This window comes from Phoenix dactylifera, chromosome 13, assembly GCF_051530095.1.
Source record: "Phoenix dactylifera cultivar Ajwa chromosome 13, Ajwa_hap1_PhDact_Kaust_v1.1, whole genome shotgun sequence".
Classification (NCBI taxonomy): Eukaryota; Viridiplantae; Streptophyta; class Magnoliopsida; order Arecales; family Arecaceae; genus Phoenix; species Phoenix dactylifera.
Genome location: NC_143202.1, coordinates 22,561,657 through 22,616,573, shown reverse-complemented (window position 1 = coordinate 22,616,573; position 54,917 = coordinate 22,561,657). Strand labels below are relative to the sequence as shown.

General features: G+C 38.1%; 4 protein-coding genes across 5 annotated transcripts; 3 read left to right on the top strand and 1 right to left on the bottom strand.

The window, feature by feature from the left end:
- Positions 1–5,105: 5,105 nt before the first annotated feature.
- MAD2 (DNA-binding HORMA family protein) lies at positions 5,106–7,097 on the top strand. The gene is made up of 7 exons (XM_008814191.4): positions 5,106–5,357; positions 5,479–5,494; positions 5,623–5,753; positions 5,899–6,019; positions 6,291–6,394; positions 6,579–6,700; positions 6,804–7,097. The coding sequence occupies exons 1-7, from the start codon at positions 5,285–5,287 to the stop codon at positions 6,858–6,860; spliced, it is 624 nt and encodes a 207-aa protein (XP_008812413.1). The 5' UTR covers positions 5,106–5,284; the 3' UTR covers positions 6,861–7,097.
- A 1,084-nt stretch (positions 7,098–8,181) lies between these two features.
- LOC103723309 (trihelix transcription factor GT-4) lies at positions 8,182–25,220 on the bottom strand. 2 transcript variants are annotated; one of them, XR_015972578.1, is made up of 6 exons: positions 24,131–25,220; positions 22,389–22,427; positions 14,909–15,040; positions 14,368–14,595; positions 9,128–13,390; positions 8,682–8,882 (listed from the first exon to the last, which is right to left on the bottom strand). XR_015972578.1 is itself a non-coding variant. In XM_008814192.5 (5 exons), exons 1-5 carry the CDS (start codon positions 24,753–24,755, stop codon positions 8,668–8,670), a joined length of 1,239 nt encoding a protein of 412 aa, XP_008812414.1. In that variant the 5' UTR covers positions 24,756–25,220; the 3' UTR covers positions 8,182–8,667. The 2 variants fall into 2 exon arrangements, 1 of the variants encoding a protein (XP_008812414.1); XM_008814192.5 differs by lacking the exon at positions 9,128–13,390 and having other exon boundaries at positions 8,182–8,882.
- A 7,810-nt stretch (positions 25,221–33,030) lies between these two features.
- LOC103723311 (Ribonuclease inhibitor) lies at positions 33,031–41,470 on the top strand. The gene is made up of 3 exons (XM_088710160.1): positions 33,031–34,648; positions 39,860–40,843; positions 40,929–41,470. Exons 1-2 carry the CDS (start codon positions 33,839–33,841, stop codon positions 40,340–40,342), a joined length of 1,293 nt encoding a protein of 430 aa, XP_088566286.1. The 5' UTR covers positions 33,031–33,838; the 3' UTR covers positions 40,343–40,843; positions 40,929–41,470.
- A 3,480-nt stretch (positions 41,471–44,950) lies between these two features.
- On the top strand, positions 44,951–51,014 carry LOC103723312 (cytosolic Fe-S cluster assembly factor NBP35-like). Its single transcript, XM_008814196.5, has 3 exons — positions 44,951–45,325; positions 45,432–45,533; positions 49,942–51,014. The coding sequence occupies exons 1-3, from the start codon at positions 45,208–45,210 to the stop codon at positions 50,835–50,837; spliced, it is 1,116 nt and encodes a 371-aa protein (XP_008812418.4). The 5' UTR covers positions 44,951–45,207; the 3' UTR covers positions 50,838–51,014.
- Positions 51,015–54,917: the final 3,903 nt, after the last annotated feature.

Sequence of the window (54,917 nt, the reverse complement as noted above, 5' to 3'; positions counted from 1 at the left end):
TTTTCTTATTTCTTTGAATATTTTTAATTTTTTATTTATTTACTACTACTGTCGTAATTAGATGAAATTTCTTTATTTGGATAAAAAAGAAAATTTAATTTTGTTTCCTTATTTGTATATATCCAGAAGTGTATAGGGAATTCAGAAAAAATATGGAATGGTATTTTTGGGATCAGAAAATGGCAGATGAAATTTGGGAGCAACATTCCTAGATTTCAAAACTTTTTTTTTTTTTTAAACTAGGGTAGATATATAAATTGAGATTAACAAACTAATGCTTGAGATTACCAAGAGGCTGATAACAATACAAACAAGATCTCCATTGAGATAAAAATCTTTCTTCATTTTTTTTATTTTTTAAAATCTTGATTGGCATTCCTCTCCACTTAGCGAGAATCGCAATCGCATGGTATCTTCATCATTTTTTTCAAAAATTTTAAAAAAATATCTCTTCACTTTGTAGAAATCAAACTGGAGCATAGCTTAGCACGCCGGAGGTTTGTGCAATTTATGGATCTTATTAAGCATGCATGCTTACCTAGATCCGCAGCATAATCATGCTGCCAAGGCAATATTGAATTCACCATCCTAACTAACCAGACTCAATTTAGTGAAAGGAAGAAATTTTATTGCTTAATTGAGAGAAAATCCTATAACTCTATCCTATCTTCTTATATCAACAATGTAATTTAATGAAATATATTTCATGTGCCAAGTGTAGAGGGACAAGTTACACCAAGTAGTTTAGAAGCACATCAAGGAAGATAGAGCTGAAGATGACCATATCTGAGGAAGTGCAATGTCGCATGTTGCATTAAAAAGAAAATCATAATCTGTTTGGAAGGTTAGAGGTGATAATAAGAAAGATGGTTGAGTTGAGAGAGGCCAAGAAAAGAGGGGGGAAAATGTCTAAGTTGGGACCCATCACAACTCCAAAATAGTGAAGATCACAATGAGACAAATACTTTACAAAAATATACAATCAGGTGGAGAGACAAAATAATTGACAACCTCTCTAATTGCTTGACTTATATTGGTATTCATTTGTATCTCGCGCCACATGTTAATTTGGATGATACAAATAAGAAGCTATCATCAGTCCATAACTTAAGGTAGGCAGGCCCTTGGAAAAATCAGCCTACTGTTTTTGTTTAGTTGCGAGCTCTTGCAGCTATTTTCGAGGGGCCGGACTTTATTTCACCACATCCTTTCACGAATATTTGTAAATTTTGTTTGCATATATTGATGGCATATATTTTTCAATTACGGTACGTCTAGTTCGTGATCAAAATTGAAATCAAATGAAAATCGAAATAGCTATATTTTCTGACACGTTTGGTCATTTTTGGATTTTGGGGATTGAGACATTTCTATTTTCTGAAATCAGCATGGATATGAGATTCTCCCACTCCTCCCTAACTAAACGGCCGAAATAGGAACCACTCATTTCCATTTCTATTCCAGAGCCTAAATCCCCAACCAAACTTGCCCTTAATTAAACATTATTCATATTTCATAGCCTTCCATAATTATATAAACCGCATAATAGGAGATTAGAAATTGCTGGATCTTGAAGACCAATTGAATTAGTTTTCCAATTCATTCTGATTAAACTAAAGAAAATGTTACTTAGATCAAGTAAAGGGATCTATCTGTTGAATTTTTTATGCTGCCATTGTATGTTAAGAGCTATGCTTTCATAATCACATGTGCTAAGGAAAAGGCACCTATATCACATTTCTTGATCTAAGCAAGCTCTTTTATATCATCTGATTTTATTCTAATACATTATTCCTCTCTAATATTTTTATAAAATAAAAATATAGTAATTTCTAGACAATATATTTCTAACACTAACTCCTTTGGGCGGAATTAGGGTTACATCCCGATGCACATAGTTCCACAAATGAAAATATTACAGTAAAGTATTATTTATTTTAAATTTTTTAAATTTATCTAAAAGTCTCAATTGAATATGATTGCACCAACCATCAATGAAGACTAAGATCCATCCATTTAGGTTAGATATCAGTGTCCCACAAACTCCAGTGGGAGTAGTTGCCCTCCAAATCACACCTAGTCCTTTCATCCATGAGATAGTATAGTTTTGTGCTTACAACGTTAAATCATGGGGAACTACGAATAGATTTTATTATCACAGAAATAAAGCAATAAAGAATTTAAGATATACAGCAGCAAAGATGGTGGTGCAGGTGATTTGGGAGACAGGCCATGAGGCTCCCCTGTTTCACTTTTATATAACTTTATACTGATGGCTCACGGGCAACCTAAACTGAGCCCATATGAGATGGAGTAGAAGAATTAGGTGGCCGTGTGTCACATCTTGTGAACTTTTGCCTTGTCCAAAGCTGATGAGGTTAAAAGACCCATCTACTCATCTTCTTGTTAGGTCAAAAGACACTCACATTGGTCATGTAACAATGCACCATCCTTTTATTTCTCAGCCTTAGGTTAAAATATGAACTAAATTATTTGTATTGACATACCTAAATACAACATTAGAGGAAGGATCGATGGTTTTTTCACATTTTAATGATAATGATGTTTGAATGCATTTTCATCCTATGCGTAAAATATCTTGATGTCGGTTAAAGCATTTAGAATAGATGATTTTTATTATCCTCGAAAGTTTTGGGACCATGGTACCCTGCTATTTGGGCAGGCTTGGACCAAAGGTCTAAGGCCCCATTGGTAGGGCGAGGCTTGGAAAATAGATCTGTTTAATAAACAGGACATAATCAGGATTGGATATAAAAGCCCGATTCGGCCTTATTTTTAAAAATTTTTCTTTTATTGTTTGTTTTTATTTGATGTATTTGTTGGCTTAATTGACCGTTGTTTTTGATATATGAATTTAATCGGATGATAGACATGTTGTAGCTTGTTAGTAATATTTAATTATTTATAATTAGAATTTTAAAATATTTTCAATATTTTTAGTATTTTAAAAAAAATTAAAAAAAGGATCATGAAGCTCTAGGTCTGGTCTGAAAGCCGAAAGCCCAAGTAAAGGTGGGTTTGGGTTTGCAAGGTAGGCCCAAAGGTCGGGCCAAGTCAATATAATTTATATAGGTCTGACTTGACCCGACCTTTGGGCCAGTGCAACATAGAATAGGTGCATTGTCCGTTAACTCTTTCCCATATGGAAGATACGTAAAACTAACTTGACATTTATATAAAGTTAGTAATTAGTAACTTTTGAAATTTATCTTAAATTCTATTAGGAAAAAACTAAACGAAATATATGGTTAAAGCTTCAGTTGTTAGTTGTGTAGATTCTATCTTTGTCGAGCCAACTAAGGTGCCAGTCAAATTGATGGACCATTTCAACTAGTAAATTTGATTGATAATCAGGATTCAATGCATTTGGCATTACTTGGATGTTTCCAATTTCCAAATGATGGAATTTAACCAAAGTCATGGATTGTGGTGGAGAGTAATAACATTGCTAACTTGGATCCGTTCTGATACTATTTGTAACAATCCAGGACTATACCTAACCGGAAAATATTATTTGAACTCCTTGGTCCTATATTAAGTACCTAGAATCTACTTATTGCATTGCCAATGTAGAACTAAATACCCGTCCATTTAGTCCCACATTAACTAGGATAGATTTTGAGAATTTATATTGAGCAGGCTTCCTATTTCGCTATATTTTTTCTAGTGCCCATCTTAAAGAAGAAATCTGAAAATCAGAATCTCCTCTTATAAACAGAGTCGTTAGTTCCATGATTAAAACAAAAAGAAAAATAAATCATGAATAACATTCTCTTTCTTCCTCGTCAAACCTCTCCATCTGTTCGCTTTTTCGTCAAGCCGTTTTTCTTATCCATGAAATTTTTCTTCTCCTTTCCGAGTCTCAATCTTCTCCTCCAAATCTTTTTTTCTTTTTCAAAATCTTTACTTCTAAGAGTTCATGAAATTTAAAAAATAGTATATGTATAATTTTTTATGTTAGGCAAAGCTTATAAATTATGTATTGTGTACTAGTACTGGTCAACACCATATTCTGAAAATTATATACCGATTTATATAGAGGTGTGTACTAGCTTACAAGATGACTAATTTACTTGATATATCATCTCGCTATGTAGTGTATAATAGTATAAAGTATGTTCTGAAAACTGTATTGATTTATCTAGAGGTATGGATTAGATCACTACTAGTGTGTATCAAAAAAACTTGTAATATGTATCAGGAAGTCGACGGGTGTATATTAATTGACAATATAATGTGTATTGGTGAATATTATATTTTGAAAATTGTGCATCAATTTGCCTGGAGATGTGTTTTGGGTCACTAGATAACTAATTTGCTAAGTATATATCACCTAAATATGTATTGTGTATTAGTGAACATCATATTCTGAAAATTATATATCAATTTATCTAGAAATATATATAGGTTTGCTATACGACTAATTTGTTTGGTGTGTATTATCTGACCACATAGTGCGTACCGACAAAAAGTATATTCCAGAATCAGGAAAGAAAAAAATACCAAGTGCAATTTCTTTTTTATTTTATTTTTTAATTATATGATTGATGACTCAATTAGTAGGAGTTTCCGATTTTTGTTTTTTTTTAAATTAACATTAAGAGAAATATGCAAAAATAGGAAGCTTACTCCATATTCTATTCTCTCGTGCGAGTATTCGCTCAACCAGTACCCACCACATGGCATTACCCTATTGGTCGATCTGCCACGTGGCTTTACCCTATTGGTAGATCTGCCACAAGTTTTTGACGGGCCCAAGGGTTCTTGTGACGTGGAGGCGCGTGCGGTACGCCACGTCGCCATGGGCTCGGCCACGTGAGATGGGGGGGTATGATCATCACTTGACGGGGAGCGGCTTTTGGAATGGGCAAGGAATGCTCCAGGATTCCGACCCGTTTAAACCCGAACCAGCTTGAAACGAACCGGACCGGTTTTGCCAAACCCAGATCCATCAGACGGCAGAAGTATCACCAGGGATTTAATGCGAGCGAGTCCCATTTTACCGTTAGGAGGAGAAAATTTAAAAAAGCGATGGAACCGTTGTGGAGCCTCCACCCGGGGGGAGAAAGAAACTAGCCGTTACCACGCCACGCTTCCCATTTATTTCCATCCTTTGTTTCTTTCCCTTCAGATCCCTCTCTATTCTCTTTCCTTTCTCTTCTCTTTCCCCAGTATCTCTATTTCTTTCTCATCTGCTATCGATACCGAGGAAACGACGACGCCGTCTAATCTTCTCTCGTTCAGATAAGAAAGGAAGAGCAGGATGGCTTCAAGAACCGCCTCGAAGGACATCATCACTCTCCGGGGCTCCGCAGCCATCGTCAGCGAGTTCTTTGGTACTTCCGTCGCCCATGCCCCCCTTTTCTTCTTCTCCATTTCCTTTCATATCTTGCAATTTATCTCTCATTTCTTGGAACTTTTACTGATTTATGCTTGTTCTTGGGTCTTTATCCCCAGGTTATGCAGCAAATAGGTAAGAAACTGAAATACCGAAAGAAAGTTTTGATCTTTTTTGCTTTTCTTGGATTGGTTTCCATGGGTTTTCTTTTATATTGGACCTTGAAGACACTTTTCTTGACCTGGGAGAGAGATTTAATGCAGCATTCTTTACAATCGAGGTGTCTACCCAGAGGAAAGTTTCACCAAGGTGAAGAAATATGGCCTGTCGATGCTATTGACTCAGGATGAAAGTGTGAAATCGTTTATTGGTAGCCTAACTTCCCAATTATCAGGTAGGTTCTTTCCTCTTCTTCTTTTTTTTTAAAAAAAAAGATTCGATGTTCTCTCTTCTTTAGACTATGAGATTTGCCTTCTTTTGTTTCTTCTTTTGGGGTATTCAATCTGATATTGATGAATTTTTTCTTTTTAATTGAGAAGAATGGTTGGAAGCTGGGAAACTACAGAGGATTGTACTTGTAATCATGAGTATGGCCACCTCGGAGGTTCTTGAGAGATGGAATTTCAACATAGAGACTGATGCCGAGGTTGTTGAAAAGGGGTAATTTTTTTCCTCTCCATATGAAGCCTATGTTCCTTTTGAGCAAAATAAAGAGCACAAAATGGAGTTCTCTTTCTCTCTCTCTCTCTGTCCAAAATTTTTATGCCTAATACTCCACAAATAGTTCGAATTGTATAGGAACAATGATCAATTTTAGCACGAATTATTTGTAGGGGAACCCTACCTTCTCTGATCCATTCGACACGTGAAATTTCTATCTTTTATAAATTTACATCCTACTGATTATTTGGCTTGCAATGATCTATTTCAGGGTGAGCAGGGAAAAGAGTGACAAAGAAATAATGAGGGAGATTCAAGCGATCATGCGTCAGATTGCCTCCTGCATTACTTATTTGCCGTGTCTCGATGAACCCTGTAATTATTATTTCTTATTTTTACCTTACATGCTTTTTGGACATTGTATATCTCTTTTGAGATTTATATTTTAATTAAATGCAATCAGATTTTGTCAAAAATTATAATTTGTTAACTTCTTACCTTTTCTATGTCTAAGTATGCATTTTGATCCTGGTTAGTCCTGATTGTGCCCTTCATTTAGGTGTATTTGATGTGTTAGCCTACACCGATAAAGATGTCGCCATCCCGTTCGCTTGGATTGAGAGTGATGCCAAGCTGATCCAGAATCCCCAAATGGTGAAGTTGCATTCTTTTGATACCAAGGTAGGATTTTTACTTGCCTCTGAAATTTTAAAGATGGTCTTTGTGCTAGATGTGATCTGATTGTGTGATCATTACTTTTAATTAATTTCTTTGGTTAATGCAGATACATAAAGTGGATACATTGGTTTCGTACAAGAACGATGACTGGGACGAGAAGTAGAAGCTTTGTTTTAGATGTTGCTGTGTGAATCGTTCATTCACATTGAGGCATAGGATTGTTGCATACGTTTTCCATTGTTGAAGGCGTAGCATTTTGTGCTGAAATGTGAAGATGGTGTCTTGTTAAATTTAAACTTAAATGTCATGGACTGAAATTACATAGCTAGGTTAATGATTGAAAAAAAAACTTCATTACTCAGATATATGAATACTCCGAACATATACTGCATTTGATGAACTTTTAAAAAGATAGATACAAAATGATTGTTAGATCCAAACTAGTTTGCCAAGGTGGATCCAAACCTCCATTAACACTCAAAATAACAGTTCTGACTTATTTGAGTGTCGCAGAAGGAAAAGAATGGCGTTTCGTCACATATCCTGCTCTTACTGATCAATAATTTGGAGGTTATCATGGATTCTTAGTTAACTAATTATATACATCAATGAGAAGCATTTCAGCTCCTGGGTTTAGATCAGGCACGGACCGACCGTAAGTGCCTCGATCATAATTTTGGTGAATTTGTTAAGGTGATGCAGGCATATGTGGCATATTAGGAAGACAACATGATCAAGATTGCGAACTAGTTGTATCTCATGATTCTTGAATTTCATGACCCATAAGAATGTTCAAGATTGTGAACTAGTTGTGTGTATCTGCATAGCTCATTATACAATGGTTATCTGCCACCACCTGATAGCTGAGCCAACCGTTGTTGGTTGCTCATTCTTTATTCAAGGCAAGAAAAGTAGGATCATGTAATACATTGGGTGCATCAGTCTCTTTCAGGTCTTCTACATTCATAAAATCTATTCCCATTTCTTCTTCAGGAGTCCAGATACCCCTCACCCAAACAATTGATTCTCTTTCAGGTCTTCTACATTCATAAAATCTATTCCCATTTCTTCTTCTTGATCTAAAGCAGCAAAGGCAGATCCATTTTGATCATCCAAACCACCAGGATGGGGTGATATCGAACCGAGGTGATACCAAACTGAAGCAATGTGGAACAAGAACGGTTCTAATTTTGGTTCGGGGCGAGCCCGGAACTTGTCTGAATTGAGCAAAACCGCCCAGTTCCTCATGATTCAGACCCATCTCAGACCTGTCATTGGTTAAAACAAGGAAAAAGGTGAACTTGCTTCTCATTGACCTGACCTGACTGGTACAGCACCTTGGACAGATAAAGGACATGGCAAGATATATTAAGCAGCTGCATGAGTGAAAAGGTCAACTTAACCTTTTAACTGACAAAATGGAGAAGTGTAATTACCAACTGCACACCCACTAAAACAGCAGCTGTCCAGACATGTTTGAAACCTTTTCAGCGAAAATCATTTCGTGTAGATTTATCAACAAGGTTAATAACAGAGTCCAGCTACATCATCTCAGATGTGGAAATGGTTCATCGGACATCAAACTGCAACAGAAATTTTCTAGTCTACATTTTTAATCCGATGGTGTACAAGAATGGATAATGATGGTGTTGCTTCACTAGGAACTTGAAGGATGTTTGATTTAAAACTCCTACTTAGATATTCTCAGTAAGTTAGTGCAACCCCATAATGGTCACACAGCATGAACATTTTGTCGATCCCTGAAGTATATAGTTGTCTGGTGCTTTGAGTCGTCATATTTTTGGCGCTCCCTCATATACCAAGTAGTCTGATACCCAGATACACAGCTTCAGAGCTATTCTCCATAATCCAGTGCACAACCCCATACTGGCCAAACAGCATGAACATTTTGTGAATCGCTGAAGTATATAGTTTAGTCCTTCGAGTTCATAATATATTTTTGGTGCTTCCTAATCACCCAGTAGTCTGATACCCTGATACACAGCTCCAGGATGAAGGTCATCCATGGTATCAAGGACTCTAAAGCCACTTAACTCTCTTAGGCCAGTCCAGCCATTGCGATTAAGGAAATCACGGAAATCCTCTTGAGTGTAGATTGTCTTTTCCTCAGTTCGAACTGGTATGCGGTCGGTCTCATCATATATGCAAATTTTTATTGTTATCCCTGAATCAATCAGAAAAAACAGGATATAAACATCAGAAAACTACCAATTTATGTTGAAACAAGATAAATTGTCGTTCCAAAAATTTGAATATGAAGAAATTAATCGGAGAAACAGTAATTTTTCAAAAGACCATGTAAAAAACATAGATGTAAAAAACATAGAAGAGTTTACAAAGTCATCCAGACAAAATGCTCCGTATTGAAACTTTCACATGCAATCATCCCCATAATTTGGACAAATGTACCTTTGCCATTGCATTAAATAGCCAAAAGCAAGTTTGAGAACGTGCAGCTGACTGACAGCTCTGCATTAATAAGATGCAAGCATCTCCAGGTGATCATGACTGCAGGATACATGAGTAAAGATACTGCCCAAAAATAACCATTTTGACACTATTGTACTGACATGAATTTGAATAGATGAGGGCGCATTGCCATTTCTCAATTGACCTTGCAGAGATAAATGCATTGCATTTGTGGCATTTAATGCATTGGTAAGAAAACCAGGGTGCCCCTACACATTCATAATACCACTGCAGCTAACACCTTTGATTGTATAGAATTATAAATGCAAGCATACGTGCATGCATGCACATGCCCATGAACACAAACGCGCCCGCCCACACGTGTGTATGTTTTGCTTGTTCCACGCAGCTGGTTACTTAAAACAGAAGTAGAAACAAATTGGTAAGCAGCAATAATACCCTCATGTCATCTGTTGAACAGGTGGAACTATGAGTATGTTCGTCGAACTAGATGATTTGAGTTCAAACCCTCTGCCATGCAACTTTCATCATCTTGCCCTTCCATTCATGTCCCCTCCAAATCTGCCCACATCTATTTATTACCTGAGTGTGGAAGTCCTTAACATCTTCATCGTAATCCTTGGAAGTCTGCCCCTCAGTCCTCCCCCACCACCTTTATCAACCATGATACTCAGCCATCTAATCACTTCACTGATCACTTCACCACTTTCTTCCACTGTAAGCAATCAAAATTAGGTACAAGGGACAAAGGCATGAAGTAAGCGATGAGAATAAATAAAAGCTAGCAGTAGATGGAAATAGCTAAGAGGAAGTCAATCACAAGCTCAGCACTAACCCAAGAATAGTGTGGCTGAGAGAAGGTGGGAATAGAGTAGATGAATTGAGTACTGGTCAGTGATTAACAAGAGATTAAGTGATAAGGTTAATACAGCTTGTCACTCGTACAGTTTAAGTAGGGTACACAATGAATATGGAGTGAAGATGATTAGCAGTTACATCAACAAAGGGAGGACGGAGGGAAGGGACTAGTAGCAGGTGCAAGATTTAAAGTGGGTTCTCAATCAAATTTCTATATTTCATGCTAATCATTGTAGATGTAGATGAACTCGAATAAAAAACTGACAGATCTGATTATGTTTGTAAAAAGAGCTGCCCTAGATTATTTCTAGCAGCAGGAATTGAGTGTGCATCTCATTAGTTCAAGCCACATGATGTGCCATTCACATTGAGAATCCATCCATACAATTGATCATGATCTATAACAGATAAGATACTCTGAAATCAAAAATCCAATGATTTGTAGATTTCTTACATATATCTGGAAGCCACAAAGCTATAAAAGGAACTTCTTAAAGGGCTAGATATGACTATTTGCTTCCATTTTTACTTTAGGAGATCAAGATCAAAGATATTGAATTCTTGGATTACAGGATCAACAATGCAATTTAAAAAACAAATTCTAAGTTGTCGCCATCAATGTTATGACCATGCTATTATTCAACAAGATACCTCCAAAACAAATGCTTATCGTCTTTTTAGGCATTAAATGTTCAGATCATGATCAACATTTTAGATTCTCCATATGGATGACCTACCTGCTAAATTGCATTGATAAGGTTTGGGCTTTGGTGTAGGGTAATAAATGGAGAGGAGTACTATGGGAGGAGAATGAGGAAGGACCAAGGAGAGAGGACATCTAGAGAAGTGGAAGGAAATGAAGGAAATTCAGTGCTGGGTAAGTAAATATCTTGTGATATTAATGTAACTCTCACAATATCATGTGCAAACACTCCTAAAAGCTTTTAAGCCCAAAAAGCATAATTAACTCAGGTACGCCCTCTAGCCAACATGCACGATGGGATGTCCAAATCGATGATCCACACCATTCATCATGATCTATAATAGCTCAAATACCTAGAAAGGCATAAATGAGCTGAGATTGAGTAAGCAGAACATGCTTAAGCTCAGCTTGCAATCCAAGCTTCAGCTCGGTGCAGGTCAAGCCAAAATCGAGTTGAACAGCTTATTTAAGTGATTTGTGAGAACCTAAGGCCCGCTTAGGCTTTACATGTACATACATACATACATACATACACATGCTTTGAGCTAATTCCACCATTATATGTCACACTAACAGCTTAAATACATTCTTCTTTATATATTATTTGTTAAATAAAATAGATAGTAAATTATATATTTTGTTTTTTTATTCATAGAATTTTGACCTTGATTAATCAAACACAACAAATGTAAGTATCAAGCTCAAATCCTTTACTATTTGAGTGAACTTCTACTAAGCCGATCTCGAGCCAACAAAATATGCTTACAAATTGCTTGCTTGTGTTACCAACTTAAATGTCTAGAAAATAAAATTCAGACTTTCTGAGGTGTATTACTCATTTTTCAAGTGATATTTAAATGAACAATTTTGTAGTAATACAACAAATGACTCCTTTTGATAAAAGTTTAGGACTGCCCAAGCTATTGAATATCATGGACGAACTTCATGACCTGCCATGCACTCAGGTCCATGTCATGACAAATAACTGTGTTTTTGGAACATTAGAGATTCCGTGTATATATGCATGCACACACATACGGGCACATATCACGAGCATATAGGCTTGTGCAAAGCTTCTCAGAACAAAAAATATACATAAAAACTTATCGATATAAAATAAAAAATAGGGGAATATATGAAAGCAATTTAAATATCATGATCTTGAAAATAATGAAGAGAATATATGGAGTGATTAGTTTCAGAAAATAATAAGTATCCATAGTTTTCCATGTTTGACAAAATGACTATTCTTTTCTCAAGGAAATGGTGTCCTTTATGTTAATGTATTTAAATAATATATATTATTTACTACTTATGGGAGTACCAAAAATGACTGCAGTCATATACTTCAATAAGGTAGGTGCCTTTTTTCTTATAAAACTTACCAACTTTAGCAAGGAGAGGAAGAGATGGTATGACCTGCTATCTGATAATATAATGCACCTGCTTGTGTGCATGTTCGTAGAAAATATTAATATATGTAATGTAATTATATCCATAAATAATAATTTCTAGTTTGACCTACATGTCATAGGTGTGACTAAAAGGAGATGATCTCTTTTATTTATTTAAACTTTATTAGAAGAAAATGCATTTACTTGTGTTGCATGGACACTCACATTCAGCTTGGCGATTTTGTCGGATATGTATTGGAATCAAGAACACCTCATAACTAATAAACTTATCAAATTCACTGATTTCAGCTTTAATGATGGTTAGAGCAGGGGGTTTTCCAACAATGAATTTGACCCACCATAATGATGCTAGAGGTAAACTTTTGTTCTTTAAGAGATTGACCACGAATGAAGAAATGAAAATAACTTTGTGAAATGTTAGTTTTTTCATACCCTTGACTGCAGGAAATTTTGGATAAGAAATATATATACTAATGATCTTAAAAAATAATATCTTCTAAAGCTTTCTTTTATATGATATCTTAAAAATAAACATATAATTTATTTACTTTCCTACATGTACCTGTATCTTCTTTTCTTTTTCTTCTGGCTAAGTCAAATGCCTATCTATGTGCCAGAATCCGATTTTCATGTCAGTATCCTTAGAATGCTGCTTTGTTTTTATTTTTTCCAAAAACCAGTTTGCTTATTTTCCTAGTCCATATGATAAATTTACATTATTATTCAGTGCAGATTTCAACATAACCCTTTACTTTCCAATCCCATGACTGTCAAGGGGTCAGGGTACACTCTTCTACAAATTTTCTCCTCAGTATTTGTTTCAGTGTCTAAATGCACTCACTTTTTTGATATTTTTTTTCTCTCTCTTAAAGCCTGCCTAAAATTGATATTCATGTGGCCTGCATTTGATCAACAATAACAATAAACCCTCATTTAGTAATGACCAACAATAGAGAAATCTAATAGGTTTGGGTACATAATTTCCACCATGGACAAACTAATCAAAACATTATATGCATTTGCATGTTTCAAGCGTTAGTAATATAACAATTAGAATTCAAAGCCTGTAAAGGCCATTTCAGGAGGTTTTGTAGATTGGCATGGTTTAGATATCAAGACCTGATTTTTCTTTTTCTTTTTTGGTGGATCAATAATGCTCCATGTTCACCTAGCTAGTTCACCCATCATGATAAATCTTGAAGTTGGTTGCAAAAGTTTCCCATAGTAACTATTTCCCATCAGTACGTAATTCATGCAATTTTCACCCTATGAAAAAGTGAAACAAGGAGAAGACTATTAACTATTAAGGAACTTAATAAGAAATAATATAAAGGAAATGCTGAGATTTGCCATGAAGTTTTTCCTCATACAAAATGGTAGAGGCGTGAGCAAAGTTGTAAAGTTGGGCTTATTGGGGTTGGGGGCGAGGGCATATGAAGGTAGAAAACAAAAACTAATAAAAAGGTCATGATTGACCTAATAAGATTTTTATCAACCTTCCTTTCTCCTCATCCACTTCCTCCAGCCAATGTAGCAATATATGTTGAACAACATATTCCATTCAAGGGACTAGAAAACAACCGAGACTCCTAAATTTCTTATGCTTATTATTTAAGTTTAATTTTTTTTGTTTCATGGGCATCACAATGCCAAACCCTAAAATTCATGCTCACTTTATGCGTCCTCTTCTGCCCTTCTTATTATCAAGGACCACATAATTATTTTTTTTAAAAAAAAATTCCATAAATCTTTCCCGATACCTCCTATTCTCTTATGCATGGTTGTACCATTTCAGTTAGTCTCCATAAAATCCTAAAATTTCTCCTACAAAGTTATTGATAAACCTATAATTAGAAGTATTAGATTTATAATTCATGTAAAATTGTGGGTTCTACTCTCATCTTGGAAAATCTTCCCATAGGCCATGTTGGCATGCATCAATGATGCATCTCAAAGTGATTTTACACCCTATCTGCCCAATGCTAATCATATAACGAAATAATATTATATGCCTCTTATACCCAATATTGCAAATTAAATGCTGAAAAGATAATAGTGCCATCTACAAACACCCTTGAACTATTCTGAAAGCAATATTCAAATATTTGTAGGGAGATAAAAAATGAATTTTCTGAAACACATAGAAAAATATGTTTAACTGTTAAATTTGGATAACCATTACACAAAATCTTAAAGGAATTTATAGCAGACCGTCAAAAAAGATGTAAACATTTTATCATTACCATCGTCAAGATGAAGAGTATAGGTTCCCAGCGGCATGTCCCTATCAAGGCTGCGAACCACCTCATCTTCATCCTCCAGCCAAAATGCCCTTTTAGTCCTTATTCCAAATGCTGATTTGATTGCATCCTTTATTGCCTCTGTGCTGCCATCAATACCTATCTTTCTAGTGTAGTCTCCCCACTTGATTGAAATAACCCTTCCACCATATGAGGTACGATTATCACCACCTACCAAAAAAAAGTAGTCAAAACCAATGGAAGGAAAGCATTACTTTTGCAAAACTGCCAGTACATCTACCTGTGCTATTTTATTAAGTTATATCAAGATAGGCAGAAGATATTGTATCAACAACAGATAGTGATATCCACTTTGGAATATCACTTTTGGCATAAAGCTTAAACATCTCCTGAAACTTGCATCTGGTCTTAGAAGATTCATTTTCCCAGAAACCAAGAAAATTTTCATGCTTCTGAGGCACATAAGAACCAATAAACAACACAATGCAATAATTTATCTAGACTGCAACTAAAGGTGCGCTACCATTAGCAGGGGTGTCTCTCCAACTCCAAGGGGGAACACCATTAGTTGCCACTTCATCAGCTGCTGTTATGGCAAGAGGATTTCTCTCATGATCCAAACGCCTGTCCACATTGAGTGTTGACCTACCATTCCCTGATATTCACAAAAATAGTTCTCTTAACAGATTCAGAAGGTTAAATATGGATTTGTATGGTTGAACATATTTATTTCCCAGCAAGAGCAATATACAAAGTTCACAAGTTTACCCATGTAAAACTTATGAAGCAAAGATCATAAGAAACTATGGCCTTCATATTCATGAGATGAACAGGCCAAAGGCATATCAAATGCATATGAGGCAAAAATGCATATTTTATGCGTGCAAATGAGAACCATAAATGACCAGAAATATTATTAAAGAGCCAGTACTAAAAAATAGATTGACTTAATCAAGGTTCCAACCACTTATTGTACAATAGTTTCAGGGTTTATTGTTATGTAACTCTTCTTAACACAATTTTCTTGAAATGCAACCCCAATACATCTAACATATAACTAGATCTACATAAAAATTTTGTATCTACCTTCACACAACTATACATGGCAGTGCCATGTTTCAGGACAAAATTATATCTAATCTCTTGGAGCTCATTTTGACTCTGCCATTTATTCGGATAATATACCACCTCTTCTCAAAGAAAAGCATAGTCTATGTATATATGTAACCCCATCACATCTAACATATAGCTAGATCTTCATAAAACATTGGGGTGGCAATGCTTAACCCGTTTAACTTAATTCAACCTGTTGTAGTTAGGTTACTTGTTGAATAAAATGGTCAGGTTCGAATCTGGATTTATAACATGTTTAATAAGCAAGTTGGGTTAGGGTTGACAGATTTTAACCTATCTTACATCTTGCCCGACGCATACATGGTCCAGCCCAATCCATTTGCCACCCATATATGTATGTATGCATGTATATGCATATGTATATGTATATACATATACATATATACATATATAGACATATATACATGTATGTACGTATACATGCATGTACGTATGTAAGGGGTGGCAATGCTCAACCCATTTAATCAAAATTCCTAGGTCAAACAACTTGATTATCAAGGGGTGATCAAAAGTTTAGGATCGTAGAAAAGATCCAGACTCACAAAATTATGAGATATTAAATATAGTTTAAGTTTGCTAACTAAAACAAGAATGGTTAGGCAGATAGTGATTGATTAACTCTCCATGCGAAAATGCCTTGAACACTCGATAAAAGCTAGGCAAATCGATATTTTAAATGGGTAACTAAGAGGATAATTAGAAAAAGCCATAAGTTTTGTTGATATATGAAAGGAAGATTATCATTTGTGTAGTGATGAGTGCAAAATATAATCAAAGTATGCGTTAGAACACATTTGTGGGTGTAAAAGGTCCTTATTAAGTCCAATCATATACATAACTAGTAGTTTCATAACCTAGTAAACAAAACTAAAAATATAGAACAATTATCACAAGTTAGAAAATACGTATTATTTTATATTTGATATTTATCATTAGTAATTTAACAAATAAGTTAATAGGATTAAAACACACACACGCATGCACACATACACACTCTCAATTCTTGAGTTCTATTTCTTCTCACATTTGCTCTATAGCTCTTTTAAAATCTGATTATTGTGCTCGTGCCCATGCAATCATATGCAAGAATGGTAGTGCAATATGGCACAAGTAAGAATGCAACGGAGGTAGAGGTGGCATCACATCCACAAATACAACATATAATCAAAGTATGCGTTAGAGCATATTTATGGGTGTAAATGTGTCAACATCATATAGGTCTTTATTAAGTCCAATCGTATACATAACTAGTAGTTTCATAACCTATTAAACAAAACGAAAAACACAGAAAAATAGTCACAAGTTAGGAAATATGTATTATTTTATATTTGATATTTATCATCAGTAATTTAACAAATAAATTAATAGCATTAAAACATACACGCACGCACACACATACACACTCTCAATTTTTGACTTCTATTTCTTCTCACATTTGCTCTATAGCACTTTTAAAATCTGATTACTGTGCTTGTGCCCATGCAATCATATGCAAAAATGGTAGCGCAATATGGTACAAGTAAGAATGCGGCCGAGGTGGAACCGTGGAAGTGGCATCACATCCACTAATAGTGGTACAAGCGAGAATGCAGCAGAGGTACAGGTGGCATCACATCCATATGACCATATTCAATGCTGAATTTAAGTATCTAGTTAGGGCTAGAATCAAGCAAGGTCAATCAGACTACCCTCTTGCTCGAGCCTGGCCTGAAAAATTGTTGGGGGCTTCTAGTCAAGCCTAAGTCTGCAAAATCTCTATAAGCTTTGACCCAAGCCTGATTTTGACTTGAACATGAGCCCTGCCCTAAGTCCAAACAGGGCCCAACCTCAATCAAGCCAACTAGCTCAAAAATGTTGGGTCCAAATCAAACCCGCTTCCTTTTTTCCATCTGCTGCCACCCTCTCTGTATCTCTCTCTCAGCCAACGAAGGTAGGCTAGAGCCCTTCGATGGTCAGCGGAGGAGAAGAATAGAAAGGTGGTGCCCCCCTGGTGGGACAAATTGACGAAGGCGGAGTAGAAGGGTAGGCGGAGTAATAGAAAGGGAGGTGGAGGAGCAAAAAAGGAGAGAGAAAAGGAGGGAGAGAAGGGGCGGTGGAAGAGAGAAAAGGAGAGTTGGTGGCCCCGCCAGTGGGAGAGTTCGAAGGAGTAGAAGGGAAGTAATAGATGGAGGGGTGGAGTAGGGGATCCGGAGTAGTAGAAAGGGAGAGCACGAGTGGATAAAAGGAAATTAGGGTTCTGTTTTAGGATATTCAATCCCATCCATCCATTTCAAATAGATGATCAAGATCTAAACATATCAAATAAAGTAAAATATAATTTTATAAATTAATTAAATATTATTTAGGCTTCATGCTAGGCTTGGACCAGGCCAAGGACCTATCCAACCAGCCTCAAATTGTTTCGAGCTTTAACTCTTAGTCTCGAGCTCGGGCCAAATCTACAAATGTCTGCACCCACAAGCCAAATCCATGTCGGTCCAACCCGACGTGCCTCTGGCTCGAACGACATTTCCATCCATATATCTAGTCCACTAAAGTATCCCAATTATATCCAATTAAAATAAAATCTAGTTATAGATCACATGAAAAAGAACAGTCGATGTAATATTCTATGAAACGGTTCCGACCCCTTAGGGTTCACAACTTGATTGGATGTGGCCCAACCGACCGGAATCGGCTAGAATTGGCCAGAACCGGACAATTCCGTCCGGTTCGAACCGGTACTGAACTGTACCGGTCACTGACCGATACATGTCTTGGTACCGGTTCGACGAACCTCGATTTGTATAGAATTGTTTCATATTCAAAGTGATTGAGATTTAGCCAAGTGGCAAATATCTAGCAATCGCAAAAAACCTAGAAGTTCTGCAATAAATTTTAAAGTACTTCTCCACTATACAGATATACAATAACTTTACTGGGCAACCTAAGACCTCCTTTGTAATTGTAACATCCTCTCATATCCAAATGATTTTTATAGCACAGTAAACAATCTTAATTTTTTTGGGGATTGCATAGACTCTTGCTCCTCTTCCAACTGAGAAATCCCCCTCTAGGTATCAATCTCCTTCCATCCAGTCGCATGAACACCTTTATTGTGTGCATGCCTTCTTGCATGATGGAGTCTCTTGTGTTAACCCTGTTCTTTCAAATTCAGGTCTCTACATACTGACCATTTATTGCATGCACTTAGACCAAGGTTCAATGTCTCCTGCTCTTCAACCATCCAAAGCATAACCAAATAGCAATTATTGTTGCGTATTATTCTCACTTGCCTTCAACCCAACCAGTCATAAAATTGTCAACCTTTAGGTCAATAATAAAGCCTTAAATTTCCCCTTAACTAATCTTCTGACATTAGGAACCATACATGGCATGTCTTCGTTCATAATGCATGGCATTCCAAATAAAAGAAACATGATAAGCTTGGCCTCCCAGGAGAAATCAATAAAAAGGATAACCTTATATTCATCTATGAAACCATAATCGCCAAGTTCCTCTTCTATGATTTGACATGCACATGGACTACTTCTTTAATGCCCTCAACCTACTAGACCGTAAGCTAACTACCTTCATCTTGTTCTAATCCAAAGAACAAGGCCAAACATTTTGACCTTCATCAACACAATTGTTTGTCACTCATGCATCCAACCATGTCTCAAAACATGTCCTGATAGAGTGCATCCTAAGTTCTTGTAAGAGCCTTTATGATCTTAATCTCACCAAAACTATTAAAGCTCCTAGCATTATGCCATACTTATTATACTCCTTTTCCTTTTTATTTTCTTGAGAGCACTTGTAGCCTTACAATACATGTATCGATTGAAAAGATGTGGTCTTCTGTGAGACCTTGATCTTAAAAGTCCTTGCCTTAGTCATATCCGTTGCCCTTTTTGTGATGACTCCTAGTACAAATATTGCCCTCAACCTTGCATGCATTTCCATGTCTTAGTTCCAGAAGTAGGAGCAAGTGCGGCATCAGATGCGGGTGCGCGTGTTGGGAAGCAAATACTTTAGAAAACATTTTTAGAAAGGAAGCGCTTAGGAAGCGGGTGCTGCTTCAAAATTTGGAAGATTCTAAAGCAGGTGTATTACCTTGGGTAGAAGATTCCGAAACTTAAATTCAATCTCATGTCTAAAGTTCAACTTTGAGTCCTACAACAACTTAAGTTGTTGCATCTTTTGAACCAGTATTTGAATCCCCCGCAACTGAAGCACTTGTTCCACTTACTGTCAGAGCCCAAGCAAGAAGAAGATGAGCTTGACCACCATTGACATCCACCTGATGATAAGCATGAGAGGATGAACGTATCAACATATTTTTCAACAAGAACTTGTCCAGCTTCAAGACTCCTAAATAGAATTTCCTTATTCTGAGGAAGGTGTTGCATCTCCAACTCTTTCTTGAGCTCTAACCATGTAGTTGAGCCAAGAACCCTATTTATGTTGTCAGTTTCTTCACCTCTTCAGAAGGTATGATGTAATTCATGAATACATGTTTGTAGTCTACTTAGATCCCCTTTGAGGTGGGTAAGATGGTTATTATTGACCTGCCAATATATTAAAATAAACTTTGGTATTACTGAATTTTAAGCTCATCATAACATCTCAACTACAAAGTTTGATCCTTTTTCCTCATCAGTGCCAAAAACCCTAGCATCATAACACATGATATAGCCCACTATTATAGCCTAATCTTAGTCTTAAGTCATCATAGCTTGCAGAAGAGTACCAAACTTAGATTTAGTTCAAACCAATGTGAAAGTTGAGGAGCATGAAGCAAACTCATCACAAGCAAATATCTAGTTCAAAGCATTGTGAATAGACCATTTCAAGACAATGGCAGTTCTCCACTAGGCCCTTCAACTCATCAAGTTGCAACTTTTCTGCAGTAACAACTCCAGTTGCCCTAAGCAATAGCGTTGTCAAGTAGCTCACTTTGAGATATTATTGCTCCATAGCTCCTTAGACTTGGCCATCCTCACCACATTGTAAGGTTCTCAAAAGAACAGACTACGTGCAAGTAGCTCATGTTTGGCTCGAAATTGAGCTAGATATTGATTCATTCAAATAGTAAATGAGTTGAGCATGAATTGAAATCTTTTAGTTCAAAAGATAAATAAATTGAACACAAACAAGGCTTGCTTCAATTGTGGACAGCTCGATATAGGTCAAAACATAAATACATAAATATTACTTTTAGTTTTAATTAATAAGAATTAATTGATATGCTATAGTTAAAATTAAGTATTACAAATATTTATGTAGAATCAAGATATGCCTAAGCCATTAGATCTTAAGTCTAACAATTGCATTTTTGAGTTGAAGGTGAAGCATTGTAGCCATTAGATCATAGATTTGATGATTTAGGATCATTGGATAAATGGGCTGAAATAAAAGAGGTCAAGCCCAACATCTCTTCAGCCTCTCACTCTTTCAAACACCATCCCATCCCTCTATTTCCTGTCTCCAATTCTCTATCTCCTTCTGCCTCCTTCTTTCTCTTTCTCTCTTCCTCTTTGAGTTGTCTCTTAAAGGCTCAACGGCATTATCCTTGGAACTCCCATTTTGCTCGATGCCATCCCTTGAGTTCTCATGGCTTCCATGGCTCTCTTCAAGCAACTACAACATCAACTAACTCCCTCTCCCTCCTCTCCCCCTCCCCTTTGGCTCCCAATTTGGATCTCTCCATCCATCTCCTACTCTTCCTCCAATCAAACCCATTCCAATTATCAAGTTGAATCGAGCTCTATTTAGCCGGCTCAACATGAAACAAGCCAAGCATGATCTGTGTATTCCCAACTGAACTCAAACTTGAGCCAAGCTCAAGCTGACCATTTACAGTATCAAACCGAGCTTGAGTTGGCTCATTTACACCCTACATAGTATGCCTATTACTCTTCCAACTTGGTTCCATGATAACCATTGCTCCTCTAATCTGTCCTCTCCTATTTTCTAACTTAGGTTTAATAATGGTTATAGAAAAATAGTTACTTCAACATACAAGACTATGCAAGAATTCTAGTTTTATGCCCCTACTAGTAATTAGCACTAGAGCACATGCCATATGCTAACCATTAAAGCACAGTATTTAGACTTTGGATTCACTCCCATTATAAGGCACTAAGAGACAAGCAAGTATGACATAGGTGAGTATGCTCAAGTTTTTACAAACATTATGTAACTTGCCTCCAACTTCATCCCAACTGAAGGAAATATCCTACTTTATGGGCATGTTACTCAGCATAGAGCAGCTAGAATGTGCTAATTGGCATAAATTGGATAGCCGACAGTCCCTTTACTATATTCAACACCTTACCAATCTATGATTTATTCGAAAAGTACACGAACTGTTTTAAAGACTAGGTTTTCCCAATCATACCACCAATTACTAGTACCAACATACTACAGTAATATTCATCGGAAGATTTTCACTGATATTACTACGACAGGAAAAAAACATTGGCTCCTTTTTCAAGTTTTGGGGGGAAAACATGTCTTATTTTATCTCAATTATACCTATAGTTGAGAATTTTTTTTTCAGTAATATGTTACTTCTAGTTTCCCCTTGTATATTTTCATGATATCTTCCAAAGTTTTGTTTAAATTACAATCGGTTGCCATCTAGAGCCTCTCAAAAATCTCAACCATATGATTACGAGCTACATAAGTAATCTGTTGTGTGCAATGACATGTGGCCGAGAAAGCAGAAATTAAACCAACCCTGAAGAATAACATTCACAAAAGTACTGTGAAAACTAAACTACACAAAAGGAAAACAATCAAAAATTGATTATGTATATGCAAAACCAACTAATTAACCATGTAAAGAGGGAATTATCATGAATTCTAAAGTTACAGTCGAATACCTTCCACAGACCCATATGAAATGTTAGCATCATCGAGACCTACAAAAACAGAAGAAATAAATAAATAATTAAATAATCAAATAAATAATCAAGCAGTCACAAGAAGTAACTGCCAGTACATAGAGGGTGTGGTTGATTGGATGTAGTCATGCAGCTAACTTGATTAAATGCAAACGATGAAACAACAAACATGCAGCCTATTACAATTTATTAACATCTCAAAAGAGGTGAAAGACAGGAACAAAAAACAGTAACATTACCATCTAATTTTGCTGGAGCAAAGATCAATCATTTTGTGCAACACCATAGTCTAAAGACAACAAATTGGTAAGCTTAATCTGAAAATAGAACCCAAATGCTCATAGTGGCAACAATTCACAGGTCAAGAAATATCCTATAGACTTCAATTTTTTTTGATAAATTTGTTAGGAAAATGATATAGTCATAAACCCATGAGTTCTGTTAGCTTACTTTTCACATTGAATCTTATGTCATGCTCCATTCAGCAAAATTTAGAGTCCACATATTCATATATCAACACTTCAAGTTTAGACAATTCATCGAATACTTTATGAGGAAGAGCTCTCTCCACCGTTCACTTCTAATGCTTGGCAACAAAACCCCAAAGCCTAGGTCAATGATCCACTGTACAGAAATAAACAAAGAGCACTCTCCCAAAAAATGATCAAGCAAAGGCCTTATCCTATGGTCTATAGTCACCCTACACTTCACTCCTGCTCTAATGTTTTAGAACACTCTCAGAAAGGGTAATTGTATTAGAGCGGGAGATCCATGAATTTTCCAAGCAAGAAAGAGCATTCCAATAATGCAAATTTATGATATAGTAGTATTGTGGATGAAGGTACCTAAAGTTAAATCAAATTACTGCTCATCAAGCAAATTAGATAAGCTGGTGCTAGAAGCAGCGCAGAATGATGTAGCATGGGTTTTGATATCACTTTGATGATTTCTATGTCATAGTACATCAAAATCTATGAGGAAAAATACGGAAGGTCCATGGAAAAGAAAATAGATACAACCCACAGAGGCCAAAAACTCATCACCACTGAAAAGAATTCATATTTGTTGAAGGAATACAATTATTATTTTTATTTTCCAAAAAAATTATGGAGTTAAACTTATTTGAGTTACAACTCTCTGTAGGCAGTTACAGTGTAAGACTTGAGTAATTAGAATTCTATTTTGAATCAAAACGCAGGTAGGAAAACCTAGGCATATAATAAGTAAAATTTGGGGTCTCCAGGCTGTCCAAAAGATTTTAGTCTCAGAAGTATTCGCATACATGTTTCAAGGGAGATATTATATGGAGTCATGAAAAAGCAAGGTACATGCACGAAACTGGCTTTGGTGTCTTAGGGAATACACTGCCAGCATACTACAGACATGGTGATAGATACACTAAAATGTCCAGATTTTGCTAAAGAAAGTATTTTGTAACATAAACATCCCATGAAAGAGTAAACAGTTTGTGAAACATGCATGCGATCCACAATTGTTTGCAAAGTCAGGAAATGGATTCAAGCAGAATCACCCTCATATCCTACTCTCAAGCCCATGCATTAATTCCTGGGCAAGGGAGGACCATGTCTCCAAATGGCCAAAATGACAATCAATGCAAAATGTCAAAAGACCTCTTTTCATCCGTCGATCAATCAACAAAAACTTTCCATCAAATCAGAATCCAAATTTAATAACTCGAAAGAGGATCAAATGAATAATACCTTTATCGGAAAACTGCAGGTAAGAATCAACCTTGGAGGCCGGGGGGCTCTTATAAGCTGCGTTCTTGCTCCTCTCCTTGAGCATCTCATCAAGCTCCTTATAGTACGACATCTTCGCGGCCCCGCTCCCCTTGGCTTGGTGCTTCGCCTTCTTGAATTCCTTCAGCAGGTTTCGCCACTTGTCCGTGCACATGGTCGGCGACCGGTCGAATCCCTTGTCCCTCATCTTCGCCGAGATCTGCTCCCACAAGTGCTTGTTCGACTTGGAGGTATTGAACAGCGCATCCATCTCCCGCCGGAGGCTTATAAGGCTCCGCGTCTCCTCCTGGACCCAGGTCTCAGCCCGCTTCTTGGGCGCCTTCACCTCGTGGTCCTCCCCGCTGCTGTCGGCCAAAATCATCTGCTGCTGCGGCTGCTGCTGAGGCGGCGGCAGGCCGCCATTGCCAGCGACCTGGATCATCATGCCGCGGCCGTCTTCTTTGTAGTAATCAACCGATCGAGGCTTGTCAGACAAGTACATGCTCTTCCTTCTTCCCTGCTCCTCCTCGTCGCCGTCGTCCTCTCGACTCCGGAAGCAAGGGAGGACGGACTGGGAGAGGTATTGGTCTAGAGTGAGTAGAGACATCGGACCAAGATGAGAAATTTGGTATCAAAATGGACTTCCAGAAAACCAATACCCATGTCTCAGATCACTCCAGAACAAGGGCTAGTAGATACCGACAGAATCTTAGGAAAGGGAAGAAAAAGAGATCAAGACAAAAGGAAAATTTGGGTTTCAGGGACAGGGGGCAAGGAATTTCTAGTTGGGTTTTAGATGGGGTTTAGACAAGGGGAGAAGGGGAAGAGAGACCATTTCTTGGGATTAAGGATGGGTTTCAAGATCGAAGGAGGGAGAGAGAGTGAGGAGGGATTGGGGAGGGTTTTGGGGTTGGAAAGGTGCGACCTTTTCTCTCCCTTAGGAGTGGGAGATTGGCGTGGGAGAGGGAAAGGGAGGAAGCGTAGGAAGTTTGCGGAGAGTTTGGGCCTTGAGTAGTGTACTTTGCGTCCGGCTCTTACGAAAAGAGGTCGGCCGCAATCTCTCTCTCTCTCTCTCTCACTCACTCTCAAGAGGGAGTAGAAAGATTTTACGGCAAGGCCTCATAATTTTGTAGAAAGATTGCTTTCCCAATACTACTTGATGGTATAATATATGGTATATGCTAAATATACCATATTAGTACCGATAGATATCGGTACCAGTATGTTAGTATCGGTACGCTTGACGTACTGCTTACTATGCCATACTGATACTCGGTACGCCTATCTAGTGCGGCACCGATATAGAGTCCGGTACCGGTACGACGAATCTTGGTATAATGAATAATTGACCATTGGATTCACCTCATCATAACTTTGAGATGCTATGGCAAGAGAAGAAGAAGACCGAAAGATGCATTTCTCTAAGGAAGTAGAAAGTTTCTAATGTATCACTACATCAGAGCGGACCCAATTCGTAACCTATGTGAACTAGGAGATACTGCAGCACGGATTCATTAGAGCTGACTATAGGCCAATCCTGGTGCTTGTGATTAGATTTGAACTCTTAGTCTGACGAAGGCGTCAAGGCTTAAATTAAGTCTCATATCGGTTATTTGCTGGATAGATTTTAGGTACTTATACATGATTAAGAAATCCAAATAATCCCTTCCGGATAGCCATTTTGGATGAGGTCCTCGGTTGTTATACTTTGGATGTACATTAGTTTCTAAGCCTAAGCAACCTCAACATAAATGGGGAATGGCTTATGTAAAGAAACTGTTTTAACTTTAATACCACTTCCATCACATTGCCCAACTCGTCCTCAATATTGAAGACAAGTATTGCCTCGAACGGGATCTGATGCGGGATTTGCACCCCGACACCAGCCCGCACACCGGCCGAGCAGGAAAAGCATCCGCGTCCCTTCCAGAGGTATTGTCCGCTTTGGGGATCGGGTGAACCGGCCCAGCGGCTGCCGCCCCCCCGCACGGTTTTGTCCCCATCAGGGCCCGCTCCAGGGATCGGGTGAACCGGCCCAGCGGCTGCCGCCCCCCCCTCACGGTTTTGCCCCACAAAAGGGCCCTCTGGAGGAAAGGTTTGCACCTCCTCATTATAAGGCACAGACCTTTCCGTTGATTAGCCGATGTGGGACTAAACTGGGAACCCCATCCCACAACACAGCCCCCCCAGCGGGAAGGTCTGTGCGTGGCCGGGTCCCTTCCTCTAGCGCCATCTGATGCGGGATTTGCACCCCGACACCAGCCCGCACACCGGCCGAGCAGGGAAAGCATCCGCGTCCCTTCCAGAGGTATTTTCCGCTTTGGGGATCGGGTGAACCGGCCCAGCGGCTGCTGCCCCCCGCACGGTTTTGTCCCCATCAGGGCCCGCTCCAGGGATCGGGTGAACCGGCCCAGCGGCTGCTGCCCCCCCGCACGGTTTTGTCCCCATCAGGGCCCGCTTCAGGGATCGGGTGAACCGGCCCAGCGGCTGCCGCCCCCCCTTCACGGTTTTGCCCCACAAAAGGGCCCTCTGGAGGAAAGGTTTGCACCTCCTCATTATAAGGCACAGACCTTTCCGCTGATTAGCCGATGTGGGACTAAACTGGGAACCCCATCCCACAACAGGATCTATTTTGTAAATCCTTACAAAATATTGAGTAACAAGCTATAAGCATTAAGAAGATCAGCAACTTTGAGATTTGTTGGAGTGTCAATGTTGATCATAGTTGGACTATTAAAAGTTCATGGATCATTTCAAATATCAATCTTTGTACCATCATGAATCATCCATGAAAATTTGAGAGGACAATTGAAGAAAACTTGTAGAGCTCCCTTCAGATTCTTGAAGATCTACTGTCAGCAATGGGATAACAAGCATATAGGACCAATAGACAATTAGCATGAACTAGAGAACTCAATAAGTTGTTCGATTCTAAACAATTTTAGCAGCCAATTTGGTCAATAGAGCATAATGCCGGGCACTGAGAGAAGGGACTCCGAAACCACGATTACTTAACGAAATGAATCCAACAACAGAGTACTCCTTAGCCAAAATAATTTCTCATTGAATGTTCAATTTCAGCCACAATCAACTTTGGAATCACCATATCTGCCATCAAATAGATTGAAATAGAAGCTATCAATAAGGACCAATTTCTCCATCATAGAAAGCCATCTCCGATCGATCATTCTGGAGGGCGACTTGGCCACAGCCGTCGGATGGATTCGAAGGGGGTCGAGGGATGAGAGCACAGACCACCCCCTGATCCGAGACATAGAGTTGATGATGAGAGATGGGGGGGCCTTTCAGGCCAAGCATGTATTCAGATAAGCCAACGGGGCAGCTGACTAGGTGGCTGCCTACATGGCCCACCACTCAGGGTTTACCCTTTGGTCTGGGGAGGGGGAGTTGCCATTGGCACTCCGCGAGTTGTTGTATTTTGACTTTATTGGGTGTATTCGTACACGTCTTGTATGAAGCACCCGTTTTAAGCAAAAAAAAAAAAAAGAAGCCATCTCCATTTCTATCCTTTTGGTCTATCCATCACCTTTTGACTTAATGGACTGAAGTCGGAAGTTGGTAGCTTTTTATCAGTCAATGGAGCAATAGATACTTCTAAGGAGTATCACATTCAGAAATGCAAAGGATTGCGATTCTTGGGCTGAACGTAGCAATAGATTTAGGTCCTGTTTGGGGGAGCTTTTGGAGGGCCACAAAGCACTTTTTGGCCCTCCAAAGTACTTTTAGATAAAAAATAGTGTTTGGTAAAATTTTCGGAAAACTGTTTTAGCTTTTGCGGGAAGCTGAAAGCAGCTTTTGGGGAGAAGCTCCAAGTTGGAGCTTTCCGAAAATGTTGTTTTCAGCTTTGTCAGGTAGCTGTTTTTTGGACCAAAATACCTCCATTTAAATCTCACTTTTTTTCCCCCAAAATCCTCATCCCGCCTCTTCCTCTCTCACCCATCCTCTCCCTCTCCCTCTCCCTCTATTCCTTCTTCCTCTTCTTTTTTTTTTTCTTTTTTTTTTTGATTTGGGAGTTTGTGGCTACCCACGGTGGCAGGCTGGCAGCCATCATGCCGGCCGCCACCCATGGTCGGCGACCCCTTTATATTTCAATGAAAAAAATAATAAATAAATAAATAAATAAAATAAAATAAATAAAAAAGAAAATAATAAGTGAGTGGCAAATAATTTGATCTAAATAAATAAAAAAATATATTAGTAATTATTTAACCAATTTTATCACCTAGCTAGAAAATTTGTTAGATAGATAAATGGTCATTAGAAGGATGAAAAATTAATTTACACTAATAATTATAATATTATATATATTTATTATTGTATTATACTATAAATATTATATTATATTATATTATATCATAATACATTGATATGTTATGTTAAATAATTTAATATTATATTAAATTATTATTCTATAATACATGATATTATAGTACAATATTATAATAATATATATTATAGTACAATATTATAATAATATTATATTACATTAATATTATACTATATCATATATTTATATATTAATACATATTATATTTTATTATACTCTGTTCTATAATACTGGTAATGTCCTTTATGGTCATTTTGTCACACAAAAGTATTTTATCAGTTTATTTACCAAACACTTGTTAAAGTGCCACTTTAGAAATGTAGTTATCAAACAGCAAACAACTTTTTATAAATGCTATGTTTCAGACAGCTCTACTTCCAAAAACTCTACTGCTAACAGTTTCCCCAAATAGGGCCTTATTAAGATTCACTCTTTGGCTTGAGGGTGACAATATTTGCTCTACAATACTCCTTAGTTTGCAAGCATTGCTCATAATAGACTTTGCAACCAAGATACAGTCACCTGCAAATAATATATGTATACAATGTATCCAAGGTTGTAAAAAAGTAAAGAGGTGATATGAAAATACAAGAAAATTGAAGTCCATGCTCAGGTATTGGGATAGAGTCACAACCTTTGAGTGTTTGTATAAACTTGTAGAGATAGTATGTGCATTGCATATGTTGAATACTAGATAAACTTATGTATTGAATACTAGCCAATCTTTTATATGTATATAAAGCAATGGATGGGGAAACCATCCAGTCTCATTAAGATAGGAAAGAAATAAAACAAGAAAAATGACAAAAACAAATAGAATACAAAAATAGGGACGAGAGAAGGAAAAATGAATTAAAAAAGAGAAGATAGAGAAGAGGTTAGTTCTCTTTTTCTTTTTCTTTTTCTTTTTTTTTTTTTGGGGGGGGGGGGGGGGGGAGTAGGGGAGATAGTATATGCACATGTGTAATATATAGCTACAAATGAGTTGGGTTGACTCGTGACCCGACCCAATTTAAAGGACCCGCAGGGCCAGATCAGGTTCTAAAATTGGACCCGTTCAATTTTTTGAGTCAAGACTAGGTTTACTAAATTTTTACCTGACCTGACCTGACCCGTTTGATTTTTGAAACAATTTTGGATTTTCTACCCTGTGACCCAACCCAACCAAACTAGAACTTGGTACACCGTTAGGGCCTATAGCGGTCCTTAAGGATCTCTAACTTTATTTCTCTAATCTCTTCTTGTGTTTGAGAATGAGAGGAATGGAAAAGACCGTCTTTTGTATACTATCGAATGGCATAAATTTTACATTAAGACTTATGTTGGCATATTAAATGAGAACACCCATTCCCTTAAGAAAGAAGTTCAGACTAATGAAAAGCAAAATAGAGTATAATTTTTCTACGTGGAAGAAGATGGATACATGATGAGTCCTTTGTAACTATTGAACTTTGTCATGTGTCATTATCAAAACTATATTCCTCATCTTGGCCCATACATGCTTTTCTAGTAGTATATTTAGAAAAAATAATAGTAGATGCATTATAAAGAATTTAGGAGATATCACTATTGAATAAAGATGATTAGCATAGATGTAATACTTTTCTACTAAAAAAAAATTTGCATATATGAACAAAAAGTTTTTCTTGTAGTTAACAAGGTGGAGTCTATCATTATTAGGTTAGTTTGTAATGGCATCAATCCTTGATGCTCATGCACTTTTACTTGTATGGTTCTACATAACATAGTTTTCACTCGTTACAAAAGAAACCAAGTACAGAGATCTAACCCGGATCTGACTTGGATCTGACCCGAACCCGACCCAAATCCAATCCAGATCTGAATTTTTTGGATTGAGACCGAGTTATACATGAACCCGACCCAACCAGAATGATCCGTTAGGTCCGAAATTTTAGCCATGGATCCAATTTGTACAGATTCGACCTTCTTTTGGGTTGGGTCGAGTCTAACATGAGGACCCGAGTAAGAAACATGGTTGGGTCGAGGTCACTCGTAACCCGGTCCAACTTAACCTATTTGCACCCCTAATTAATAGTAATGTTCTCCGTAAGAATCCTAGAGTTAAAGATTCCTTGTTGAAATACAATTGTTCTTTTCAATTTTGATTTTCCAGCATAATATAGTGGTAAACAATTCCCATACTATTTTAATTTTCTAATTTTTCTAGGAAATCTTAGAGAGGGTGCCATATTAGCAATTCATATTTACCGAGCCTTAAAATAACATAATCTCAAATTTATTATGACCAGAAGCAAATTGAGAGCAGGCATTAAGCGGTTTAATCTACAAGTTGACAAGGAGGTAAGATGATGGTCTTAGCTACTTAAGTCTGCTCAATTTATCAATTATGAGGATACTATTGTCGACAACAAACCACAAAAGATTCTTGCTTTGGCATAAAGCAAGCTCATCAATTGAGAAAAGTATACAAGACTTGATGTTGAAGAGAACTATTTCATTTCCATTATGATACCCATTATGTTCATGTAATTCAATGGGAGAAAGCCAAAAGCAGCAAGTTGTTGATCTCTTTAGTGAGGTCCGAATAGGGTTGGCAATTTATGCCCCGGCTCATAACTAACCTGGTTCAAGTGGATTCACATTTCGCACAAATAGGTCCAAGTTATAAATAAGTCACTCTAACCTAACCTATTTAGTATTTTGGGGTGGGGGGGATCAAGTCATAACCCAACTAGTTTAAGATCCGTTTAACTTGTTTAAGACCCGTTTAATCTGTTTAAGATTTGTTTAATTCGTTTGACCCATTTAATCTAATTCAACCTATTTATTTACATGTTATGTGGGAGTTAGTTATCTGTTTAATATATAGGTGAAGTTCATATTTGTATTTTTGATCAATTAATAAATAGGTCAAGTTTAGATTGATAGATATTTGACTCAACATGTATTTGACTGCACTCGATTGTCACACCTAGATCCAAAAAAGAACTATTCCATTTAAGAATTGAAGCTACAAAACATTTATCATCTTCGCAAATATTGAATAAGTTATAAAAAAAAATTTTATAAGTCAAAGAATGGATCCACCACTCTTCCCCCAAATGAACAATTTATGAGCAACTTCACCATTGCCTACCCCAAGTACAGGGTCATGTAGCAATCTATCTTTGCAATGGGTAACTAACTCACAAAAGGGTGATGTTGTACTCATTAGACTTTTACTTCATTCCAATAATCTTCATCATCGATAATATTTCAAGAGTATCAAGGATCTCCATGGCTTGTCTACATCGTCAAGTGTCTTCTAGGGTCATCTTCCAAGCAAGGCCAAGTTTATATTGCATTCAAATTGACTTAAGTTGTAATATGCATTTCAATTACTAAGCACAGATCTATAATTTTTTTTCCCTTACCTTTTCAAAGCATTTTTAAGAAATCCCTCCTTATTTTGCTTCGGAAAATATAGCTTTTAGCCGTACGAGAGTATTACATACTTGTCTTCACCCCTTCCAAATACCAAGCTTGCCATGAACAAACCTCCCATGGTCAAGCTTGCAGTATAAGATATTAATTAACATTAAAACGACAATCTATAAGTTTGTGTTCTTTGTCATGCATGATTGTCTCCATTCCACCTGATTCTTTTTTATAAAGTATAGTTTTATTCTTGAGAATCACAAAGGAATGCCCTCTTCTAAGGGTATTTTTAGTCCCCTATAGTTTATAATATCATGTTCATTTGCACGTGACCGAGTTAATCTTTGTTAATTGTGGATACTTATCCCCTAATCGTTCTAAACCATCCCCATAACAAATATAAATTTAGCATCCAACAAGAATCTCATACTCCTCCAAGACATCCTTTGCGTTGGTTTTTTTCCTTCCAAGATCCTTTACTTTTTCTTTTTTTTTTTCCAACGGTAGCTCACGTCAATCTGGCATGAATGCTATCCGCAATATTAAAAGAAATAAAATGACATAAAGTTAAGAGAGCCAAAACAATCTCAGTCTACAAAATCTCTTTTGAGTGACGAACGGTAAAAGAGATGACCCAGTATTTACCTCTCAGAATATATGGACAACCTAAATCGAACGGCAATCTGGCACTAATACCTCAATGAGTAGAGGATTCCTTTGAAAGAATAAGAATCCATACCCACCAAGGTAGCGTGACCAAGAGCAGCCTTGGAGCGATGGGCTATCCCAAGGAAGTTGCACCCAATCGACGCCTTCCACGTCCCCCTCCCCTATCTCGGCATTCCCCAATATCGTTATCCCCGCGAGTCCAAACTTAGGTACCAAGAAAACTCTATCAACCACTACCTTCATGACACGTGGCCTGCACCTTTCTGGGTCCCCGACTACGTATTCGCTGGTGGGCCGGTGGCCACAGAATACTAAAAGTCCACGTTAATGGTTCTAGACAGGGAGACACATAATGCGTAGTTTTAAGGAAAAGAGGAGTATATTTAACAGCTTGGACGATCGGACGGTGGAGATCGCGGAGAGGGTGGACGATCCGATAAGGTGGTCTCGCGGGAGATCAAGGAGCGCGTGGCGATGGGGAGGGAGCTCCCGCGCGCGGAGAAGCCGCCACGCGTCCGCCCCCGACCGCGAAGAGATCCGTGAAAGCCTCCCAATTTTAGTAAATTATCGTTTGCTCCCTCCCGGCCTCCGTCCCTCTTACTCTTTGGTCCCTTCCCTGCTCCAAAGAGGAAGAGATCTCTCCGGGTCTTCGTTTCCGTTGCCTGGCGTTTCTCCCTGCCCCTCTTCAATTCCGTCTCTCGTCGTCGGGTTCTTCTCCTCTGTTCTTGCTCGAATCCTAATTCGTCGGTTTTCGCGAGAAAGGTCAGTTTTGGGTGGGATTTGTGATCGGGATTTGGGGAGTTTGGTTGGATCGGGTTGGTGTTGGGGGACGTGGAGTTTGGAGGGGATTAGAGTCAGGAGATCTTTAGATTTCTTTTTTTTTCGTTCTTTTCGTTTTTTTTTTTTGTTTTTGGTTGATCTGGCTAGGTGTGTAGATTGGAAAAACGAACAAGAGGCTCCGTGATATTTTTGGTGCTGTATTTTTGTTCGCTATCGAAAATTGAGGGCTTGTCATATAGGGTTTCTATTCTGTTAGATAGAGAAGCGAGGGAAAAAAAAACCAGCACGATTTACATTAGGTTAAACCATTAAACGCAAAAAAGAGGAAAAACTAGGTGTTGATTCGGAAAAATTGATTTTTTTTGGTTTCTCCGTTTTTTTTGGAAAATATAGATCCGGTTGTCTTCCCGTTTTAAAAGATTAGAAGATTTGGTACAAAAGAAATCAGAAGGGAGAAAAGCTAGGGTTTCTGTTTGGGTTGATAGGAGTATAGGATGACCTTAAATTTCTCATCTTATTCTGTATTCCCTGCTTCAATCCGTGCGGATGAGGATTTTGGATCCGCCAGATGTGATAGGAGTGCCGAGGGATTTGATAAGCCCCCCTTGTCGAGCCGGGGGATCGAGAATCCTTATGGCAATGGAGGGGATGGAGGGAGGGCTGACAGGAATGGTTCTTGTGATCCCGTTGATCTTTTGCCGTCAGACCCCTTCGGGATGGAACTGAGCACCACTTTGAGCAATACTTTCACTGCAATCGCCGGCTGGATCGAAGATTTCAGCGTAAATTCTGGTGATCACAAGCTGGGAAGTGGTGCTTTTTTTGAAGGTCTGAGTTACCATTGGGTGTCCCAGCTGAACTATGGAGGTGCCTATGATGGTTGGGTAGGGCAAAGATCCTCGGGATCATTGGGATATGAAGCTAAAAATGGAGTTTTTAAGCATGCTGTAGATGTGGAGGAGTTTTCAGACTCCGGGGATGCTGAAATAGCTCATTCTAGTGGAGGAGATGAGGGTGCTCCACATGAGGGTTTGCTTTTTGCGCTCGGCTATCTGGGTGTTCAGGATCTCCTCTCTGTCGAAAGGGTCTGCAGGTCACTGCATTCGGCAGTTCAGAATGATCCACTCTTGTGGAGATGCATCGAGATAGATTCTTTCTTAAGTGAGAAGATAACTGATGATGATCTTCTGCAGCTATCAGAGAGAGCTCAGGGGAACTTGCAGTGCCTGATCCTCGTGGGTTGCTCGAGGATCACGGACGATGGTCTGAAGCATGTGCTTGAGAATAACCCAAGGCTAAGAAAGGTTTGTACCAGATGGACTTCTAGTTTGAGTTTGACTGTTATTACGAGATTGTCTTGGCTGTGTTTTTATTTGGTTATCGAGGATTGCTGTTCTCTAAAAGTGGTGATTAAATTCCTTTTGCATGCATTATCTTGCAATTGTACAAATACTCTTTCTATATTGATGCCATTCCCTGTTCTGTATTGTTCACCCTTTGGTGGAGGCCATTCAGTGTAGTAACTTTGGTTCCATGTATTGTTTCTTCAATGAGTACTAGTTAGTTGCTATTTCTTATTTTCTTTCCAATCACTGTAATAACTGGTGTCAATATTTGCTTGCATTTAGACAATTGTGAACTCTGGATTTCTATGCCGGAGAGCAACTTGACTCTCTATTTTTTTTCACTTCATTTACATGCAATAAAATGGGGCTATTCACTAAGGGAACTTGTACAAGACTTCCCATGCTGTTGTTTAGGACCAGGAAACTTCTACCTAGGGTGGCCTATGTGATTCGGAAACTCCCAAAAAACTCGAAAGCACACACCCACTTCCTAGGCAATTTGGCACTTCCTCACTCAAAGTGTTTTTGTACATTTCTCTGTAAAATGTACACCTTTTGCACCCACAAAGTACCTACGCCCATATCTGTTTCTGGCTCTGGCTGTTGCCTTTTCACCCATTGTCTATATCTGCATCAGATGAGACATATATCAATTTGTACTTGTTAGTGATGAAACAATCTCACTTTCAAAATACTTTGTCATCAATTTTTTTATAACGGTGGCTGTTACCACTCCTGCAGCATTCCTGACCTTCAATTTTTGTAGGGGCACTAGATTATTAGGATTGCTTTGCTTTTCCAAGTACTTTATTTGCTTTTCTTTTTGATAGATTGCATCTTCTGTTCTTCCTTTCGTGCCCATGATTTTGATTCCAAGGATACTACTTTGCAATCAAATACCTAAGGTTGTGCTTTGCCATTGTGCACATATATAATATGTACTCAATTCGTACTTGTTAATGATGAACCTCATTAGACATGCTCACTTCTAAACACTTTGTCAACAATATATTGCAACCATGACTATGACCATAATTAGCAAGTCTCAATAGAAATTGAATTGTTTTTTGAAGCTATGCAATTGATGCTCACTAAAGAGCCCTAGAAAAAGGCATTCACCATAATTAGCAATATTTTACCCTTTTTTTGTGAATGAAGCAACTTTTATTGTGGCTCCTTTCTGGTTTCTGTTTTTTCAATTGCTATATCGTACTCCTATACCACCTCTGACCATTAAATTCTTTCGGCATTGGACCTTGTGTTATTTTTTTCCTCCTCCGAATGAAAGCTTGCATTACCTATTCTGCTTGCCTTGTACATGGTTTTGATTCCAAATTTGCAATTTTATAATGAAATACCTAATGATGTGCATTGGCATGGCATTTCTCATCATTGCACAGACACTTGGTTATCTAATTATTGAAAATTTCAAAAATATCTTGATGATTTCTATTTTTTTCTTTAGTATATTATGGTTGTTAGACTGGAATATCTTTCTTCTATTAGAATGTCATCCCCCTGTTGATGTGCTACTCATAATAGCTTTTTTCAATTTCTGTTTATAATAACTATATGCTAGAGGTGGGAGCACATTTGAAAGTCTTGATACCAACATTGCTACCCGTATCTGTTCTGGTATAGTCCTAGTATATCATATTTTGCAGGCATGCAATATGGTAGTTAGTGCTAGTATAGCAAAGTTGAGATCAACAAGGTTTTTCAAATTGGAGATCTGGGCCACCTCCATTGGTGACGAGACTGATATTGACCAAGATCTCAATTTATATTAGCCGAGATGGAAAATGGGGAAAAAAAGAAAGTATTGAGAGATTCCAGGATATCGGCCAAGTTTTTCAGAATCAAGATATCAAAATCTCAGTAAATATAGTTAGTCTAAAATTACATATCATTTTAAGTTGTTAATTTGAATATTTAATTAGCAAATAATTTATAACACTCAGCAGGTGATTAGGAGATAGTGGCCAATATTTTTCGTATCATATCAGCTTTTTATTTTGGGATAAATTGATTTATATCAATGGAGATAATGTGGGCCAAAATGTTGATTATACATCGTATTAGTTAGTGTCTGTACCTCAGCCAAGATGAAAACCCTTTGACGTGATGGTAAATATGGTAACAAGAGGAGTATTGAGTACCATTCCATCATTGGTATTGTACGGTATGGCCAGTACTGGTCAGTATGGCATGATACTTAAATCCTTGATGGGAGTTTAATCAGACTAAACGCTAAACTGATGCTTCAACTACATATTCAGTGGGTGTTCGGTCAGACTTGGTCAGCTGATATTTTAGCTAGCTTTATGGGGGTGATCTTGTTAAGAAGTCAGGCTCCAGAAGTTCAAGTTATATTTAAACAAGACTTTCAAGAGGGCTGCTGCTTGGGTATTTTGCAAAAAAATGCCTTTATTCTGATCCCAATTCTGTTGGAAACTACCATTCTTTCAACAAATTTTCCAATATGCTTCTTCCAATTGTGCTTTCTAAAGTATTAATAATTGTAGTCTGAGAGTGGTGGTAGACAAAGTCCAGAACTCACTGTATTTAATGAATCTGTGAGGTTGAAATAATCTGCTTTAGAAGTTACCAGGGAAAAAATGGTTTTATAGTAATAACTTTTGGATCAGTATAAAATCAAGGCAACTCACTCCTCAACTGGCTTTCTTTGAAATCACTAGGTCTTTAGTTTTAAATTTTGTAGATTTCTGTTCTTTCAACATGTTTCTTCTGATCATATTTTATTATCTACTTCCAAAAATTTAGCTCTAATATGTGAGGCTGTACTAACCAGGGGCCCCAATGTTTCACTTATTCTTGAAATCACTACCTTTTTCTTAATTTTGGTTGATGATGGTGTTGGTCAGGTAGAGGATGGGGGGAGGGGATTGTGTAAATTGTTAAAAAGAAAGAGAAAAATCTCTGATTATGCCTTTGGTTTAAAATTGTTTGATGATGGATGAAGATTAATTGATTGAAGTAGCAGGACTATTTTATCGCAAAGAGAACAGGCCCTTAGATTATGCACCAAGCTATGATGAAAATTGAACTATGGGCATATCCTTTGGCTTACCTTTGGCTTAGCGCTTTTACAATATTTCAATGCTTCTCCACTAGCTATACCTTTGGCTTAGCGCTTTTGCAATATTTCTTTTTCTTATCTATTGGACTATGGGCATACCCTGTTGGGTGGACTTTTTTATTGTGGGCTATCCTTTGTCTTTAATTCTATACCTGCCAAGGCAACTCCATGGGGGTGCAATGTAGTGAAGTTTATCAGTAACAAAAGACAGGCAAGTGCCTCCGCTCCTGCCCTGCTGTCTAATATTTTCTCTACCTGTATCATATGACATACATATATAACATGTACTCAATTCCTGGAACTGAATTATAATTAGATTAATTTGTCAGATTTGCTCGCTTTTAAAGATTCTCTGGTTGACATATTAGAACTATAACCATGACCATGTTGAGCAAGACTCAGTATTCAATGAATTTTTGTTGAATGAGTAATGCTTTAGACTCTCATAAACGAACCCCAAAAAGGCAACCAGCTCACTGGAAACCACGGAAATCCAGCTGGGATTGACATTTTTTTCCCAGGGCTGAGTTCAGTGCTTTTATTGGCCCTCTCTTTTTGGGTCTCTGTGATTTCCATTTTTCTAGCTAGCAGTCACATGGGTGATGCACATGAGCAGAAATCCTAGGTCTTCAATTGGAGAGTAGCAGTAAAGATTGTTTCGTGCATGAGAAAACACATGGATGGCTGTGGTTAAATAGATTAGAGAGAGTACGTTTAGATGGGATTTTTGAGTTGGGTTGCAGGATTCGACCAGATTTTTTATTTTATGAGACAGTTGGCTGAGAATTCAGGATTTGAAAATCCGGATTCTTATTTTATTCCTCTATCCGACCTGATAAATGGGGTACTCCTCCTAATCATGGGAGTTCTTGTGCAACAGTCTGTTGAACATCTGACGGACATCTCGAATGTCTTGGAAATGTCTTATGGGAGTTCTCATTATATAGTAGTATGTAGATTGCTGTTTATCACTGCCATACTACATCAAAGTCTTTTTACATTGGAATCATTAAAGTGCTCTGACAAGTATATTATAATGACATTCCATATTTTTAATGAAATGTTATTCCATTCTGTATTCTTCCTGAGTGGCATGTGATATTTCCATGCCAAATATAGAATTTTGTAATATAACACCTAAAGGTATGCACTGGCATGATGCGTCATATAGTTGCATAACTATCTAGAACTATTGAAAGTTTTAAAAAGATTCTGATTTCATTTTTTGTCATCTCATATTATGCTAGTTGAACAGTAGTATGTTTTTGAAATTAGAATTTTCCGTGTCTGTCAATATGCTTTTCATAATTGATTCACTTTTCCTTATTAAGAACTAGATGTTTGAGAAGGTGGAAGGGTGGCAGTCAGGCTCCAGAAGTTACATTAATGCATAAACTGTTCATGTGAAGCATGTTTACTTAGACCCCAGAGTCTGCTGATATTATTGAAGGTAGACTTCTTGTGGTGGCTTTTTCAGACTCCAGAAGTCGAAGTAGTACTTTAACTAGATTTTTAAGAGGGGTGCTGGTTATGCTGCAGAATTTCTCTGGTTAGAAGTGGGGGGAGATCCACATACTATGCATTACTTATCAATAAACAACTACTCTACGGATGTAACATGAATATTTTTACTTTACTGGCTCTGCCTTTCTGTGAAGCATGGGTTCCTTTGTCTCCATAATTATTGAAAATGCCCTCCTGTAGATATGCCTTGCAGTATATATCTCTGTGTTGCTATTCTAAATATCAGTAATTTAAACAAGACAGACTTGCTAGAGAAGTCAGTGGGATTTAACAATATATTCGAAGATGATATTCATTGGTCTAGAAGTTGTCCTGACAAGAAAAACGGTGTTGTTCTGCACCAATGTAATAAAGTAATAATTTTTTTGAGATATTTATTTTGGCCTATCACCACTTAACTGGATCTAGAAGGACAATATACTGTTGAGGTCCATCTTGCAATTACATGATTTGCTGATATTTTTATTGTCGTTTCAATTTTCCTTTTCAGATTATTCATTGAAATCATTTATGTGATTATGAAAAACATGCTCTTTGTCTTGCAGTTGAGTGTTCCTGGATGTGTGAGGCTTAGTGTAGAAGGCCTCATTAATGCCCTAAAGGTTGTTAAGTCTTCAGGTATGCTGGGGATAAAACACCTCGAACTCGGTAGGCTTTTTAGTGTATCACAAGAACAGTTTAAAGAGCTGAAGTTCTTATTAGGCACTGACCAACTTCAGCAGCCGAAATCTCGCAAGCCTCGGTTTTATCACCTTGGCCGTTCTTCTCTAGCCTGTGATGATGAGCGTGCCATTGATATTGAGATGTGCCCAGGATGTCAGAAGTTTAAACTTGTCTATGACTGCCCTTCAGAACGCTGTCATGGTGAAGTATCCAAGTGTAGGGCTTGTGATGTTTGCATTGCAAGGTGTATCCAGTGTGGGAAGTGCATCAAAGATTGCAAATATTTTGAGACGTTTTGTCTTGAATATCTTTGTTCAGGCTGTTGGAAGCAGCCAGCCATGATTCAAGAAAGCATGGAGAAGTAAATTGGCTCCAACACGCATCTCGTCAAGTAAAGCATGATATCATTCACTGTGTTCTTCACCTGGAAGCTGAACTTGTTATTTGGTTGCATAATACACCACTAGGAAGTTCTAAGTTGAGGGCCATGTTAGCTTTTGTTCTTTCTTGGTCTACCAGTTTGGGAGCTGGCAGCTTTGCATTGGCAAGAATTTGGATTTGCTCGTGCTCGACTTTGTGATATCTGCCTCCTGATCCTGGTCGTCATGGCTTTTACCTTTTTTTTAAATATGAAAAAAAAGAAAAAAAGAACAAAAAAGGGAAAAAATTAAAAGGAATAGATAGATGGGAAGAGGAGAGGAAAAAAAGGCCAAAAAAAGGAAAAAAGAGGAAGATGAGAGGGAGATAGTCAGCTATCTGCTCATAATTGTCAACTGGATTTGGCTGGCAGAATGTATGACTAGAGCTTGTAGCTGATTGCCAGGGTAACCCAGCTTCAGTATTGGGTCGGATTGCAGTTGAGGCTGGTATGTTGCTTACTGAAAATTTTTTCTTGAATATTTCTCTATGCAGAAGTCTCCATGCTCATCCCATATTCCCTTTTCCTACCAGGCACAGTGCTGAAGATATTTTATGTTCATGCCACAGCTATCCTTTTCTTCTTAAAGATGTTTGATCCATGTCTATGGATCTGCTATATCCAGTGAACATGAAGTGCTCATGCAAAACTGGCTGTGTGGAGTTAAGACCTTATTGGTTCTCCTAGGAGGCCCGACCATTCCCTCTGCCCGGTGGATTTTAATAGTTTACATGTGGTATGCCTTGGTCGCAGAGAGGAGAACAAGAGTTATGTTTGGATGCACAGAATCCTTCGTCAGAAATTTCTGCAGAGATCTAAGCAATGGTTTGGAGTACATAACAAGAGGAATAGCAGAACCATCTCATCTGCTTTGATTACAGGATTAAAGATCCACGACTCATATGGAGGCCATGCTGGTTTGTCCTTATGCTTTGTAACAAACAGGGGTTTTTGATTATTCTTGTGGTGTTTGTTTCTGATATAATGCCGAAAAATATGAGGACTACTAATATCAACAGTCACATACTGTTTTATTCTAGTAATATGCAGTTGAATAAAATGTTTCTAATGACTATGTTCCAAGTTTTAACTAACAGGGACCTGCATTCTTTTGCATTATTTGTGAGAATGCCCATCGCTGTATAAAAGCTTGTTTGCGAATTTTGGCTCTCAATGCAGTCTTATTGTTGCATCTGATTGGTTTTCTGAAAGATAGGAAGGCAACTTCTGATTCAACCACCTGTGATCATGTAATTGGTGTATTTTAAGTCAGATTTGGACCAAGTGCTGTGGCTCATACAATGACCAAAAATAAGTTATACCGACATGATTCGGTGGGTTATTGTGACCAACTTAGGGTAACATTTTGGGTGTGGTGGCATTGTATCTAGAAATTCCTCGATGTTTATTTTTCCCTGATATTATGGCATGGAAACTAGATCATATCATTGCATGTTAACGGCATGTCTTAACATATTTGTCACAATAGAAGTATCAATTACAATGCTATATATGAACATCTAGTAGAAAATTGTATCTACAAATACAGGTTGCTGAGCCGAGTTTATGGTCTGCTGGTGAAGTAGCTGGAGGTTGGGTGTAAGTAACCCAAGTTCAAATCTCTCTCAATTTTGGCTGGGCATCTTTCTGTCCTTGTTCTTGGAGAAAAAGAGCATGTAGTTCCCACTTGCCTGATTGGAAAATCATGCATGTGTTACCAACCATTATGCTATGCATTTATCAGCATATGTGATCTCATGTGATGGATATTAGCTTCAAGCTCTCTATCTGAAGAGCATGATGGTCATCCACCTCCCATGGCTATGTATATGAACATCCATGGCTTTATTTTTTTCAGAAAAATGGACTGTATATATACATATCATTGCTAATAAATCATATAAGAGCCCTGCCCATTTAGAATGATCATAGAAAATCTTTTCTTCTTCTACCTCTAACATTATTAAAATCTAGTATCATGATCTATCCAACAAAAAAGCTTTTAATGCCAGCATGCTGTCAAGAAGTTTTCGGTCTCAAACATTTTATCTCAGCGTATTCAAATGTTGGCATATCACTGGCCTTTGGAGGAGGCTTTGGGTTTTGAATCGCATCAAAAAGGATGCATCTTGATCCTATTACACCCACTAAGAAGCAACCTTACTCCATGGTTCTTCACAAGATACCACGAGAGGTGCATTTTTGCACAAGGAATAATTGGACAAACAAGTTTACTTTTAAGTATCAAAAGCGACAATTTCTCATCCACTGGCAATAAGTATCAGCCACAATTTAATGAAAATATGTTGCATGAAAGCAATATTAATGATGTTAATAATATGTCACTAGAACAAATAATAGGACGAGAAAAGGTGCGGAAACAAAGCATTTGCCAACTATTTGCTAGACTTTCTTCTGTAGTAAGGAGGGTTGTTCCAATAGTCAATTTTGCTTTTGAAAAAATGGAGTGTGTTTTGTTTTTGAGATCTGATCTACTGAAAGATGGCATGCAGCCAATAAGAGTGAGGAGCCCTACAAGTTTGACACCTACATTAATTTCAAGATGAGGCTGGCCAGAATCTAGTTTAGAGATGTGTAGTGTAGGCCATTTGCATTGTTGAACCCTTGAATAAAACTAGGCTACAAATTTTGGGCCTAACTGTTGCTTAATTCCATTGTTCAGGTATAAAAAAAGCAAGCTTGTTCCACTAGTGGGTCAGGTTAAACTTGGTATTGCCTATTTAGTTCTGATAGTAGAGTTTGACCCAACCTGACTCTACCCATCACTTAAATCAGTCCCACCTGCTAGGGGTTTTAGTGGGTCAGTTTGGGGTTGGATTCAAGTAAAATCTAGCCCAAATTTCATAAGAGGAGTGGGTCTGCATTCAAGTTTCCTTCTAACTTGGGTTCAGATCAAGGACTTAACAACCAGATAATATTTATTTTAATTAATATCAGTATATATTTTAGTACTATAAGTATATACTTTAAAGATCATTTCTCTCAATGTATGATAATTATTAATAAACGACTGCTATTTTAGTACTATAAGTATATACTTTAAAGATCATTTCTCTCAATGTATGATAATTTTTAATAAACTACTGCTATTATATTTTCATAATGAAATTATACTGTTCTCATGTGCATGCTGTATTTTTTTCCTTTTATCATATTAAGTAGCTGCCACCACCTATCACAAACCAAGAGTCAGGGTTTTTTTTGTATGAATTGTAGACTCTATCTTAACTTGGGATTTTTTCTATCTAAATTGAAAAGATGGCATTTATATAGTACATACTTCGGTATATGCACAACTTCTGCTGATAGATTAAATACATTCAGATATTTACAAATCTTCATATATACGGTTCTGAATAAATGTCTTGATTTTTATATAGTGCTGTAAATATTTCTCATCTATGGAAGCTTTTTTAAAAAATTAAGTTTATATCTTTTTTTAATAGTTTATATACAGAACTTTAAAAAAAATAATAATAGAGCCTGAGCATATGGTATGTGGACAAGTCAATTTGCAGTCTGTGTTGTCCATCAAAACATTTCTTGATTTGGTCATGCATAATGCCACATTTCTTCCTTAATCAACCTTTGGAAGCATGCATGAGCAAATGGAATGGTCTTGCCAGGAAATTTGACGACATATAGCACCTACGACGATATTAGTGCATGATCAGCATGCAACCAAGCCTTGATTCATGCTTCTTAAACATGAGATCCAACTCTTACTTAAAGCTTAATGAATCTAAATATGAACTTAAAGTTTGCTTAGGTTATATGCAACATAAGGTTGAGATAGAGCTTAAAATAAAAAGAAAATTAAGATACTGTAGCCTCAAGCAAAGAGAACAGCTTTTGCAGAATTCTAACATGAGAGAGTTTTTTTGGAGGGAGTTGCATTCTGAAGTGAAAATAGAAATACGTGATTCCTGTTTCACCATTTGGTTGGGAGGAGTTCTATTCTCATAGAGGAAATGGGGATGCCTCAATCCTCCCAAAACCAATCCTTACCTCTCCTCTAGTATTCAAATCCTATTCCGATTCCAAGTCAAGAAATATAGCCATTCCGATTTCTATTTTTCGATTTCGACTCCCGTCGCCAACCAAACACGCCTTAACCTAGGCCCAATTCAATGGTTGATTGAATTAGACCAAATGAAAAAAAAATGAGACCAAATGGACCCTTTTTTAAACCTAATCGCTGTCCCCCCTCTCAAACGAGCAAAATGCGTTCAACAAGGACCAAATCCTACTAAATGAAGGTTGCCATTTCTTCAAATACCAAATATAAAGTGGGTGCTATTCATACTGTTAAAGGAGAAAACTTTAAACAGTACACAAATCAAACCACTAGGAACGAACAAAATCAACTCGGAAAAGGGCACAAATTGCCCAAATAAAGAAAGAAATTAGCACAAAAGAGAGCAAAGGTTTTTTAATCCATTTGTGAACTCCAAAGAGCCCGAAAAAAGGACTCAATCAAGACGGGGAGAAGCTGCCGCCTTTGTAAATACCTGAGAGACGTCATGGAGTGCCCGAGCGCTGCATCCTAAACCCAGAGTCGCCCTTTGCCGCAACCCGAGCGGAAGCAACAAGGGACCATTGTCGAAGGGGAATATTAACGAACAAATGGGCGGGGTTCGATTGAAATGGGAACGAGAGGATGAGAGCTTCGAGGAGGGCGAGTCCACCCAGTAGGAAAATAACGGTGCAGTACCAGAGTACGTCAGCCGTCTGATTCAGATCAGATGGCTCAGCGCTCCAAATAAACAATGGGTATATCTGGTAATCTACATGCATATATCTATACATATGTATACCTGTTTATTTTTCAAGACGAGGGAGGGAGGGAGGGATAGAGGGAGAGCGATGGAGAACGGAAACCATGGAATCCCTGAGAATGCCAACGATCGTAAGATTTTTGTTTTTTTGATCGGAAAAAATAGTCTTTGTGCTCTTCTGGCGTTTTTTCTGATGGTTTTGGGGTTTCCCTGATGGATTTTTGGGGCGTTTTACAGATTGCCCGGGGCCGCAGTCGGACTCGGCGGGGAAGGCGGATGCTTGCGCGGGATGCCCTAATCAGCAAATCTGCGCTACGGCTCCAAAAGGCCCTGACCCTGGTATATATGCTTGCTGTCAACTTTAATTTTCCATGTTCTGTTAAAAAGTTTCAAACTTTATTCTTATTTCTGTAGGAAGAGATAGCACTTGATAGGTTTTCTTGGTGTATAATTTTAAGTTTTGGTAGTTAAAGTTGTCTGAATTGTCTTGAATTTTTTTGATTTGTTTCCTTGAGCCCTTGACTGCCTTTCGCCTCCCCCCTTGACCCCCCTAGGCACCTTTGCCTGTTGGAATCCCGCCTCGCCCTCCACCTCTAATGTCTTCTGCTCCCCTTCCCTCACCGCCCTCCTTGCATTGCGAGTGCCACCCTCGCCTTTGCCTATTGTGCCATCTCCAACCACCTCCAGTTGCCTTCAAATGGGCCAATTTGCCTTTTTTCTGTTGCTTTGCTCTAGCCTTATCTCTAGGTTAGCAGACTCTCTCTTGCCCTCACCCCTCCCTGTTTTTGCCACTCGACCCACGATTTGAGATACTTCTCCTTTGAACTTCAATTCTGGATTGTCCGACTTGTGATTCCTAGTAGATACAGTTCGAAAGTGCAGAATCGTGGTTCCAGGTCAGGTGTAGCAAATATATGAGGTGATTTCAGCTTCTACTCTCCAAGTAATATGATATACTGGTCAAGTTTGGCTGAAGAGCTACAATGATCTCTAGTTGCATACCCCTGACAACTTCAAATTATAAAGCTGAAAACAAATTTGTGCGATAAGACTTCATATTGTTCCTTATGTCTTAATTAAGATATCACCATTTAGAATTTACTATATGATATTCTAAATAATTTTAGACAAAATCTGTATATGCATGAAGGCTATGCTTTGAAGGATCTCATAGTGGTACTCTAGCCTGGATGGTGTGGTAGAAAATTCCATTGTTTAGTTTTTTATTATTTAATTTACGAAGTATTTAATTATTAATGCATTTGTTGTTTTCAGTGTGTTTTTCTGAATCATCATTTTCCTGTTTAGACGTTCAGTTCATTGTAGCATACCAATCACAGATGCTATTTATGCTGCAGTGCCACGACAGTGATCATGGCTTATTAGAGTGATTTAGTTGCTCTTTTTTTTCTGTTTATGTTTAAATTAGGGAGTCCTAATGTAAGTTAATAATGACCTGCTAGTCAATTAAAATCAATGCTTTAGTTTGATGTTTAGTTTAGGTTATATCCAGATTTAAGAGTCATAATTGCAGTAGGATTAGTGATTGGTTAGGTTTATCAAAAGGGAGAAGTGGCCAGCTGTGGTGGTGGTGATTTTGGAGATATTACGTGAGATACATTGGAAAATAAGAGGCCACAGCCCATCTTTCTCTTCTTCTCTTCTCTCTTCAACATCCTTCCTTATTCTACTTCTTTTTGATGATGAAAGGGAAGGCAGCATGCCACCCTTCTTTTATTAAAAGCAAAGATTATGTACAATAAATAGTGTTCAAGGAGTTTCTTGTAGGAAACTCCTGAAAAAGCCAGTTTACAGAGAGAGATTAAGATGAGGAGCTAAGAAGGTCGAAGAACCAGCTGCGGCAGAGAGCCATGTACAGCAGGCTCACAGCAAAAAAACAGAGGTCTTCTCTAATGTCTTCTACTGGGAGATTGCTGCAGTGATAGCTGGATCAGAAGCAAAAATTAATGAACCAACGAGAGAGTCTGATATGCAAGCAATGGGATCTTCTAACCAATTTTCAAGGTGACAAATAAGTTCAGTGCTTGGAATTCAACCGAAGTTGATGATATTTTCTTAATCTTCATCCAGATTGCAGTGTATGCTGGGAGCTGCTTGCTGCTACAAAGAAGAGACCAATCTTTGAAATAGTTGAAGGCATTCTGGATGGTAATTTCATTGTCTCATTCACGAAAGAAAGGGTAGCTTGAACTGCCAGCAGGAAGAAGCGTCATTTCGAGCTGAAGCAACTACTTTTGAAGTAACAGAAAGAAAAGCAACGATTGGAGTGGGAGAGTCAAAGTTGAAAAGAGGATTCCTCACTTCTTTCTCTCATTCAAAACCGTGCATGAGATGTTTGACTGGCCAAACAACGGATTAAGGAGCAAATTCCCTTCTAGTACTCTTTAAAGCTTGGTCTGGTCAGATGATGCTGATTCGAGCAAAATATCCACAAATTCCTCTCCTTCCAGTAAGGCCAGGTGAAGGCTGCAATGACCATATGTATAATAGGCTGGAGATTTTTAGGAAAAGACTGTGTCACCCAATTGAGGAGGAAGGACTGAAATCTTGAGGGGGGTGGTGGGACATTTAGTGATGAACTGATGATATCCCAAATTCTCAAGTAGTTCAGACAGGACAGAAACTGATGAATGATTCCTCTGAAGCATGGCAGAAAACACATCCACCAAGGGTCTTTCCAAGCTTCATGCTGAGGGTGTCCCTTGTGTTCAGTTTGTTTTTGAGGCAAAGCCAAAGAAAAAACCTGACCCTCAGTGGCACTCAAATGGTCCAAAGAGATTTAGCAAAGTTGCAGTTGATACCTCTTTTAATGGTGAATTGGTACAGAGTGGCTGAAGAGAAATTTCCTTTGGTATCATTTTTCCCAATGAGCTGATCATTTTCCATCTCAAGAGGAGCACCAGCAAAGATTTTGTCAAGTTCTGCATATTCTTGTTGAGCTTGTTGAGAATATGAGTATGAGGTAGAAGCTTCTACTTTTTAGTTCTTGAATTGAAGGTCTCTCACCAATCCAGATTTTCTCTAGCTGAAACCATATAAGTTGGGAATAGAGACTTCAAAGGCACCTCACGGATCCAATTGTCTTTCCAAAAAAGAGTATTGTGTCCATTTCAACTTCATAAAGGATTTGATTCCAGAATGGATGAAGAGAATGTATCATGTTGTTCCAGAGTTTAGAACAACTCCTCTTGGGTTTACAGCATTGAGAAAGTTTCACTCTTCGATAGTATTTCCAATTAAGCCTTTCTCTACAGGCCTGGGTCATCTTTAAGGTATCTCCAGCCCCATTTTGCAAGGAGTGATTGATTCATGAGAGAAATATCTTTTGATCCTGAGACCTTCTTCCTCCTTTTTCTAATAGACTGTTTGCCAGTTGACTTTAGAAGAGAAATCAGATGATGAAGCTTGATTTCTCCAAAGAAACCCTCTTCTACACTCGTCAATTCTTCTGGTTACCCAAGCCGGCAGCCTAAAGAGAGACATGACATAGAGAGGAATTGCAGTGAGGACATAGTTGACCAAAATGAATCTACCTCCGAAGGATAGAAGCTTACATTTCCAAGCAGCAAGTTTTGATTCAATTTTTTGAATGAGCTGCAGCCAATCAGGAGGTTTCCTGGTGTTAAGTGGCAGACCTAGGTACTACAGAGGCAGAGGAGAGAAGCCACAGTTAGGCCATTTGGCCCCCCTATCCCTGCAGCAGACTCTTCTGTGAGGCTAGACACCAAGATTTTCTGATAGTTGATAGAGAGCCTAGAGATAAGTTCAAAACAATATTGGGTGATTTTGAGGACCGTCTATGCTCTTTGATAGCCCATCGAAAAACGAGGGTCTCATCCGCATACTGCAAGATTTTGGTGCCACCAAAGGTCCAAGGAGAGCCTAGTCCTTCAGAAATATGAGAGAGAGCTGTGCGATCATACCAGCACTAATGCACCCATCCTTATTCTACTACTTATCAATATTCTCCACTCCCCTTTCTCCCATGACTGTTTTATTCTTCTTCTAAAATTTATCTCTACTGTTATGCTGCAGAATACTGGTTTATTTTCTTAGATTTGGCAAACAAAACTAATTTATCTACCCAAATTGAGATCTGCACCCTAAATCTTGCAGCAGAATTATTTCTGTAGTCTTTAAATCTCAGCAAGGCTACATCAATTGTATATGTATCATCTATAGGTGCATGTGGTGATCTATTGTGAAGTTGCTTGTTTGTATCTTGGTTTGGAAGAGACTTTATTATTTCTATTACCATTATTATTACTATTAGTATTATTACTATTACTGTTTATATATATTGTTATTATTATTATCATTGTTATAGTACTATTTAATTTATCATCATCGTCGTCGTCATCATTTTGATTATTGTTATTTTTTGTTGGGGAGGGTGTGAGAGCGGGGAAGGAGGTTCAATAAGCAAAAATTGTTGTGATATTCTATGTTCAGCAGTGTACTGGATATTAGAAATTATAATGGAAAATGCTTGAATGATTCTAAATACTGTATCGCTTACTATGAGAAAAACCTTATCATTTACAAATTGCAACTTCAGAATTCAAAAGATTGTGCTTCTAAATACTGTATTTTTTACAAGGTGTGCTTCTTTTTACGAATTTAGAACATTAATCTTCTTTGATGCCACCATTATCTGTCTACTTGGATATTGTAAGGTACCATGTTATGTTTAAGTTATTGATGGGACATCTAATTTTTCTGTCAGACTTGGTTGCCATAATGGAGAGAATGGCCACTGTTAAACACAAAATTCTGGTTTTATCTGGTAAGGGTGGGGTTGGAAAGAGCACGTTCTCAGCCCAGCTTGCTTTTGCATTGGCTGATATGGACTACCAGGTTGGCCTCCTTGACATAGATATATGTGGGCCGAGCATCCCTAAGATGTTGGGCCTTGAAGGGCAGGACATCCACCAAAGCAACCTTGGTTGGTCCCCTATATACCTCGAATCAAACCTTGGGGTCATGTCTATTGGGTTCATGCTCCCCCACCCTGACGAGGCTGTCATATGGAGAGGTCCGCGCAAGAATGGACTCATAAAGCAGTTCCTGAAGGATGTGCATTGGGGAGAGCTGGACTATCTCGTGGTGGATGCTCCACCTGGGACATCAGATGAGCATATTTCAATCATACAGTTTCTACAAGCCACTGGCATAGATGGTGCAATAATTGTAACCACTCCACAACAAGTGTCTTTGATCGATGTGCGTAAAGAGATTAGTTTCTGTAAGAAGGTTGGCATCCAGGTCTTGGGTGTTGTGGAAAACATGAGCGGCTTGAGGCAGTCAATCTCGGACCTCAAGTTTGCAAAGTTCAGTGAAGCTGGAGATGAGAGCGATGCGACAGAGTGGGCACTGAATTATATTAAAACAAATGCTCCAGAGCTACTCTCTGTGGTTGCTTGCAGTGAGGTGTTTGATAGTAGTAGAGGTGGGGCTGCAAAGATGTGCATGGAATTGGGTGTCCCATTTCTTGGAAAGGTGCCATTGGATCCACAGCTTTGCAGGGCAGCTGAGGACGGCCGGTCATGTTTTGCTGACCAGAAATGCAGTGCAAGTGCACCTGCTCTAAGAAGAATCATCGAGAAACTGGTCGCAGCTTAGCTATAGTTGATACGAAATTTTAATATTACATGCTAATATGCAGCTTGCATAGTTTGTGTTTATAAAAATCAAACACTGCAATTCACTTCACGCCATACACAAAGGTTTTGTACTTCACTAGTTGCTATGCTTTGATCTTTGTATGGAATGGAAGAAATATCCCCAGATTCTTGTCCATTCTCTCTCCCAAATTGGGTCTCTCCCAAAGGTATTGTGTTACTGCTTCCTTTTTGGTCAGATGGGTCTGCAACTGACCTAGGAAGAAATATCTGGATTGCTTGCATATAATTTTGATATCTGCTTAGGTTGAAAGGATTAATTTCAAGCCCTGTGACAGCCTTGTGCCAATTACTGAATTGCTACATTGAACAGTGGCATCAATGAGGTTAGGATTTGCTAACTAGTGTGTTATCTGTGATTGAAAGGTTCTGGGATCATGATGGCGAGTGAGATGGCAGGTTGCATTATAAATCATTGAATGGGGTCTAGTAATGGCCATCGAAGACTGTTGCATGCCTTCATAGTACATGACATGGAGAAGATTAACGTATCGAGTAGGGAGGACTCATCCTGCACCTGGGACAGTGACAAGAAGCTGAGAAGGAAACTAACAATTATGTGCCATGATAATGTTTACAGCATTGCTTGCGTTTTTATTTTACTGATAACAGCAAACAAGTCTGAGTGTCACAATACTTGTTTTATAAGTTTGGCACCCAAGTAAAATTGTGTTAAAAGTGTTGAAGCACCACCCCATGGTCAGAACTTAAATCCCAGAACTTAAATCGTGCTGACTGTGTTGTGAGGTCTGTTTTCAGTATGTTGTTTTATCATAAATATATTGATTGTGAGCCATAGGGAAAATTACCAGTTACACTGATTTAGAGTATATGCCATCAGTCCGTGTGCAAGCATCGAAACTGATTCAGTAACTTAGAAATTGCGCTCAGCTGGTACAAATATTTATCATTGCTCTAAGCTCCCTATAAGGTGTCAAGAAGAGAGGTTCCACATTGGCTGAATAATTTTCCTGAGTTAGATTTTTGAGTTGTGCTGTCTTTTTCATAATTCTTCCATCCATTTTGGCTATAATTCTTACTGCAAGTACTGAATTTTGATAAACAAAATTAAATCAGTAGCTGGTTGCATGTGTCGGATCGTCTGAAGTTCTATGTTGGTCACTCTTTTTCTCCTCTGCTTGTGGTTGCATATAGCTACAACTCCAAAAAAGCAGGTGAAAACCACTGAATATTGAGTTGCAGCAAAATGAGGGCATGTAAGACATTGAGTGCTCATTAAAGTTGCACTGGATCATAAATGGAGTTGTCTGTGATTCCAAATTTATGCAATAGTAGTACAAACAATATGCAGCAAACTGAAAAAAATATTGTTGAATTTGTACCAGCTAAGACTTTGTGATATGCAAACTTCCTATACCAAATTTATCTTACAGTGACTAATCGATTTGGTTGAGCTGAGTTTGCACATTGCAGAAGTGATGGGTCAAGCTACAGGACCAAATTGCTCCAATCTTGATCACCATTAAACACGGTTGTCGGCCGAAGCTAAGTTTAATCGAGGCCTATGAAGTAGGTATGCCGAAAGAGATTGCTGGTTTTGAAGGCAAACTTGATAATGGATAATTAGCTATTAAGTCCTGAGTTCGGACCACTTGCAGAAGTGCGTAAAAGGATTATGATCCTCAAATTTCCATAATTGACCAATTAATGGTGTCGCAGTGTTAATTAGCTAGATTGTCTCTGCTTTATAACCTGCTCCTTGCTTGTGCACATATAATTTATTGCTTTACATGGACAAATAGCCTGGCATTGGAGGTATGTTTTCACAGATTGCACAGAGATATCGAAACTAGTGTCATCAGCCACTTCATGTAACTGCAAGTTAACTTTCAATTAATTGCCACAAACCTTCCTCCTAAGACAGAGAACACAGATACACACACACACACACACACACACACACAGAGAGAGAGAGAGAGAGAGAGAGAGAGAGAGAGAGAGAGAGAGAGAGAGAGTATTCTAGATTAAATTAAATACACAGAATACATGGTGAAGATCATAGTGTAGATATCAAGGATGGACACACTAAGTTGATAAGGGAAAAAAAGGTAGCTATATGGAGGAAGGAGCACAGACAATACAAGCTAAGAGGAGCATGGCAGAAGAGGCGGCATCATCTTCCTCACTGAAGCAGCTCCTTTTGAACTTGCAAGCCTTCCCCTTGTTGCATTGCAGCCTCATCACCTCTTGCCTTTGGACCTTTCCCTTCACTTCACAATCAGGCTTCTTCTTCATGGATTCTTGCCTTCTAGTCCTCGACTTCTCGAGCTTGTACACCATCTTCTCTCGCGCTTCTCGCTTTTCTCCTCCACCTAGATAACAAAACCTCTCCCAAGACCAAATTTTATAAAGCAAATTTAGTTATCTGTGCATGGAAAACAAGCACACGTCATGCACCTTGCATGGGCCAGGAGTAGTTAATATACTTTCGGGTTCTTCATCGAATTGTAAACTACCCTTTAGCTTTGATGATATTACAAACCTACTAACACAACCTAGTAAAAGGACTTATCTAAGTAGAGGTAATAGGATGTTCCTTCTGACCATCTAACTGTTTTTTTCTTCTTTTAATGCCTAAGGGTAAATTTTGTAACTATTTTAGTCTTAGAACGCTCAGGCCGAGCTAATTGTGCAAATTAAATGGGCATATCAGGTCTAATTGGAACCTCTTCATCTTCTGAAATCATTTTTTCAAAGAAATTGTACCTCTTGAATCTTATATTCATATATTCTCCCATAAAATGTTTAACTCAACCTACCGTCAGCCAACCCTCTGATGAATGGAGAGCCAACGGTCGAAATTTGAACCATAGATCATAGTAATGCCATACAAGATAAGCTCATATGTCATATCACCAGCTAAATAACAAAAAAAAAATGATGAGATTACATGATTGGCATGTTATTATGGCTGACATTGCAGCAGAGTCATGTGATCTTGTATTAAGAGTAGCAGTTGAAGAGGGGAAGGCAGAAAACCACTTAATCTGCTATTGAATTTCTCAGGTTCTTACCCTCTCAATCTAAAGTAAAATCCTATATCATGACTGTTTATGGTTCTCAAAGACTCCATTTCTCTAGCCTACTCATGTAGTTATGTGTCATGTTCCAAGGCAGGTGGGGGTGGGGGCAAGTGGCAACCCCTCCCTTGTCCTTGAGCAGGAACACCTCCATGTGCATTGCCATGTGAGCATGTGTTCTCATGGTCCCTTCCTCATCTCTTTTCACATTATTAAGGTTTAATGAAACTATTTTGTGGCTTACACCAGCGAGCGACGACAATAATTATAGACTTATCATTATAGCTGCTAGTAAAATAGACAGAACAAAACAAGCACAAATTATGCTTCATTCATTGAGATCATTTCTCATATTTTCTTAAACAAATACAAGCATAGGATCTAATAGCTCTTGCGAAAGTGGGGTCTTGAAGTTGATTATTTTGAGTCAACTAGATTTGTCATTCGGGGCAAGGACTTACTAGTCCAGATAAAATTTCTCATATTTTGATTTCTCATAGGATTGCAAACAAATGCTTTCCCCCTCCCATGCTTGAGTTATTATTCTTATGCTCGTAATTCACAGATTTGTTAATATAACATCATCACTTACCATTGAAAATCTGTAATACTAATAAAAGGGTGGAAGATATATATGATATGCCTCATAATCTCTTCTGTTTTAGTCTAAATCAAGATGGAGAAAGAAACAAGAAAAATCATTCTATCAACTGAAATGCAATGCCTCAAGAGTTTCATTGTGTAGATATTGACTGATACGCATATTGTCCAACTTTAGGGGCCAAATGCCTATGTAGCATCTGAAAGGGACATGGAGTGGGGTGACAGATTCATGGGATGCAGTTCGCAGAAAGAAGAATGGCAATGGCTGAAGGGGTTCCGACTATAATAGACCCATTTGCCTGTTCAGAGATTACACTGGCCACACTTCATCTGTCAGATGTTACAAGCAATGTCAAATGGAAATCAAGCCACAAGGG

Bases quoted from the DNA above. Each gene is read 5' to 3' on its own strand.
- MAD2 (XM_008814191.4), top strand. From the start codon at position 5,285: ATGGCTTCAAGAACCGCCTCGAAGGACATCATCACTCTCCGGGGCTCC. The intron at 5,754-5,898 runs GTAGGTTCTTTC...TTAATTGAGAAG, and splicing joins CCTAACTTCCCAATTATCAG to AATGGTTGGAAGCTGGGAAA. The intron at 6,020-6,290 runs GTAATTTTTTTC...GATCTATTTCAG, and splicing joins GCCGAGGTTGTTGAAAAGGG to GGTGAGCAGGGAAAAGAGTG.
- LOC103723309 (XM_008814192.5), bottom strand. From the start codon at position 24,755: ATGTCTCTACTCACTCTAGACCAATACCTCTCCCAGTCCGTCCTCCCT. The intron at 15,041-22,388 runs GTATTCGACTGT...TGTGAATATCAG, and splicing joins TTCATATGGGTCTGTGGAAG to GGAATGGTAGGTCAACACTC. The intron at 8,883-14,367 runs GTAATGATAAAA...TGATTGATTCAG, and splicing joins TACTCTTCATCTTGACGATG to GGATAACAATAAAAATTTGC.
- LOC103723311 (XM_088710160.1), top strand. From the start codon at position 33,839: ATGACCTTAAATTTCTCATCTTATTCTGTATTCCCTGCTTCAATCCGT. The intron at 34,649-39,859 runs GTTTGTACCAGA...TTTGTCTTGCAG, and splicing joins ATAACCCAAGGCTAAGAAAG to TTGAGTGTTCCTGGATGTGT.
- LOC103723312 (XM_008814196.5), top strand. From the start codon at position 45,208: ATGCATATATCTATACATATGTATACCTGTTTATTTTTCAAGACGAGG. The intron at 45,326-45,431 runs GTAAGATTTTTG...GGCGTTTTACAG, and splicing joins CCCTGAGAATGCCAACGATC to ATTGCCCGGGGCCGCAGTCG. The intron at 45,534-49,941 runs GTATATATGCTT...TTTTTCTGTCAG, and splicing joins TCCAAAAGGCCCTGACCCTG to ACTTGGTTGCCATAATGGAG.